Below are 72,089 nucleotides of genomic sequence, written 5' to 3'. Positions count from 1 at the left end.
GGAGACAGTTCAAATCTCAGTTTGGAGCACTGATTGCTTTTGATGGATATGCAGTCAGGACATTCTCCACAATAAGCCAAGAATGACGGAATGACAGTGTCTCCCACCATTACATCCTCGACTCCCTCTCCAACGCTCTCCACAACCCTACATTAAACAGAATTAAACTCGATCAGAAATTGACTAAAATGCTTTGAGCAAAGTCTTGACCAAACATGGATGGAAAAACTTACCCAACAGTTTCATGACCAAAAATCCTTGGATAATATCCATGAGGTTCCTTCAAACAAAACAAAAGAGTTTGTCAGAATAATATATAGATTCATGTGCAAAGTGATGCTGATCTGTGTATGCGATTAGAGGGCATACTTCGAGTCTCCAGAAATGGATGTCACTGAAACAGAGGGCGGAGCATAAGACTCGAACGCGAAGTTCACGGGCTTTTGGAGGGGCAACTGTAATTTCCTCTATCACTAATGGTTCCCCTGCTTTCCTAGCAACCGCAGCTGCATCCGGCAAACAAGTTAATACACATCTTCTAGCAGATTTCATAAAACAACAACTAAATTGACATCTTCAACAATCAAGTAAATATGCGCAATCAGCACAAGGGAATCCCGTGTTATAAAGCATAGAATCTGCATAACATAGAAAAACTCTTATTTGGCATATCTTATGAATCTGTGCAACAGAGATCATACACCAAACTTAGCACAAATGACATTGTACGTTTAAAGTACCTAGAAAAGTTCGTAATTCACGTTTCCGAAGAAAAAACCTACGATCATACTGATACTAGTATCAAATTAGAGGAAAACTAACTTGAGAACTACTGAAGAGGTTTATGGATAAAAAAGGATGATACATCGAAAAGTGCTGAATTCAAAAGGTATACAGAAAAATTTACACATAGTACACAAGATTGTATTACCTGAACTGGACGTGAATATAAAATTATACAAGCTAGTTGGTACTTAATGGCAAAAGGGCTATTAAAGAGACATAAAAACAGTCCAACAAGCTTATATTTAGCTGACATTGTTCACAAAATTAAACAGCCCCATGAATTATATCAACCAATGCAACCACCGATTTTGATTTTGGGAGAGAGACAAACGCAGAATTTAGATGTTGTCCGAGTCTTTTTCGTGTGAAAAAGAGGGAGGAAATTTTCATGGAATGGAAGAACAATAATATTTAATAAAAACACATTATAGCATGGAAAATAACTAAACAATAACGGCCACATCATACGCTTGCAACTCAACAACCGAGTAATGTTACTCTCTACGAATATAATTGTCTATGGTAGTACCTCTGCAACGGATGGGCTTCCCTGCAGTTTTGCTTGCTTCTTGTGTCTGTGCCATAGCAACGAACAAATCTTAAGCCTCTCAACGAAGCGAATACTGAGTCTCTCAATGAAGACAAACGGACGTATTAGAAAAGTAATAGAACTATCCGATGTAATGTAAGATGCAACAACAACAGAATCAAGGTAGGTTATTTATAGAGTGAAGGAATGATGGACAAATAAGGTAACTTTCCATATATATAAGGTTCCGAATGATAGAGGGATAAGATCGGATAAATTTATACACGTATACTCTATCTTAATACAGGTAACTTATCAAAACAAATAATAGTCTTCCAATCTTATTTGGTCCATGCAACGGTGTCACTATATTAACTACGAGTCAGCGAAATAATAAGATATAAAGTAGGATTTCTAATTGGAAAACTAATCCGATAGGATATAAATTAGGAATTCTAATTGGAAAAGTAATCCGACATAAACCAGGCAAAATTGTTGACCCTTCCCACAATAGTTGGTGTCAATGTGGACATAGTTTGAACCAGAACAATCTAATAGATAATGACAAAACATACGAGTCAGCACCTAATAGATAGTGTCGCACCGACAGAATCTATACATTAGCCAATTGGATATAAACTAATCAGGCAAAATTGTCGCGTAAATTTTTGTCAAAAATGTAGCAATGTTAATGGATGTCCCCTTTAATGGATGTCAAAAAAAAAAATGGATGTCCCCTTTGTTCAAAAAACTGTTGTTTGGACATAGATATCTTCCGTGTAACGGGAGCACTCGTTAAGTTGTAATTTAGGTGTTAGATTTTTTTTTTTTAAAAAAGATTAATTAAAAATTGTAAAAATTGTTAATATTAGTAATGTACATGAGTTGAGTCAAGTCGAATAGAGTCAAATCCAAGTTGTGTTGTACTCCAACTCGACTAGCATGTTTTGCTATTGTACTTGAGCTTGATCGAGCAAGTGCATAGAGACTTGAATTCAACTTGCAGAAAAGCTTGAAAAATCTCAAACTCAACTCGAGATCAAGCCTTATTGAGTTTGAGTAGTCGAACAAGTTTTGAACCTTAAAGCTCAAGTCCAGATTTTTGTTAAGGTTTTCTCTTTTTAGTTTGTTACAATTATGTTATTACTTTTTTGCCATTATAGAATTTTATTAAGTGTGCAAAGCTTCTTGTAAATTAGCTAAAACATAAACCCTTAATGGTCATTTCATAATTAAAAATATAAATTATTTAAATTATATAAATATTCGTGAGCTACTCATCAAGCATTGGGTAGCTTATAACTGGCTCGAACTCGACTTGATTTATCTGTCGAGTAATTCGTGCTTAAACTCGAACTTGATCAGCAATTAACTGAGCAGCCAGCGAGCAGCTCGACTTGCCTATATCCATAGTTAATATATGCATATACATGATAGATTAGGTGAAATTTAGGTGTATTAACAATTATCCAATAAGCACTAATTAGAAAAATCCCTTTGAAATAGCCAAAATTTGTCGAGATCTTGCCTTGGTCTAATGGTTAATGTCAGAGACTCCAAGACTAAAGGTGCTGCTAATATTAAAGTTTAATTCCAGCAATTGTGAGTTAATTTGAATTGTAATTTGTTTGTAATTTCATCCAAATACATAATTTAATGACACCGTATAATAACACAACAAACGACTTTCCATTAATAGTTAAGCTTAAAATGAAAGCTTCACTCAAAGAATCTAGGAGAGGGCTTAAAGAAACCAGTGGGACGTACTTCACCTTTATAGTTTTATCAGCCGAGTAGACCAGTGATTAATGAAATATTGACACGAGCAAAAGTGTAGGACATTTCTTTTGTTTTTTTACTTTAATATATTTTTAATTTTCTTTACCATTTTTAAAACGAGTTGGCCAATGGGTGCCCATTTGGTTAAGAGGAACCTGAAATGATGGTTTTTTTTAAAAAGAAAAGTGTAGCTAATTTGAAAGAGCGTCTAAATGCGAAGGAGTGCTTTAATTGTGATTGCATGTTTAAAACATGATAATTTAGATGCAATTTGAGTGTGCTAATAAACTGGGAACTTATCAGAAAAATTCTTTTTAAAAATAATTAAATATTAATATATTTCCTAATATCTACTTCTCTGACATGATACTTTATCTCAATCAGGTAGAATGATCAAAATTGAACCACAAGTTAAAATTTAGTGAGATCTAATGATGTGTGTCCTCAAGTTTCATAAAGTTTCTCATTTTAGTTCCTTTATATCAGCATTTGTTCTTAAAAAAAACTTCTTTGAAGACAAAATTTTCATGCAAATGCCAAATCAAATGAAATATTCGCAACCCTTAAGTTGTTTAATGGCAACATGGCAATTGATCGGGATGTTGACTGCCCTAACTATTATGGCACCACCTTGTTTCATCTCCCTCTCGAATGTGCATTAATATCAATCATTGGTCACTAAAATTTAATTAGAGAAAGTAATGGTGATGGACGATACTTTATTTAAAAGTTAATTAGATAAAGTATCACCCACTTTTATTTCTCGATGATAAATGGTTGATTTTAGAACATCAGGTTGACGATATCAACTTCTATTATACTGAAAAATATTTAGATACACTGAGATACAAGCTTGGTGATAAAGTGATAAAGCTTTTCCACAATTGCGTCTTAATCATTTTACATGACGCCTTTTGGCTTGTTTATCCTGGGAATAGCGATAAACTTGTAAATTACATAGGTTGACCCAAACATATGGGTTCAGAGATATTCAACATTATCGACATATTCAAACATATGGGTCCTTTTTATCTTTTTATCCCACAAATTGCTCTTTATGCAAAACCTAGACAATGGTGTGATAGCTGGTGTATCGAAATCTAATGTACACTTGTGATAAAACAGGCATAAAATGTACAACTCATGCTTAATTTCTTTTATATATTTGGATTATTTAACTTTTTTTTTCCTGCTAAATCTTTATTTTTATTGTTGATATTGATAACCTGCAGGTTCTTCAAAGACAGTGGACATCCTTGAAGGGGTGTAGATGTATTTCCCTTTCCATCTATGGTGTAAATATTAGCAAGCAAATGTCCAAGGCAAACTTGAATATCGCTTGTATGTGGGCGGAACTTCTGATTCCAACTTGTAGTGAAGGAAGGCTAAACCCTCTCTCTCTCTCTCGATAATAGAAAAACAATTATTTTTCATTCTATATTCTAATAGAAAACAAATTAACACAATATAATAAATTCAATGAACAAATGTTCCCATCGTTTGTCATTCTTCATTCAAAGTCGCAATGCATCATAGTTAGGATTAGCTCCCCTTTCACTAGAGGTGTCAAAATGGGTGACTTGGGCGGGTTTGGGTTGGGTAAAATGGGTAATGGGTATAAGTGAATCAACTCATTTATATCCATTTAATTAGATGGGTATAAATGGGTAAGTCAAAAAATGAATTGGGTAACCCAATTACCCATTTATAACCCATTTATTTTAACTTTTTGTAAACTCATTTAAATTCATTTTTGCAAACTAAGTTATCAACTTATACCACTCTTTGTACCCACCATTAGTTTTAAATATTTATTTATACTGTTCAATAAACTTAATTACCAATTTTTTTTCATTTATACTCTATGTCACAAAATTACCTATTATTTAATAATTAAATAATAAGAATATAAAAATTTGAACTAAGTACTATAAAAATTAATATAAAAACTTAATCCAAAAATTTTGAACCCCTAACATTTTTTTCATAAATAAATTTAAATTTTCATTTTAGAAAGATAAGAAAATAGGCTAAAATTTATCATAAATTAGTAATGCTGAAAAATGAGCAAGTTAACAAACTAAGAGAAAATAAAATAATAAGATAAAACCAACAAATAATAATAATAATGAAACAAAAGTAGTTAACATCATGACAAAATGAAAAATTTGAAAAAAAATGGGTGGGGGAAAAGAAGAGACTTGGGGGAAAGAGAATTCTAAATGGGTTAATTGGGTTTGATGGGTTACCCAATAATACCCATTTAATAAATGGGTATTATTGGGTAACCCATTTATACCCATATATAAAAATTTAAGATACCCATACCCATCTATTCATGGGCGGATATGGGTAAATTTAATTAAGTGGGTTGATTTGCCACCTCTACGGCTTTCACCAAGGATTTGATTATTTTGATTGGGCTTATGTATTTATTTACTCACATAAAATGGGCTGTCGTGCCACGGAAACATAGCACCAAAACCCAAAATCAGATTTTAAATATCGTGAAATTATGAAGTAATATGTTATGATGTTAGCCATTAGACATAATGTTATCTGTTTGTATGACAGATGCTTAACAGGTTTTGGTTGTAAGGGCCTCTAGGCACTGTTTTCTGAAAGAGCAAAGTTGAGTTGGGAATATGTAGAGAGTGCCTTTTATAAAATTGAAATCTAAAATCTGAATTCTGAAATTCAAAATCTGAAATTTGAATCCATTAAATTACTGGAGTATATATCACATCAAACGATAAGTGAATAGTTTATCACGTATTGTTTGGAGTAAATTTTGTCCATTAAATTCAGTGCCACTTAATTAATTCAAATATTTTATTTTTCTGTAATCAAAAGTGTCTGAATATATTAAGATCTAAATCAATTAAATTTAAGTACTGAAATGAGTTATCAAATGGACCAAAATATCAAGGAAGCAATAAATGTGATATTGTACAATTAAACGATAAATTAGGTGTACAAATAATGCCTATTAGGTACCCATTAAAGAAATTCAAGAGCTGTTTCTTCCCATACTAAACAAAAGTCGCAAAGTTAGAGATGTTCGAAAACTAATATCTTCCAACACTAAAGAAATGACATATTTAGGATAGGGATAAGAATTTGGATTCCACCATTTGACACACTTAAAAGGTATTGGCAAATTTTTAACCCATTTTCTTTGTGAACTTTTTATTTGGTAATGGTTATTTGTAACATCTTATGTAATAAAAAAATGAGAACATATAACACAAGAAAAATGCAATTGATGGTCTTCCTCCTTTTTTTTATGATGATAACAATATTATACTTACATACCAATTCTTTTTCCTTTCACTAAACTTGTAGTGGTTGTATGTCAAACAGCAATTAAAACATACCCAAGAGAAGTAAATTAAGTAACTATAAAAAAAAAACAATCCAATATATATCATTAAGGGAAAAAAATTGATCACATAGTTATTCAAACTAAATTGTGGAATTTTTATGACTTAAGTTGAGATCTCATGACTTAAAAAAAGGTCATGGGATCTAATTTCTCTTTTTCTCGCCGCTTCATAAATCCACGCTCCTCCAGCTAGAAAAAAGGAATAAAAGAAATGAAACAAAATATAGTTTTACCTAACTGGCTGTCTCTATTTAATGAAGACTTACCTACTCGGTCACCTAAATTGTGATGACTAATCAAGGAATTGAGTATTCGTTGCATCTACATTCAAAGAATATGCTTATCCATGTGAGATGTTCCTTGATGGCTCATGTGAGATTTGGGTACTTTCATTTGCGTCAAATAAAGATATTGAATCATTTTGGACGGTGAAACGCCTGATGTCAAGAAAGAATTCCTTGAACGGCTGGACATAATGCTGGCACAATAATGAAACTAGTGCTAAAACCTTTGTAATTATCTTCTTCTTCTTTTTTTTTTTTGGTAGAATTTGTATCTATCTTATGTAGAATGGACAAATGTGTCAAGAAATTGTAGAAAGAATCTAATGCTACACAGTCTTATCTCTCTACTATTCCTTGGTTTCCGCTGGACTGAAGTTTTGACCGTTGTTTACCTTGTGGTAGGCACCGGCCTAAGGTGCCAAAGAGTGCCCAAAGAGTGCATTATTATCTTCTCTTCATCTCATAATATGTTATGATGTTAATCATTAGATGGATGTTTTCTGTTTGTCTGACAGATGCTTGACAGGTATTTTTCGTTACAAGGGCAGCTAGGCACTGTTTTGTGAACGAGCCAAGTTGAGTTGGGAATATGTCTAAATGTCAAGGGAGCAATAAATGTGATGTTGTGCAATTGAACAGTAAATTGCGATGACTTATCAAGGAACTGAGTATTCGTTGTTTAAAGAAGAATATGCTTATCCAATTGAGATATTCCTTGGTGCCTCGTGTGAGAGTTGGCCACTCTCAATTGAGCCAAATAAAGATATTGAATCATTTTGGACGGTGAAACACCTGATGTAAAGAAAATAATTCCTTGAACGGCTGGACATAATGCTGGCACATTGAAAGTCTTGTGTTGCAATTAATATGAGATAAGTGCAATTAGTGCTAAAACCTTTGTATTCACTCTACCTCAAAATTTTGCCGAAAATTTTAAATAGATTCTGCTAAATTATTTCCAAGCTGAGATGAAAAATGTCAAGCAAACAAGCACATTTACTTTTATTCAATTTCTCATTTTTATGCAACATGATCCAGTCTTATCTGTATACTATTCCTTGGTTTCCGTTAGACTCGGGTTTTGACCGTTGTTTACCCTTCTTGAGCACCGGCCAAAGGTGCCAAAATGTGCATTATTATCTTATCTTCATCTCATAATTGATGCCTGGGTGTGAATAGGAAAATGAAACTTGGATCCTGTTACTAATTCTAGAACTTCGCTTTAATATATGAGTAATCTTATTTACATTAATAGTATATTATGCACTAGAATGTTGTCCTGTGACATGCACGGGTATACATTTAAGATAATAATAAAAATTAATTAATTATTTATAATAGTTATATGCAAAAAGTTAAAAAAAATAAAAAAAAAATAACTATTTTAGTATCTAATCTATATCTTCTATATCTATATGTATTAGAGAATAGGTTTTCGACGAGGAGTTTCCACAAGCGTCAGAAATTTTAATCCTTTCTTACTATAATTTTAGATTTATTTTAATTCAATAACCCTTATCTTCCCCTTATCCCTTTCCACTCTTCAATTTACGTGACCCACTAACCCACAAAATTAAAATTCCTAAATTTTGACTAACATATAATAACCACCCCTGCAAAATGATATCTGTAAATTCCAAGTCACGTATCACATTTACTACTGACACTTAGCACATCACTTATAGCAATAACTAATTATTAATTTAAGAAACTCGCAACTTCGAAAGTCACATATCCAAAATTTAGGAGCCTGTTTGAATTACAATTTCTACGTATCTTATTATCATAATATATTTTACTCTCACAATCATTCACAAAATTGATGATCACTAACCCATTTTACCCATTTTCATTTTTCATCACACAAATTAAATACAGTGAAAAAAAAGGACTATGTATCATACTCTCACCATGGATGAATCCCACCTACAAGCATTTCAATCAGTGACGAAGCTAAGATTTTTTTTCTAAGGGGGCTAAAATTTTTCCTAACATAATTATTTTTATGTGTTATATTCAAAATAATTTCCATCTATTTAAATATATGACATCTAAAAATATCAAATATTAATTTGAATTATAAAGGGATGTAAAAAATAAATAAATTTTTTAAGAAAAAAATTAATTCAAAGGTAGTTAATTCACACACACACACACATATAAACTCTCATAATATAAACTAAAATTATAAAAAAAATTAAGAAGGCCAACTTTATTTTACACAATGTGAATTAAAATTTTTAAAACTTAAGGGGGACTATGGCCCCTATTAGCCCCCTTAGTTCCACCATTAATTTTAATAGCGTCTCAATTTCAAACTTGCAAGATTACAAAGGAAAAAACAATTGATCACAAAACGAATCCTACACCACAGTGATCCCATTGAAATATTTTTAAAAAGTTCAGCAAGTTCACTTCCAAGAAATACAAGTCTCACTGACCATTTTTTTGGTAATACGAACTCCACAAAATTCAATAGAATTAATTAAACCACCAATATTAATTTTCATACTAAATGTTGATTGGTGTAAAAAATGTTCGCGCCTTTGCACAAGATTATCGAATCGAATGCATAATGTTTGAAAGTATTTCATTTTGAAATGAAATAAAACATGCAATTACATTTATTTCTATTCATATATCATTCATTTTATAATATAAATTTTTATTATTATTTCAAGATCAATCTTCCGCAAAAACGCAATTTTTGAATGATCTACACATTTTGTCATACTTTGAACTATTGTTAGACAAATCTTAAATTTTAATTATATTGGTATAATTTTTTTAACTTTTTTCAAATTTACCCTCTCTTTTAATTTCTTTCAATAATGTAAGTACCGTGCATAGCACGGGTATTCACACTAGTTTATATGTATTGCAGGGGAGGTTTTAGTAAAGGCCGACTGGATGGCTTCCAAATCTCTCATACTTTTTTTCTGGAATTTTTATTTATTTTCACACATAAATTGAATTAAAAAGTTTGAAATAAATAAAATTACACAGAAAAACCAATAATGGTGATCATAAGGAGTTTCAATTTTGTCACTCTACTAGAATCTCAAAATAATTTAGGTGTGAATGCAAGAAATCAATTAACACTTAATGAATTAATTAAAACTTTGATGAATGGGAGCGAGGAAGTAGGATAAAATTTAACAAAAATTTTAAAAAAAATTAAAGAATAGGAAAAGAATGTTAAATATGCCTTTGCAAAAAGTAGAATATAATTATTGAATTTGTAGTGATTTAAATTTACTTACTAATGAATTTGAATCTACGTGTAATTTAATCAAGTCTAAATAGGTAATCCCAATCTATCTATTTAATAGCCACTTATTAATGAGTTTTAATTGGGTTACCCATTTGAAGTTAATAAAATTACATACCCATACACATTTGTTGAAGAACATGTTGAAAATTTGGTCATTATTTACAACTATATATGTAGAGTAATAGGACAGAAAGTAAATAGGTTGTGAAATTGGGTAAGAAATTGTATAATTTGATAGAAGCAGGGTAGGGTGAAAGAAAGGTAGAATTTGTGGGAGAAAGAAGAGTTGCACGGATGTGAAAATTTTGGGTTAGAAAGGCAAGGAAAAGGATAATGAAAAGTAGGAGAATGTTAACGGGAAATGACACAAAAAATGAAAATATGGAAGAGAGGGATAACAATTTGTGCTTGATGTGCTTTTAATATTTCTTTAGATATTTTTGTGACCTTTGTTCATATTTTTTAATATACATTAAGTTTTTAGATAAAGTACATAAATACAATATAAATTAGACACTAAAATAATACTCTTTTAATTTTTTTAACCTCTTTTCATGTAACTAATATCAATAATTCATTTACTATTATAATTATATTAAATGTAAATCCGTGATTAGCACGAGTTGCAAATACTAGTTTACATTATATTTATGTATCTCAGGTAAAATCTTAAAGTATACTAAAGAACATAGAAAAGGATCACAAAAACGGTCAAATAAACACCAAAAGCAACCAAATACAATATTATACCCCTATCCTCCTCGTGCTACTTCTCTCAGTCCATAACTCCTCTCTCTTCGGTGCCTCTCCCTAATCACTACCCTTTTCCTTACCTCTTTAGCTCAACTTTCTCACATCCCTGCATCCTTTCACCCTATTCCAAAGTCTACATTCTCTTCGTCCTACTATGATCTCATCTCATTTGTCCTGTCTCTGACCTAATTTTACAGTCTAATTACCTCTTGTTTTACTATACTTTTCACCTATTTATAACTATAAATGGTAGCCTATTTATTTTGACTTGCCCATCAACAAATACGGATTTGGGTATGTAATTTAATCGGATTCAAATGAGTGACCCAATTAAATTCATGAATTAGTAGGTATTAAATGGTAGATTTAGATCACTTATTCAAAACCTAATTAAATTAGAGGTATATTCAAACTCAGTCATTAATAGGTAAATTTAAATATTACCAATCCAATAATTATATTCTAATTTTTGTAAAAAACATATTTATCATTCTTTTCCTCTTCTTTAATTTTGCATTCCTTTGTTTCTTTTTAGATTTTATCCTACGTCCTTCATCCTTTTCATGAAAGTTTAATAAAGTTTTTTTTATTATTAATTGATTTCTTGCATTAATACCTAAATTATTTTTAGATTCTTGGTAGAGTAGAAAAAAAATCTAAAAGTCATTATGATTACCATTTTGGATTCATCTATGTAATAATTTATATTTTCTTTTTATTTGGGTAAAAATTTATTTACTAACTTGGTATTTTTTATTTTTTGATTGCAATGATATAATATTTTGTTACTAAACCGAATTAATGTAGGAGAAAATGTAAATAAAATTTTTAGTAGTAAATTATAAATGGGTAATTGGATAATCCAAATCCATCAGAAATCATATCCATTCATGACTCATTTACTTGCCCATTATTTCAAAGTTTTTAATTGACTGGTGAGAAATTTTTAATTTTTAAATTTGAATAGTGATATTATTAGTTATAATCCATTATTTTAAAGTTTTGAATTATATTTTATGTATTGAAATAAATGGAAAATCAAGAAAAAGAATGAGTGGTTTAGGAGCTATTGAGGGGTTTACACCAATTTTAGATTTGGAGTCCTAAAATTTTACGGATATGATTTACATTTTGGGTGTTCCAGATTAATGGATAAGCCTATAAGGGTCACGTAAATATGGCAATTTGAAATGGAAAAAATGGATAAGGTTTAGGTGGAGATGCATGCCAATTTGAAATGGTGAGAAGTTATATTGATAGCAACTAACAATGTCAAATAATCTATATCTATATGTATTGCAAGGAGGGTTTTTAGGATGGTTAATTAGAATGCTTCTGACCCTTTATTCTTTATTTTATATAGAATTTTGAATTTTTTTAATTGTTATATATCCTTTCATGTTTTTTGAATTTAAAAATTAAGAAGTGGCTCCACTTATATAGAAATTTGATTTGAAATCAATTAATGTGAGGTAAATAAAGAGGAAACATCACTAAACTTACTAAAAGTAAAAAACTAAATAACAATATTTTACCCTTCAACTTAGTAATCCTAACTAAAAGGGCAAATTATATAGAAAACGAAAAGAGAATAATATTCATTGGTCATGGATTTAAAAAATTAAAAATGGTTCCGTTCATGAACCCTAAATTATAAAATCACTAAATAAAAAGCAAAGTACTACTGGCATTTCAACATGAAAATTTTTATTTGAAATCTCTAATTTTGATGAAAAATAATAACAAAAACAACACCAATTATGCCAAAATTTTTTAAAAAATAACAATGTAATTTAAAGAAACCATATAGAATTTTTGACCCTAAACTATATATCTTTTAAATTTGTATATATTTGATCCAAATTTGAATAAGAGTACAAAACCCAAATGCTAAGAATAGTCTTGGGTATTATTAATTATTTGATGGATTTTTATTGTTTTCTTCATATGTAAATATGCAATTGTTACGTCATTTTTATATATCTTTTTTGGAGTAGTTAGGGTTTTATAAGATATTATCAGTTTTTCATTTGTATTTTTAAATGTCAATACTTGCAACCATTGTGATCAATCTTAAGTTTTATATGCTTTTCATATTGTGAGAGGTAAAGTTAAATATATTGTAAAAATATTAAATCAAATTGCAGGTTAGGATTTTCTTTTGCTTCAAATTTATTTTGAAAGTACAAACATAAGTATATTTTAAATTTGTAAAACCAAATTGCACGGGTAAGAATGCTAGTTAGGTAACTATTTTTGAATTGAATTAAAAAATCTAAAATTCTAGGAAAAAGGAAATGGAATTGTGGACGTATATGGAGGCTTGTAACCAAAAACCTCCCCTACAATACATATTGATATAGATATAGATTATTATCATTGGATTTGTGATACACGTGTAGGAATTGGATCCATGAACCACGTGCAGAAGTTAAATTTTAAATTCAAATTTTACATAATATCATTTATTTAAAACAAACAGTGCAGTGTATAAAAGATTAATTCTTAACGTAATAGAAAATTCATTTATCTTTGACAAATGCCGCTCGAAATTATCATTTGCATCTAGACTACCATTACTATTAAAAGGGGATAATTTCAGAAACCTCCCTTGAGGTTTCATGAAATATCACCTAGCTTCGCTAAACTTTTCAAAATCTCACTTAGCACCCTTGAAGTGATAGTAGGGCCATATACTAATATCAAAGGTCATGAATTGTCAATAATACTCTCATATTTAAATTTTCTAAACTTGTTTTTCTTTTCCTAAATTTCCTACTTTTCTTTAACAATGTCTATACAAACATACATACATACATACATACACATATATGTATGTATAATTGAATTGCAAATGTCAATGAACTATAGGATTTAATCAATGAAATATTCAATGCATTTGGAGAAGAATAGTTGCAGGTTCTTTTTATTTTTTCCCTTTTTTGGTATTTCACAACTTTATTTATTTATTTATTCCTTTTCATGTAGATCGCAAGAGAAATAAAGTAATTGAAACTCCGAACTACAGTTTTTCAAATTCTGACTTTTTCTATAATAAAATTTTCATATTTCACACCCATAAAAAAGTCTGTCTATTTTGAATAAATTCTTTGTATGATATTGAAGTTGAATTTCATCTATTACTATTTTTTTTCCTCAAATGTATGATTTTACACGCTAATTACCTTCAACGCTATGAAGGGTTCTATTTGTAGAAATGATTTAAAAAATAATATTTACTTTTACTATCTCTTCCTACTGTAGAAGTGACTATTGACTATAACATAAAATCTTACAAATTTTCATCTCCTCACTTTTAAGATGGTTCTGATTTAGTACTTTTTTTTCTTGGTTTGTAAAATGTTCATTTTTTTTATAGCCTAAGGGTATTAAAGGCATTAAAATAATCTCCCTCCTCAAACATGAATTTTTTAATATTACTTTTGGTTAGAAGGGCTTCCAATATTACCAAAATGTCAATTCGAGGGGTGCTAAGTGAGATTTTGAAAACCTCAAGGGAGCTAGGTGATATTTCATAAAACCTCAGGTGAGGTTTATGAAATTATCCCTAATAAAAGTTCACAAACAAAATAAGCTAAAACTGGCCAATACCTTTTTATCTTATGCCTATATTTCGGCTTTTCTGTGATTAGTATATCAATCCCATGTGGGAAGAGAACTAAATTATCCTCAAATTGAACCCTCAAAACAGAATGCCAAATTGTCAAATAAAAACGTGACTGGCAAATGCTTGAATTCTGTTATGCAGATTATACTTTCATTTTAGGATCATCATCATCATCATCATCTTTTGGTCAGTATAGTTATTAATCAAGTTAAGGTCATATATGTGTAGGCAAGTTGGGTAACTCAAGTCCTTGAGCTTACTTAACTGTGAATTGGTCATTATAGTTATTGGTCGAGTTATGGTCATAAATCTATATGGTCCATTGGTGTTGAAACATAAATCTTCGAGTTGAATTAGAATTTTCATATTGTCTGCCTATTTAGGCCAAGTTGAATGAGAGTTTTCATTATGTGAAGCCTATTTAGGCCAAGTTGAACGAGGGTTTTACTTGACAGTGTTCTTCCAATCCACATTCTTCTCCTCTATTTAGGCCAAGAGTAGCCCATGGGTATTGTCAGTGTACCAAAATGATACACACGGTTGAATGAGAGTTTTCTTATTGTCAGCTTATATCCTAGAATTCAAGAAGCAATATCCACTGTGAGAGCAAATTGAAGAGTAAGCTCATATGGCTTCGCAGCACATTGAAGGGAGGATTCTTCAATTTCAAGGCACTTTGGCACATCAAGGGAAACATAATTACATGCGTGGTACTCTGTACCTTTAACACTATTTACTTGTGAAAATACAAATCTTGAGCAAACTTAGAGAGATGGTTCTCAATTGAATGAGACCATTTAACACACTTCAACGCGAAAATTCAACAGAACTTGTCTAGTATTTGTTAGTCTAATCTCCTTATATTTCATTAAAGGTCACACCATCGGCTTTTGCCCTCTCTTGATCCAACCAAATGACAGTCCGGAGGCACTTGCCCTCAATGAGCAACTTGAAAGCCTTGTTGATGTCTTCGAGTTTAATCTCATGCGTGACAAACAAGTCCAACTGAAGCTCCTGCATTTGTGTTCAAAGGTTTAAGCGATCAGAAAGAGATGTAGTATTTGATTCATCTCTTCAATGCTTGTAATTTTGCAACGGGTGAAGAACAATTATGTGGTAAAATTGCCATTGAAAGCCTAGTGAAGATACAGTTACCTTATCCAAGTAACGTTTTGCAAGAATGGCAATATCAAGATTAGGCTTGAGACCACCATATTGGACTCCTGTGATGGTCTTGCCACTATGATTATTCACTAGGGAATTGAGGATAAACTGCGAGTCTGGCTTGTCCACTCCTAATATGATGGTCTTGCCCCATCCCTGAAGTTAGAGATTGCACATAAAATCTCATTTGGTAGCTGCAAACAGCATGGTCTCTTTTCCTATGTTTTTATTACTTTTAAACAAATGCTCTAGGACAGATCAAAATGTGCCATTTCAGAGACGAACCTTTCTGCAGCAAGTAAATGCTTCTTGTGATAGGGATGGCAAGCCGACACATTCAAAGCAGTAATCAGCACCAAGTCCATCGGTCATCTCAAGAATCACCTAATTTGTACAGAAAAAAAGAGCAGGAGTTGAAAATTGTGACTATCAACATACCAACGATTAAAAGCTTAACTACAATACAGAACAATGTGTTTTCCAAAGTAGTGGCTCTGTTGTTGCTGATACCACAAGTAAAAATATCAGGTGTTTACCTCGCTCGCAAGTTTGCCGCCAAGTTCGCTGGGGTTGATAAAATGGGTGACGCCAAACTTTTTACCTGTAGAAACACAAAAATCCGATTAGTTGAGAACATGGTTCAAAGCCGCGGTCACGGTCGTGGCCCGGACCATTCTACATCAATCTCGGCATATCGGCTGCAATTTCGACGAGACTCAAAATTTTAAAACATTTAATATTCTAAAAATTGTAAAAAAAATATGATAAATAAAATTCATAAAAAATTAGCAAACATAATAAAAATTTGATTTGACTCGAAATGACTCAGGACGACTAGACTGTTTCAATCCGTTTTGGAGACGTTTTGGCCGAGTTTTCGACGATTCATTGTCTCGGATTCATCTAGTTCCGGTATTAGAATAGACAGCCCCGTTCTGATGAAAGCTCAGCCAAGTCTTTGAACCATGGTTGAGAAAGAGATCAGATGGGGGATTGTAGCCACAACTTGAGGCTATGCTTTTATGGAACTCTAAAAACTTCTCAAATATGCATTGTTTACCTATTTCAACTTTGTCTGGGTTCATATCCACACCGATAATTGTCTTAGCTCCACGAAGCCTTGCTCCTTCAGCAACCTAATATTTTCCACTTCTGAATTAATACTCTGATGGTCTAAAACAAATCTAATGCAGTATGAATCAAGAAACTTTGATACTAATAGGAATGCGGCAAGATTTTACCGATAATCCAATTACTCCCAATCCAAAAATAGCTACAGTTGAACCTTCTTCAACATCGGCTGTTTTCCATGCCGCACCTACACCTGAAAGAAGAGTTCAGATATTCAAGACAGTAAGTCACGGCGCTACAACAAGAATGTGCCAGTGAGCTATATCGTGCTCATCTACAACGGATGTGAAGTAGATCCTACGAACAAGTTCAAAATGAATCAAATTGTGCCAGCAAGAATCGAAGCGAATGGCATTACCAGTTGATACTCCACAGCCAAGCAGGCATGCTCTACTGGCTGGAAGTGCAGGATCTACTTTTGTAACGTGAGTGATGTCCACCACAGTGTACTCACTGAAACCTGATGTGTAGCCAAAGTGGTAAATCGTCTCTCCTTTTGCATCAAAAAACCGGCTAGTCCCATCTCTAATATAAGGAGATAGTTCGAATCTCAATTTGGAGCATTGGTTGCTTTTGATTGATATGCAATCAGGACATTCTCCACAGTAAGCCAAGAATGATGGAATGACAGTGTCTCCCACCTTTACATCCTCGACTCCCTCTCCAACGCTCTCCACAACCCTACGTTAAAAACAAATCAAACATGATCAGAAATCGATCAAGTGCTTTGAGCAAAGTCATGACCAAACATGGATGGAAGAACTTACCCAACAGTTTCATGACCAAAAATCCTTGGATAATACCCATGAGGTTCCTTCAAACAAAACAAAAGAGTTTGTCAGAATAATATAAGATTCAAGTGCAAAGTGATGCTGATGTGCATGTATTAGCGGACATGAGATTCATACATTGAGCCTCCAGAAATGGATGTCACTGAAACAGAGGGCAGAACATAAGACTCGAACGCGAAGTTCCCGGGCTTTTGGAGGGGCAACTGTAATTTCCTCTATCACTAATGGTTCCCCTGCTTTCCTAGCAACCGCAGCTGCATCCGGCAAACAAGCAAGTACACATCTTTTAGAAGATTTCACAAAACAAGTAAATTGACATCTTCAACAATCAAGCAAATATGTGCAATCAGCACAAGGGAATCCTGTGTTATATTGCTCTCTACGAATATTTTTGTCTATGGTATCAATTTTTTTATGAAGTTGCAGATTTACCTCTGCAACGGATGGGCTTCCCAGCAGTTTTGCTTGCTTCTTGTGTCTGCGCCATTGCAACGAACGAATCCTAAGTCTCTCAATGAAGCGAATATTGTGTCTCAATGAAGACAAACGGACGTATTAGAAAAGTAATAGAACTATCCGATGTAATTAGGGCTGTCAACGGTCCGGGTCTGGACCCGGACCCGCCAATATTTGACGGGTACGGGTAGGCATATAGTTCCGAGACCCGGACCCGGACCCGGACCCGGACCCGGACCCGTTTAACCTAATAGATTTGCGGGTAGGATACGGAATATGCGTTCCGACCCGTATAGGACCCGAACCCGTTTTTTAATTAATTAATAATTAAAAATATATACCCAATTTTGTTCAACCCTAAATCCCTAATAGTCTAATACCCACGTATCCCTCTCAAGCAACCCCATCAACTGCTTCATAATCACCAGCCTCTGCTTCCCACAGCTAGGGGAAGTATGCTTCTTCATCAAATCGGGGCCGCAATTGGAAAAGATAACAGCAGAAGAAGGATTGTTATTATCAGTGGGGACCATCAAGTCCTGCAACAGAACCGAAGGGGAAACAGAAACTTCCTTGGGCAGCGTCCAGGACGAGTCCAGAAACCCACCTGCAGTAGGGGCAGCGGGAGCCACGTCAAACTAATTGGGGGGTTGGGAGGGCTTTTTATCCTGAAGTTCGAGACCCCAAGTGGAGGCAAGCTCAAGGGCAGAAGGGCAGCCAGAAAAGGGGTCAAGAGGGATGCGATCGTGGGCGGTGGAGACGGCAGAGGTGGCGTGGGCATCCCAGTCGCAGTCCTGGCAGAGGACGAGGTTGTCGGTGGCGCAGCGGACGGAGACGGGCTCGGAGGCACAGTTGTCGCAGATCTGGGAGCGGAGGTGCTTGCGGGAGAGGGCGTTGGCGGAGTGGACTGCACCTTTTTGCCGGGTAGACCCGGCCCGGATTCGGGACCCGTCGGGTACGGGTTCGGTGACAGATTAGAAGACCCGTCGGGTATTCGGGCCGAATCCGAAACTAATCTAGTATAACGGGTCCGGGTCCGGATATATGCATTCCGGCCCGGATCCGGCCCGTTGACAGGCCTAGATGTAATGTAAGATGCAACAGCAACTGAATTAAGGTAGGTTATTTATAGAGTGATATAGATTTTTTTTTTTCCGAAACGATAAATGAAAACAAATAATAGTCTTACAATCTTAATAATATAGACAACTTATCAAAACAAATAATAGTCTTACAATCTTATTTGGTCCATACAAGGTGTCACTATATTAACTACGAGTCAGTGAAATAATAGGATATATAGGAATTCTAATTGGAAAACTAATCCGACATAAACCAGGCAAAATTGTTGACCCTTCCCACTAGGGGTGTGCAAAGTCGAAAAATTTCGATTTCGAGACCGATTTCGAATTGAATTCGGAATTTCGAATTCGGAATTTCGGTAATTCGGAACTGAATTCGGTATTTCCGACTTCGAATTAGTCGAAATCGGGTCGAATTCGAAAATATATTTTTTGAAATCGGAATTACCGAATTCGAATTGGGAAATTCGAAATAGGAATTCGAAAACGGAAATGGTATTTCGATTTCGAATAATAATATTTATATATAATATAATAGTTTTTATTTTTTAACAATACATATATAATATATATTATATAACATAATAAGTTAATAACAATAATATAACTAACAATTGTAATTACAAAAACCCTAATCTGTTAACACTTTTGTATTCTTCCGCCGCCTCTTCCTCATTATCTCTCACCTTCATTCCTCCGCCACCACCGCCTCCACCGCCTGACTCCGTCTCACCTTCAAGCCATCTTCACGCCCTCCTCTGCCTTCCTCCGCCATCATCGTCTCTCACCTTCAAGCCCGACAGACATCTTCACTCTTCATCTTCAAGCCATCGTCAGTCTTCATCTTCAAGGACAAATTGATGTACGCGCCCCCTTTTTGTTCCTGCATCAAACTCTTCCGCCCCCTTTTTTTCTTTTCTGGGTTGCTGGAGCTTGGAGGTGTCGACTGTGTAGGAATCACCTTAAATTAATGCGGTAGCAGCTGCCATGACAGCATTTCTTCAGATTTCCACTAATTTCTCTGCCTTAAACTTTCCGCCCCATGATTGTTTGAGGAAGCAGAGGCTTCTGGGATTGAAAGTATCGGAGCCCATCACCATTCGCAATCTTTCAAGAAGAAAGATTCGATTGGTATATAAATATTGATTGAAAACAGGAGTTTCCGAGAGGAAATTGACATTTTTGATAGTCAACAGGATTAAAGATGGGACTTTTATCGGAGAAGATGGGTGGAAGAAGAGCAAGAGGGTATTGCTTGTAAGATTCAATGGCCTTGGCAGTGGCGGTGGAGGTTATGGTTGTGGTGAGCAGAAGAGGTTTTTCCGTTTTTGAGCAAGAGAGGAAAAAAAAAAAGGAAATTCGGTGAATTCGGAGTTCACCGAATTCCGAAATCAATTCGGTACGAATTTGAAATCGGAATTGACCATTTCGAAATCGAATTCGGTCGGGAAAATTCAAGTCAAAAATTCGAAAAATTCCAATTTCAAACTTCCGATTTACCGATTTCGATTTCGATGCACAGCCCTACTTCCCACCATAGTTGTCGTCAATGTGGACATAGTTTGAACCAGAACAATCTAATAGATAGTGACAAAACATACGAGTCAGCACCTAATAGATAGTGTCGGACCGACAGAAACTAAATGGGGTAGATTCTATACATTAGCCAATTGGATATAAACTAATCAGGCAAAATTGTCGCGTAAGTCCTGGGATCTAGGTTTATAAAAATCGAATTTCTAACTTCTGTTAGAAAAGGTCAAGAGGCAAAATTGTCACGTAAATTTTTGTCAAAAATGTAGCAATGTTAATGGGTGTCCCCTTTGTTCAAAAAACTTTTGTTTGGACATAGATATCTTCTGTCTAACGGGAGCACTCGTTAAGTTGTAGTTTAGGCATTAGATTTTTGAAAAAATAAGATTAATTGAAAATTAAAATAATTATTAATATTAATAATATATATGAGTCGAGTCAAGTCAAATCGAGTCAAACTCAAGTTGTGTTGTACTCGAATCTGACTCGCATGTTTTGCTATTATACTTGAGCTTGATCAAGCAAGTGTATAGGGACTCGAATTCAACCTGCAGAAAGCTTGAAAAATCTCGAATTCGACTCGAGATCAAACCTTATTGAGTTTGAGTAGTCGACCTAGTTTTGAACCTTAAAGCTCGAGTCCAGATTTTTGTTAAGGTTTTCTCTTTTTAGTTTGTTACAATTATGTTATTACTTTTTTGCCATTATAGAATTTTATTAAGTGTGCAAAGCTTCTTGTAAATTAGCTAAAATATAAACCCATCATGGTCATTTCATAATTAAAAATATAAATTATTTAAATTATATAAATATTCATGAGTTACTTGTCAAGCATTGGGTAGCATATAACTGGCACGAACTCGACTTGATTTATCCGTCGAGTAATTCGTGCTTACTCGATCAGCAATTAATCGACTAGCTAGCGAGCAGTTCGACTCACCTATATCCATAGTTCATATATATATATATATATGCACGATAGATTATGTGGAATTTAGGTGTATTAACAATTATCCAATGGACACTCGTTAGAAAAATCCTTTTGAAATAGCCAAAACTCGTTGAGATCTTGTCTTGGTTTAGTGGTTAATGTTAGACTCCAAGACTAAAGGTGTTGTTAATATTAAAGTTTAATCCCAGCAATTGTGAGTTAATTTGAATTGTGATTTGTTTGTAATTTCATTCAAATACATAATTTAATGACACCGCATAATAACACAGCATACGATCTGTCCTTTAACAATTAAGCTTAAAATGAAAACTTCATTCAAAGAATCTAGAAGAGGCCATAAAGAGACCAGTATGGCTTACTTTGCCTTTATAGTTTTATCAGCCGAGTATTAAGAGTAGACCAGTGGTTAATGAAATATTGACACAAGCAGAAGTGTAGGACATCTCTTTTGTTCTTTTTCCTTTAATATATTTTCACTTTTAAAAACAGTTGGCTAATGGGTGCCCATTTTATTAAGAGCAACCTCAAATGATGGTTTTTTGGTTTCAGAAAAGTGTAGCTAATTTGAAAGAGTGTCTAAATGCGAAGGAGTGCTTTAATTGTGATTGCATGTTTATAACATGATAATTTGGATGCAATTTGAGTGTGCTAATAAATTGGGTACTTATCAGAAAAATTCTTTTTAAAAATAATTAAATATTAATATATTTCCTAATATCTACTTCTCTGACATGATACTTTATCTCAATCAGGTAGAATGATCAAAATTGAACCACAAGTTAAAATTTAGTGAGAACTAATGATGTGTGTCAACTATTTGCATTCTATTTGGTTTCAAACCTCAAGTTTCATAAAGTTTCTCACTTTAGTTCCTTTATATCAGCATTTGTTCTAAAAAAAAAAAATTCTTCGAAGACAAAATTCTCAGGCAAATGCCAAATCAAATGAAATATTTGCAACGCTTAAGTTATTTAATGGTCACATATCAAAGAAAAAACCACGGCTGGAAAAAACGCTCTTAGGAACCATTTCTTAAATTTTACACAATATATAAGCATAGAACATATATATATATATATATATATATATATATATATAAGCATAGAATATATCCTGTGCGTCAAAATCCAAACTGGATTGTCCGGTCTGATCAGCTGAATACAAACTGGCTATAGCATCAGTCCGGTTGTATATAAGCCTGCAGAAAAAAAATGAAAAATCGATCAAACCCTATTATGATCGATTAAATCAATCAAAATCAGTAAGAAATAGATAATTGAACCAGTTGACCTCGACCACAAAGCCTTTTAATTCGGTATAATTTAGATTTATAAATATTAAAATAAATTAAAAGGTTGAACCTTTTACCTACACATTCGAACCTGTTGGCCCGTAAACTGAAAACTCATCTGATTCACTCAACCGTGTAGATTTTCTATCTTACATGTACGTACTTCACACTTTCAAGAAATCTATTAAGAGGTCCCAAACAGTGGTTGTTCTTGTCTTTTCCGAGCCTTCAACAATGCACTCCTTTTACTGCTCTTCCAAACCAATACACTAGATGTTAAGCATAGCAGAGCTGTATGCGAGTGTTAGGTTCATGTGAAAAGGGTTATGTCCCATATTGATCCGAGAGATAGAGAAAGAACCGTTAATATGTAAGTAAGGGTTCAAGACCTAATGGTATAAACTTTTGAGTTAGAATTGGATTCCTAACTTACATATTAGACTCTTTGATGGACTCTCTCGAAGTGTTTTCCCCTATCAGATTGGTATCAAAGTTTCAGGTTACAAGACTAGACTACTCATGGGCAAGTGAATTCTTTTGGGAGTTGGACCGGTAAAAATTCTTTTCTTGATGGTGGATCGAAGTGCCAAAGTGCTAAGGAGTTTGGTTAGTATTGGACCAGGTGTGTCATGAGTTTGGCAGGGGGTCCGGTTGGGATTAGACTAAAGAGCCAAGGGTTGGCAATGGTCCACAATACAGTTTGGATGTTTAAGAAGAGTGGGTCCATGAATGAGAGAAAAGGTGATATTGGGTGATAAGGTGGGCTTGCATTGAATATTAAAGTGGACACAAAGAAGGGCTTGTAAATTTGGGTTTAATGTGAGGGTTAAGGGGAGATTTGTTAGATTCATAAGTAAAAGGTTATGTCCCACATTGGTCCGAAAGATGGAGAAAGAGCGGTTAATATATAAATAAAGGCTTAAGATCCAGTGGTTTAAGTTTTTTGGTCAGAATTGAATTTCTGACTTACATATTTGACTCTTTGATGGATTCTCTCGAAGTCGAAGTGATTCCTGACTTACATCTCTTATTGAGCCAAAGAATCTTTTTGGACTACACTGTGGGTGCCAAGATTGGCAACAAGGCAATTGATCCCGATGTTGACTGCACTAACTATTATGGCACCACCTTGTTTCAGCCCCATCTCGAATGTGCATTACTATCAATCATTGGTCACTAAAATTTAATTAGAGAAAGTAATGGTGATGGACGATACTTTATTTAAAAGTTAATTAGATAAAGTATTGCCCACTTTTATTTCTCGATGATAAATGACTGATTTTAGTACATCAGGTTGACGATATCAACTTCTATTATACTGAAAAACTAGTATTTTGACCCGTGCATTGCACGGGTTTATAAAGGAGGGAGGGAAAAATATGGTCAAACACAACATTATTATTCATTTATCTCATATTCTCTCCCTTCATGTCACTTTTTTCACCTCTCAACGTCCTCTCTCCTCGATATTCTCCCTACTCTTCACTATTATCCTTTTCACTTTTTGAATCTAACTTTTTCGCATCCCTACAACCTTTTTTGTTTCTTTATTTCCTACCCAATTTTCTTGTATCCCTACAAACCTTTTTCGTTTCACCAAATCCTATTTTCTCTTTGCTCTATCTCGCTCCCACCCAATTACCCTATCTCTTACCCAATTTTACAGCCCACTTGTCTCCTATTCTACTATTATTTTCATCTATTTATAAATGTAAATGGTAACCTATTTACTTGGCCCACCTATTAACAAATGAGTTTGCGTATGTAATTTAATTGAATTCAAATGGGTGACCAAATTAACCCATTAATTAGTGGGTATGCAATTGATAGATTTGGATCGCTTATTTTGACTTAATTAAATTAGACGTAGATTCAAACTCAATCATTAGTGGGTAAATCTTAATTACTCTAATAATTATATTCTAAATTTTGCAAAGATGTATTCATCGCTTTTTCTCTTCTTTAATTTCTATTATTTTATTTTTTAAAATTTATCCTATTTCCTCTACTCCTTTCATAAAAGTTTAATAAATTTCGTGAATGTTAATTGATTGTTTCCATTAATACCTAAATTATTTTTAGATTCTCGTAAAGTGACAAAATTTGAAACTCACTATAATGATTATTTTAGGCTCCTCTAAGTAATTTTTTTGTTTTTTTTCTATTTCTTTAGGTAAAAATTGATTTATTAACTTGATATGTTGATATGATTTACTATTTTATTGCCAAACAAAATGTGGATGAAAAAGTAAATAAAATTTAGTAGTGGGCCGTGAATGGGTATTGGATAATCTAAACCCATATAAAACTATATTTATTGACGACTCGTCTATTTTGAACCATTAACTAAGTGGGAATATATATGTTAACCTAATTATAACTTGCCCAAACTCACATGAATCATCTAATTTGATAACTCTTTCCTAATCTTTACCTTCTCTAACCCTACAGTTCTATCTTTCTAATCCTTTCACTATTTAGGATTCATCATCTCACTTTTTGAGTGTTTTTGGACATATAAAAAGTTAGAATTATTTTTCCAAGTTGTTGCCTCATTTTTAAGTGTTTTTAATCAAATAAAAAGCTAGAATTGCAATAAGCTAGAAAAAGTAAACTTTCGGACGTAAATTTGGTGAAATACAACCTTTTTATCAAAATTTTGCTAAAATACCACCAAAAGCAACCTTCTAGATACACCTTTATTAATTTAAAATTCATACATAAATTTTTCTTTACATGCACTTTTTGGTGTACATGTGCTAAATGAAAAGTCATCTAGATGCTTGCAGGATATTAATATTGAGTTTATTCTAAGTGCAAATAAAATGTCACAATTGTTGTTTACATACTCCAATTTAATGTTAGAGTATAATTTCAACATTCAAATTTTAAAACTTTAAAAAAACAAACCTATTGAATAAAATCCAACATAAAAATTATAAAAAGCAAACCTATTAAAGTGCCCTAAGCTTGCTGAATACAAAAGAAAAAGGATAAGTTTAAAACTGCAAGAAAATTGATTTACTATTTGTGATAGGGTGTGTTAATTGTTAGTAATTTTATTGTTAATTTTCCTTTTTGTCCTTACCAAATATTGTTATAATTGTTAACATATGCTTATATTTGGTATTTGGACCTATCTACAGGAAGTGGAACTGAAAAATATTAAAAAGGGGGACCTTCTTGAGACAATTGCTCCACACCTGGGAGGCTACTATAAGCTCCACAAACCTTGCCCACATGGAGAGAAGAAATGGATTTCCTATGCTTTTGCTGATGAAGAGTTGCATTGTACTAGGAAGTTGATTAGCAATAGGAAACGTGATAGAGGGAACTTGAGTAGGCTGGACCCTTTATTTTTATTTGGTTTTGCTCCTTATCCGGGGGACCACATAGAGAGGCATTGGTCATTGTTTAGAGATAGGATAGTTTTTCTTCCATTTTCCTTGGATGCGCGACTTTTGTTCGACAAAAGTCCCAACTGGAGAAGCATCTCTTACTTCTTGATTATTTAGTGAAAAACGTGATGCCTTGCGAATCAATTAATTTGCGTAGAGATTTACTTATGCAGCGTGGCTAAGTTTTTCATCTAGTCAAGGAACAACGCGACAACGCAGTCCCGAATATCTGTGAGATCGAATTAGTTTTTATGCATTCCTTAATTTGTTAATATTTGCGCGTTTTCTATTTGAACTTCCATGGGATTATTTTGTTAATTAGATATCAAGGCCCCGATATTCAAAGTGACTTATTAATCTCCTGCCAAATTAGTCAATTAAATCCGTAATTGTTTAATCGATTAATATCAGTGGCAACTAGCATTTTTATACATTAGGGGAACGTGCAATCTGATTTAAATAACCCTCGCAGCGTGTTATTGATTGGGGTTAGGTTTTTCTAGTTCTTAAGGCAATTGGAAAATTAATTTCTACGATCATACCTAGGAATATTTTCTGGTTAGGGGTAATCAATGGTCGTACCTTGGTTACCAATAAACTAAGGAAAAATTGGTCGTTAAAGCTCATCGGCGATTATAACTAACATATTAATAAATTAAGTGAACCTCCCTTGCATCAATGATCGGATGAATGGACTGTGTCTGAGTAGTTGTATCATTGGATAGAATTTATTTATTCTTGATTTAATTCCTGTCTAAATACGTGCTAGTTAATTATTCGTTTTTAGTTGAATTGCATAATTATTTTTATCTTCACTCTGATAAAGCCCTCCATTGTCAATTGAAACTTCAAAGAGACAAATATCCCCAGTCCCTGAGGAGATGACCCTGCTTGCCACTGTCTACTTATTAGTAAAGTCTGTCAACTAATTAATTTTGATATATCGGATTAAACAAACTCTTCGAAAACAGGGTGAATCAAGTAACCCATTGCACACCTAGAGTCCCTATTCCAGTACCTAGAATTGATTATTGACTGCTTTTAGTGGTAGTTAGGTATTTTTATTATTATTGTATAGGTTCGGTACCTGTCAATTTTTGGCGCCGTTGCCGGAGATTGGAGTTAATTATTTATTTCTTTTTAAGTTCATTTGTGTTCTAATTTTTTGGTATTTTTCTAGTTTATGCCTCGTTTTTTCTTGTACAGGCGAATTAATTTTCGACCCTGAAATAGAGAAGACCGCGCGCCGAACAAGGAAAGAAACTAGACAACTCAGAGAAGAGCAATCCAGTGTTGCACCTTAAGGACTTGATCCAGAGGTTGAGTTGACGAATTTGCGTGGTGATAACTCAAGTGATTCAGACCAAGAGGAAGTCACCATGGCGAATGCACGAACACTAAGGGAGTTGACTGCTACTAATTTAAATCAGCAACCTTTATGCATTACTTTCCCAAGTTTGAATGATGACACTCCCTTTGAACTTAAATCTGGTCTAATTCACCTCTTGTTATCTTTCCATGGTCTACCAAGTGAGGAGCCATACAAGCACTTGCAAGAGTTCGACGTCGTTTGCAACAGTATGAAACCCCCGGGAATCACAGAAGAGCAGATAAAAATAAGGGCCTTCTCTTTCTCTTTGAAGGATACCGCGAAAGATTGGTTGTACTACCTATCACCAGGTAGTATCACCACGTGGGACCAGTTGAAGAAAAAATGTTTAGACAAATATTTTTCGGCATCTTGAGCGGCCAGCTTAAGGAAAGAGATATGCGGCATCAAACAACACCCAAGCGAGTCCCTCTATGAGTACTGGGAAAGATTCAAAAAGTTGTGCATAAAATACCCTCAGCATCAGCTAAATGAACAGCTGCCCATCCAATATTTCTATGAAGGATTACTCTTTAGGAACAGAAGCATAATCGATGCTGCGAGTGGAGGAGCGTTGGTGAACAAGACTCCTCGAGAAGCTTGGGAGTTGATTGAAGGGATGACAGTGAGAATTCACAGCAGTTCGGTTCAAGAGAGGACACCCCGACGCGTAAGGTGAATGAGGTAGAAACATCTTCCATCCAACAACAAATCTCTAAATTGACGTCCTTCGTGCAACAACTAGCTGTGGGAAGTGCCTCACAAGCCAAAGTATGTGGGGTATGCGCTGCCTTGGGTCACTCTACGGAGATGTGTCCGCTAGTTCAAGAAAAAAGTGCGGAGCAAGTGAACATGATTGGTCACGCGCCCGCACCAAGACAGTCATACGACCTATACTCGAATACATACAATCCGGATTAGAGAGATCATCCTAACTTCAGTTATAGAGGAAATAAGCAGTCCAATTTTGCACCAAATAGACAGCAAGGATACCAACAATAGTATCAATCTCGCCCGCCACCACCCCCTTCAAACTCAAGCCCGTCTATGGAAGAGATGATGAAGCAATTAATTGCCAATAAATAAAAGACGGATTCTGACATACAAAGTATGAGGAATCAATTAGGACATGTGCAAGCGATGCAGAGTAAGATGAGTCAGATGGCAATAGCAATCAACCACCTGGAATCCCAAGTTTATGAAAAATTGCCGTCTCAACCTGAATTGAATCTGAAGAATGTAAGTGCAATGATCTTAAGGAGCGGGAAGGAAATTCAGGGACCCGAACTCGTGATTCCGAAGGATAAAAATGAGAAACGAATTGAAAAAGAGCTTGAAGAGGAGGGCATGAGCAATAAGGATTCAAAGGTACTCGCGGACCCATTCATTACAGTTAAGACTAACCCACCGCCTTTTCCTAACAGGTTGGAGAAATCGAAAAAACAAGATAAGAGGAAATTCTAGAGGTGAATACAAAAGAAAAAGGATAAGTTTAAAACTGCAAGAAAATTGATTTACTATTTGGGATAGGGTGTGTTAATTGTTAGTAATTTTATTGTTAATTTTCCTTTTTATCCTTAGCAAATATTGTTATAATTGTTAACATATACTTATATTTGGTATTTGGACCTATCTACAGGAAGTGGAACTGAAAAGTACTAAAAAGGGGGACCTTCTTGAGACAATTGCTCCACACCTGGGAGGCTACTAAAAGCTCCACAAACCTAGCCCACATGGAGAGAAGAAACGGATTTCCTATGCTTTTGCTGATGAAGAGTTGCATTGTACTAGAAAGTTGATTAGCAATAGGAAATGTGATAGAGGGAACTTGAGTAGGCTGGACCCTTTATTTTTATTTGGTTTTGCTCCTTATCCGGGGGACCACGTAGAGAGGCGTTGGTCATTGTTTAGAGATAGGATAGTTTTTCTTCCATTTTCCTTGGATGCGTGACTTTTGTTCGACAAAAGTCCCAACTGGAGAAGCATCTCTTACTTCTTAATTATTTAGTAAAAAACGTGATGCCTTGCGAATCAATTAATTTGCAAAGAGATTTACTTATGCGACGTGGCTAAGCTTTTCATCTAGTCAAGGAACAACGCGATGACGCAGTCCCGAATATCTATGAGATCGAATTAGTTTTTATGCATTCCTTAATTTGTTAATATTTGCACGTTTTCTATTTGAACTTCAATGAAATTATTTTGTTAATTAGATGTCAAGACCCCGATATTCAAGGTGACTTATTAATCTCCTGCCAAATTAGTCAATTAAATTCGTAATTGTTTAATCGATTAATATCAGTGGCAACTAACGTTTTTATACACTAGTGGGACGTGCAATCTGATTTAAATAATTCTCGTAGCGTGTTATTGATTGGGGATAGATTTTTTTAGTTCTTAAGGCAATTGGGAAATTAATTCCTACGGTCGTACCTAGGAGTATTTTCTGGTTAAGGATAATCAATGGTCGTACCTTGGTTACCAATAAACTAAGAAAAAATGAGTCGTTAGAGCTCGTCGGTAGGGCTGTCAATGGGCCGGGTCCGGGCCGGAATTCAATATTCCGGACCCGGACCCGAATTACTATACCGGACCCGGATCCGACCCGCTTACCTGACGGGTCTTTTATTCTATATTTCGGATCCGGATCCGGCGGGTCCCGGATCCGGGTCAGGTCTACCCGAACAAATTTAGCAAAATTTATAATTTCTAATAAAAATGAGAAAAAAATATATTTGTAAACTAATTTCTAACTAATGCAAAGAAAAAACCAAATAAGAAAAGAAATCAAATTGACTTTACTCAAATACATCACCCTAATCAAATTATATTGATAAATATATATTTTTTAAATTATTAATTCATTTATATCCGGATCTGGGTCTAATACGGGTCGGAATACTAAATTCCGTATCCGACCCGTTTTTTTGTTTGACAAAACGGATCCGAAAAACGGAATTAAATCCCTACCCATACCCGCAATAATTTCACGGATCCGGTCAGGATCCGGGTCTAGACCCGACCCATTGACAGGCCTACTCGTCGGCGACTATAACTAACCTATTAATAAATTAAGTAAACCTCCCTTGCATCAATGATCGGATAAATGGACTGTGTCTGAGTAGTTGTATTCTTGGTTAGAATTTATTTATTCTTGATTTAATTCCTGTCTAAATTCATACTAGTTAATTATTCGTTTTTAGTTGAATTACGTAATTATTTTTATCTTCACTTCGATAAAGCCCCCCATTGTTAATTGGAACTTCAAAGAGACAAATATCCCCCGTCCCTGAGGAGACGACCCTGCTTACCACTGTCTACTTGTTAGTAAAGTCTGTCAACTAATTAATTTTAGTATATCGGATTAAGCAAACTCTTCGGGAACAGGGTAAATCAAGTAACCCATTGCACATCTAGAGTCCCTGCTCCAATACCTAAAATTGATTATTGACTGCTTTTAGTGGTAGTTAGATATTTTTATTATTATTGTACAGGTTCGGCACCTGTCAATTTGTAACATAAATTATTAAAAAATAAGAGTAATCGAGTATATCATTAGAAGATGTTGACAAATGATTATTGTACCCAGAAGAAAAGCGATAAAAATAATTGGGTGAATAACTAAAAAAAGAACTAATCACATTATCTCGAGGATTTGGCTAGATAAATTAATCCTCTTTAATGAAGGAATAAAAGGGGCTAAAGTGATAAAGATATAATAGGGTGAATAATTTTAAAATAAGACTAATCAATTATCCCTGACAATTTTGGCTTGAAAAATGTATTTTATTTAATTAAGGAGTAAAAAGGATTTAAAGTATAAATAACAAACTATAAACGGTTTATGAAGGAGATAGTGAGAAAGTTTTAAATTTTAAATTTGACTAGTGATAGGATTAGTTATAACTCACTATTTTAAAGTTTTTAATTAGATTTTATACATTAAAATAAATACAAAAATCTAGAAAAAAGAATGGGAAGTTTAGAAGTCATTGAGAGAGTCTCTGCTAAAAACCCTCTCTGCAATACATATAGATATAGATATAGATATTTAAATACACTAAGATACAAGCTTGGTGATAAAGTGATAAAGCTTTTCCACAATTGCGGCTTAATCATTTTACATGACGCCTTTTGGCTTGTTTATCCAAGGAATCTATATCTATATAAATTTGAGAAGGGATTTTTAGCAACAAGCCTTCATAACCCTTCCCACTCTCAACTCTATTTTCCTAGCATTTTACATTTAATTTATTTCGTAAAAAATATCATGGGCACATCACATCCCCACGTTTAACTCCAACTAACACTCCCACGTTCTCTCAACCAAAAATTTAACTTCCACTTACATTAAAACTCTAACACTCCCACGTTCCCTCACACAAAAATGTAACTTCCACTTACATTAAAACTCTTTCCACTACTAATGGTTGTGGTACTACTACTCCAACTGCCACGGAGATATAATTTACTTGGTACTTATCCTCTACTTCAACGGCACATGATCTTTTCCAACTCCCACGGAGCAACATTATACTTGGTACTACTTTTGGGAATTACTCTTACAATTTCACTCCACATCCCCCTTTCCACTATAATTAAAACCCTTCCAATCAACTTCCTTCTTGAACCTCTCAAATTGACTTCACAATGGAACATGGCCATTTACAAGCATGTCAGCAACGCCTAAATTTCAAACTCGCAAGATTGCAAAGGAGGAAACATCTGCTAACAAAACGAAAAGGACGCCACAACGGTCCCACACAAGAATTGGAACAGTTCCAACAACTTTGCGTCAGCGAAAGAGAAATCTCTCATCAACTACGATGGATAAAATCTCGACTACACCGACTCAAACGCCGCACCAAACAAATTAGAAGTTTCGGTACTATTTATTCTTTTAATCTTGATATTTTCATTGTATTTTCAATTATTAATAATATTCTCAATATTATAATATTATTGTTGTTTCTATACTAATCCTTGCTGGCTCAATCAACAAAGTATGGTACTATGGCTTTTATGTGAGTTTAGGCATTTAGACATATAGTTCTCATTGTATTAGTAATTAATTAGATTAGTACCGGAACATGGTCATAGCTTTGATTAGGGAAAACGTTATTGATTATTCTTTCAGAACCTTCAAAAACGTTACTGATTAGGGAAAACCTTCAAAATCCATAATTGATTATTCTTTCAAATTCAACATTGTGCAGAAACCCATACTAATATTTATAAAAGGTGTTTCCATTGTTGAGAATGGAACTTTTACTATGTCCTTTTATATATGCCCTTAAATATCGTGATTTGCTGTTCATAAAACTTCTTACTTTACTCGATGTGAGCTTTTCGCAAGCAAGGATAATTTTGTGTTGAATTACAAGAGGCGTGGTGGGGTAGATTGCGTCGAACATGGCACGGGAGTGCTCCTGTTCTTCTGTGCAAATTCCTACGTAAATTGTAAATCGTTTGGGTTTACGTAAATGGTAAATCGTTTCGGTTTATTGCAAAATGCTTAATCTTTCGTGACTGATCGGGGGGAACACTTAGTTGTTGGGTTTAGTAACGTTCTAAGCCAGTTATGGTATGACATGACTAATTCGGGTTCTCTAGGCTTTCCTAATCCATTTCATGGACCAGGTAATTCTTAAATATGATACTTGATAACAAGAGGGCTTAAGAAATAGGAAAAGGACGACTCTTGATCAGAAGGTTGGTAATCTGATTTGTGTTTGTTGAGTTATTGTGCAGCCGAGTGAAAATTGGAGTAGGATTGAGCCAGTAAAGTATACTTGAGCCAATTGGCAGATTAAGAGAACTACCAATTGGCATTACCCCGTTTGTGCCTGGAGCAAGAAAGGACGCTTCACCATGTAATAAAGAGTCAATATTACTTGAAAACTTAAAAGCTGGGAATTCGGTTGACAGTCATGCAACTATGTCCAAGTTTCATTAGTAATCTACAATGTACAGTTCAGGGCTATAGGTAAATGAGCATATTACAATCATCAAGAACCAATCGCTTCCCATACAACCGATTTTTGGACGAAAAGCATCTGCCCATCCGAAGCATCTTTTAGAAATCTTACTTATGGTAGGAATGAGGTTCTAAAAAAATGTAAAATTCATGTCACATCTGCACGGGCACAATCCAGAATGACATGGTTTCCATTGTTTATAAGAATCAAGTTAGAAGTTTCGCCAATATTTATTCTTTAAACAGTGGTATTTTCATTATATTTAGAATTATTAATAATATTTCTAATATTATAATATTATTATTGTTTTCATTGTTTATAAGAACCAAGTCGGTATTATCTATTCTTTATATATTGCCATTTTCATTATAATTGCAATTATTAATAATATTCCCAATATTATAATATTATTGTTGTTTCCATTGTTTATAAGAATCAAGTTAGAAGTTACGGTACTTATTCTTTAAATATTGGTGTTTCCATTGTTATTTCAATTATTAATAATATTCTCAATATTATATTATTATTGTTGTTTTGATTGTTTATAAGAATCAAGTTAGAAATTTCGGTATTATGTATTCTTTAAAATTTGGCATTTTTATTGTACTTCTAAGTATTAATACAATTCCGAATATTATAATATTATTGTTGTTTTCATTGTTAATAAGAATGTGGAAAGAGTACCAATTGCTTATAAGCACTTTAATAAATCCTACCGAAAGCTCCCCAATTGCTTTGTTAATATGTTGCATGTTAAGAAATAGTACTAAAACCTATTATTGCATATGCAGTAGTCAATCATAATGAGTATGAAAAACTACAATGTTATCTAATATCAAAGGTTAACATAAATATACTGTCATTTTTACTACCAAAATTGACAATTTGTTTGGTTTTATAATTAACATAATAAAAAATATATTTTACTATTCTAAATATTAAATTACATACGGGTCCGTTTGGATTAGCTGTTTTTGGGGTTGTTTTTCAAAAACAACACTATAGCATTTCGTTTTTGAAATACAAGTCTGTTTGGATTAGTTATTTTTTAAAAACTATATGAAAAACTTTTACAGTAGAAATTTTTTGGATTATTTTTAGAGGTATTTTTAAAACATATTTTTGAGTCTTTTTATAATTTATAATTTTTATATTTTTATATTTACATACATTTATGCATTTATAATACATTTATAAATAACTATATTTATATAAAAATATATAAATGTATTATAAATGTATTATATTATATATAATACATAATATAAATATATTTATAAATGTATAAATGTATATTATTATAAATGTATAAATTAAAAATGAATATTATATAAATGTATAAATTATAAATTATATATTTTAATATAAATATACATTTATGCATTTATAATACAATTATCAATATTTATAAATAAATATATTAATATATTTATAAAAAAATATTTAAATGTATTATATTATATACAATACATAATACACAAATATATTTATAAATATATAATTGCATATTATTATAAATTATAAATGAATATTATATAAATGTACAAATTAATATATTATAAATATATATTAATGTTATGGATAAATGTATTAATATAATTAATATTAATGTATAAATGTATTAAAATTATGTATAAATGTAAAATTAATATTATGTATATTAATATAAATGTATATATGTATTATAGATGTATTATATTATATATAATACATAATATAAATGTATATTATAAATATACATAAATATATATATTATGTATAAATGTACATTTATATAAATTTATAATATATCTAATATAAATTGTATATTATATTATATATAACTTATATAATATATAATATTTATATAAATATATTGTAAATATATAAAAATATATTTTAAAAAATTAAAATATTTATAATATGAATAAATAAATAAATAAATATTTAATATAGAAATATTTAATATATATAATATACATTAATATTAATTATAAATATTATAATATTATAAATATGGTGTTTATATAATATTTCAATTTGTAATATTTAGTGTATATTTCATTATAAATATTTATATAATTTATAATTTGTAAACATATAATAAAAAATTTTCAATGTGTATAATATACATAATATTGTATATATACAGTATAATATACATAATATAATATATTATACATAATATACATTTATACAAAATTAATATTATGTATATTATATATTAGACATAACATTATTATACATTATTATACACAATAATGTACATATTAATGAAAGTACATTGATAATGTATATATTATAATATAATGTACATAATATATTATGTACAAATATTTATACATTTATGTATACAATATTACATATTATGAATATTATATTATATTATGTATAATAAACAATATTATGTATAATATTAATGTATATAATATTTATATAATATATGTATATTTCATACATATAATATATATTATATACATTAATATTATACATATATTATACATTAATATAATATATTATACATTGAAATATGTATATTTGGAGTTGTTTTTGATATAATGTTTGGATATGTGTTTTTGATATTATTTTTGAAATACACATTTACTGTAACATTTGGAATGTGAAAAACAGTTTTTCAAAAATAGAAGCAAAAACAAGGAATCCAAACGGATCCAAATAGTGACTCAAAACTCATATGGTCGAAATCATGTTTCACATTTCACATCGATTTCACCCACTAAATAATGTCTCAAATATAAAATAATACCAACTACAATCACAAACATTACCAAATTAAGGATAAATTTTCTCAAATCTTACTATTGAATACACATATTACCATTCATTAATTAAAAAATATTTTTTCAATCTAAAATACTTATTTTCGATTTTTCTAATCTTTGCACATATTGCTATGTTTATCAGATCTTGCCATGGTTTTACATCAGACCACTCATGGTCATTTATAATATTCATACAATATATTAGATTATTACATTTTTTATGAGTATTACATTAATAATTGTAACTTAATTTAATACGTCTTTTAATACAATTCTTTTAATATACTTTTATATCAAACAAATAATTATTCAACATCTTTTCAACTTCAACATCCATCGACCGCAGCCCCAATTCTCAATGATCATGGTAATTCTAAATTTATGCACAATTTCAAATTCCTGCTTAATCATTACTTTTTTAAACGTGCTACATTATTATATTAACTTTCTCTATTACATAATAATAGATGACTTGCATAATGACTCACCAACTACTGAAGTTCCTATTACACCTACGTCATCAGCTAATGGTCCCGATGATAGTAAGTCCAAGTTTTCTCATGTATCTTGACTAAATAATCAATTATTATTTATGCAATTCAATTTCTTCCAATTCATTTTCTCCATTTGTCTTCTAAAAATCCATTATACAAACAGGCTCATCTGAAGAATTTGTTCCTGCTACCCAAGACATTGTGCCGACTAACACAGCTAGAGCAGAACAAATCGGTAATCTACTCATACTTTTCTCATGTTACCACAATTAATATTTCTTGCTATATGTTCTTGGGCATACAAATATTATGTGCTTTATATTTTTCTCATGTTACCATAATTAATACCATAATTAATATTTCTTGCTATATATTCTTGGGCATACAAATATTATGTGCTTTATACTTTTCGCATGTTACCATAATTAATATTTCTTGCTATATGTTATTGGGCATACAAATATTACGTGCTTTATATCTTTCATATAGTGACAGTTTTAGGTATGTACCTTATTATACTTATTTCATCAATCAATTAGATCACATAGGCCGAAGGCGACGGCGACGTCGAATTACAAGAAGATGGACATTTGGTCCAAGAATAGTAATCTGTCAAAAATGTCAATCTCTAATGTGGGTGGAAGAAAGAATACAAAGTAGTACAAAACAAAATCCAAGATTCAATTTATGTTGTCAAGATGGGGATGTTGTTTTGCCGTTATTGCCTCAAACTCCACAAGTTTTACAACATGTATTTACCACTCCAACATTGAAAGAGAAGATTCGATTGCTAAATGCACTATTCGGGTTTACATCCATGGGAGGCAAAGTAGATCATTCTATAGTCAATTCTGCCGGACCATATATTCTTTTCGAATTAGTGGAGAAAATTATCATCTAATCGGATCGCTTTTGCCACGTTTTGGAGAATTAGGTAGATTCATACAATTATACATCCATGATACCGATAATGAGTTGCAAAATCGTATGAATCTTCTGAATAGTCATGATGGCAATCCAATTGGAATTGATGCATCAATAGTTGAAGGATTGAAAAATATGTTAGATGAAATAAATCCATATGTACAAGTTTTTCGAAATGCAAGAGACATGCTTCGAAATCAAAATATTGTCAATCTGCAAGTACAGATAACTAGTGCTCGAGGTGACAGACAATATATCCAACCAACTGCAAATGAAGTTGCTGCTTTGATTGTCGGTGAAGATACTGGTCATGTCACACACCGCGATATTGTGCTTGTCACTCGAGATGGAAATTTGAAAAGAATCAGTGAGACACATCCATCATACATGCCACTTCAATACCCTTTACTATTTTCATATGGAACAGACGGATGGCATTGCGCAATAAGATTTTCACCCTCTGCCGTTAGAAAGAGAGAATTTGTGTCGATGCGTGAATTCTATGCGTATCGTATACAATTTCGACAAAATGAAGGCCATACACTTTTGAAAGGTGCCAAACTATTTCAACAATTCATTGTTGATTGTTATGCAGCTATTGAACATTACAGATTGAATTTTATGAAAACCCATCAATCTCTATTACGTGCTGATGTATATCAAGGTTTAGAAGATGCTGTACTTGCTGGAGATACAGATGCATCAGCTGTTGGAAGGAGATTTGTTCTACCATCTTCGTTTTCGGGTGGATCCCGAAATATGGTACAACATTTTCAGGATGCAATGGCAATCTGTAGGACAATTGGAAATCCAGATCTTTTCATTACGTTTACTTGCAATCCCAGTTGGCCAGAAATTAAACAAGAGTGGACAAGAATATCGCGACAGAAAGTTGAGGACAGACCCGATATTACGGCTCGAGTTTTTCGGATAAGACAAAAAAAATTGATGGATGTTTTAAAAAATACCCAACTATTTGGAAAAGTGCTTGCAGGTACAAATTTTATTTAATTTAAATCATTAATTTCTTTTTTCAATTCCCCTATTTTGCCATACACTAAAATTACTTTCATAATATGCAGACATCTCTGTCATTGAATTTCAAAAACGTGGTTTACCACATACTCATATCACTCTGACATTAGCTCCGGATGATAAGCCCCTTACTACAGAGCAAATTGATGAAATCATTTGTGCTGAAATACCTGACAAAAATGCTGACACACTAGCTTATGATACGGTCATCAGGTGCATGTTACACGGACCCTGTTGTGATGCTTATCCAAATGCTCCGTGTATGGTGAAAGGAAAGTGCTCTAAACACTATCCAAAGAAATTTTGTAGTGAAACCACTATTGATGAAGATGGATTTGTATCATATAGACGTAGTGATGATCCAAGTAAGAGGGTAACTATTAATGGTTTTACATTTGACAACAGATGGGTTGTTTCTTACAATCGAGATTTGATTGTGATGTTTGATGGTCATATCAATGTGACCAAGGTTGCACGTCCAGAAATCACTAAATATCTATACAAGTACATGAGTAAGGGGATTGATAGAACAAATATTCAAATTGAGAATAACGTTGTACTTGCAAATAAAAGTGGTCATCGTCGTTACAGAAGCGTTGATGAGATTAAACAGTACTTAGATTGTCGATATTTATCGCCAATTGAGTCATGTTGAAAGATATTTGATTTCGAAATGCAGAGACAGTATCCATCCGTGATTAGATTGCAGTATCATCTTCGTGATCATCAATTTGTGATATTTAACGATGACAATCATCTTTATGACGTTCTTGATCGTGATCACATACATGACACGATGCTGACGAAATGGTTTGAAATAAATCAGAGCCATGTTCCAACTAGAAACTTGACGTTTGTGGAGTTTTCGAGTAAGTGGACTTGGAAGCCAAATAAACGTCAATGGGAGTCCAGATTGCAAGGTAGGTGCATCGGAAGGCTACCATATGCACATCCTCATTCTAGTGAGCGATACTATTTGAGAATGTTGCTGAATAAAATTCATGGTGCACAAAGTTTTGAACATTTGAGAACTATTGATGGAGTTGTGCATCCAACATTCAAAGCTGCATGTGCAGCACTTGGTCTTCTGGATGATGATAATGAGTGGAACGAAGCTTTGGCTGAAGCATCTACATGGGCATCTGCCAGAAAATTACGAAGCATGTATTGTACAATACTTATGCATTCTGAGGTAACTAACCCTTATGATATTTGGCAGCGTCACTGGAAAAGTATGACAGATGATTTGCAATATCAGATCAGAAGGGATATGGGAAACTCTCAGATACGCATTGATGGTAGTGAGTTACAAAATTTGGGATTAATTGAACTCGAACTCATTTTGAACAAAAATGGTCGATCTTTACGAGATTTTCCACCAATGCCATTGCCGTCATTTGAAAGTGCTCAGTTGTCCATGAACAGACTTATAAGAGAAGAGCTCGATTACAATTTTACATCGGAGCAGCAATTATTTGATAATTTATATGCTGGTTTGAATGAGGATCAATTGAAAGCATATGATATTATTATGGAATCATACACACATAATCACGGAGGACTATTTTTTGTGTATGGAAGTGGTGGGACGGGTAAAACTTATTTATGGAGAACATTGATTGCTCGAGTCAGATCGCAGAGAAAAATTGTTCTTTCAGTTGCATCATCAGGCATTGCTGCAATACTCTTACCTGGTGGAAGAACAGCGCATTCACGTTTCAAAATTCCTATTAATTTGGATGAGTCATCAAGTTGTTCAATCAATAAAAACTCTAACTTTGCTAAATTAATTAAAGAGACATCTTTGATAATTTGGGACGAAGCTCCAATGGCGCATCGGCATGGTTTTGAAGCGGTGGATAGAACTTTAAAGGATATCTTAAAGTTGAGTAAAAATGATTCTGAGGATCGTATTTTCGGAGGAAAATTGGTTGTTTTGGGCGGTGATTTTCGACAAATATTACCGATTGTTTCCAAAGGTAGGAGAGAAGCAACAGTATCAGCTACAATAAAAGAGTCAACGATTTGGGATCACTGTAGAGTACTGCATCTTAAAATAAATATGCGTGTAATGAATTTACACCTTCCTGAAAATACGCGTCAGCAATTGACAAATTTTACAAATTGGCTGTTGTCTATTGGTGAAGGAAAGGTTTCAGCAATTTCACTTACTGAATTTGGGGAATCAAATTGGATTCGGATGCCGTCGCAATTTCTCATAAAAAATTATAGTCAATCTTTGATGGGGTTAATAGATTCTGTCTATCCAAATTTGAGAAATTCATACAGAAATAGCACTTACCTCAAGGAACGTGCTATTTTGGCTCCAAAAAATGGTGATGTTGACAAGTTGAATGATAAGATGCTATCAATGCTTCCTGGTCAATCGCGTACCTATATGAGCGCTGGTACTTTTTGCAATACTGAAGGTGACATTGTTGAAAATATGAATCCTCCTGAAATGTTGCACTCTTTGAATTTTCCTGGACTTCCAAATCATTTTTTGGAACTTAAAGAAGGTACTCCCATAATTCTTTTGAGGAATCTCAATCAGTCAGAAGGTCTTTGCAATGGAACACGACTTGTCGTTACCAGAATGGGGGATAAAGTTCTCGAGGCAGAAGTCATAATAGGATCTAATATTGGAGATTTAGTACTCATACCTCGGATCTCTTTAACTCCACAGAGTACACGGATGCCTTTTCCAATTAAAAGGAGACAATTTCCTGTGAAAGTGGCATTTGCAATGACTATCAACAAAAGTCAAGGCCAAACCTTGAAAAATGTTGGCGTTTACCTTCCTGAACCTGTGTTTTCACATGGTCAACTATATGTTGCTCTGTCCCGTGCTACTTCGCCAGATGGATTGAAAATACTCATTGTTAATAGAGATGATGATCCATGGGATTACACAAAAAATATTGTGTATCGTGAGATTTTTGACGCCCTTTGATAAATTCTGGACATCGCTTTCTTTACAAAAATAGTATATTTACATCAGACCATATGTACTATATATGCTTCATACTTTGGCATCTTTTTGGTATTTCTTTGAATTTGTGTTACTTGTTGTATCAAATATAGCGCCTAAATAATTAACCTTCATGCTATATTATAATAATTTACAGATATTCGATATACACCTTTACTCTATCTGGATCCTTGCGGATACGGATGGAATGTAAAGGTTAGATTGTTTCGATTAATAGATATGACCATATATGGAGTGCTTCAACGTTCGGGATATATCAAGATGCTTTTTGTAGATGATCAGGTAATAATTAAGAGTGTATGTTATTTATTATATTGAATATTGAATATTTACTAATCTGTTGAAAATTATCAGAAATTTGTCATGCAGGGAGTTATAAGAGGCAGTAATATGATAAACATTTTCGCAGATCATCTCCATGAAGGCAAGGTATACTGGTTTCAAAATATATATGTAATTCCGGCAGATCTTAAATATCGGCTTGCACCACATCAGTACCAATTATCGTTTGAAAACGATACGAAGATAGTGAATATTTTGGATGATTGTGGAACCATACCCCGTTTCAAGTTTAATCTGGTCAAACTAAGAGATACAGGACAACACATGGGCAATGACGTGCAATTGATAGGTATTTCATTCATAATTAATCATACTTCTATTTAAGTTGTATATTTGAAGTGGTATTACTTATATTTTTTTTATCTTTTGCAGATGTAATTGGTTTAGTTGTATCCGTTGGTTCACATTATCAAACCTCTATCAATGACAAAACTAAGTGTGACATACTTTTACTTGACAAAAGGTTAGTCACTAGATTCAATATCCTTTAAAGTATTTTATATTCTACAAATTAAAATTTATACATACCAAAATTGTCTAAATGAAGTTTGACAGTAGTTCGGTTGACTTTATGTGATAAATTTGCAACCGATGATGGTGAACACTTGCGTCAAACTATTACAAAAAATAATAGTTTGCTAGCCTGTGGTATTTGTGTGAGAAATTATAATGGTAATTCAATTTATTTTCATTTTATTTTATTTAAAATTTATAGTTTATTAATAAATAAAGCACATTGTGCAGGACCGTCACTCTACACTGTTCGAGTAAGCAAATTGTATATCAATCACTACTTGGATTTTGCTCAATACCTACACAGTTGGTAAGTTTTACAAATACCAAAATATTAAATTATTAATAATATTTCATACCCTTACGAATATGTATTTGAAAAATTTGCAGGTTTGAGAATGATAAATGTGCTCAGAAATTAGTGACGTGGTTGCGGTCATGTAATTTTACAATGTCCCAAGCATTGTTGATATCAAATGCTAAGAGAATATGGATATCCGAATATGCAGTTATACCTACGGTACAATTCCTCTCAATTAATTAAGTAATGAACAAGTATCTACATGTAGTTTCGAATTAATAATTGTAATCTATACATTGTTTGGATGGTTTTAGGTTAAATATTTTCGGATACTTGCTTACATTCAAAGTATCAACCTAGACAATATGTTCCATGAGTTATGCAAAAATTGTGGCCAACCATGTCAATCTCATTTTGAAAAAATGGTGTGTATCCATTGTAATGACGTAGTCGATACTATTGTCAGGTAATTATTTTCATATATTTTGAACTTTAATATAATTTGTTGCATCATACATCACAATTTCTTCTTAACAGATACAATGTTAACATAGAAGTTAGAGATTCCAGTGGTACCTTATATCTCGCTCTTCAAGACAGGCATGCACGATTCATGTTTTGTTGTGATGCTTCTTATCTTAGAGATTTAAAAACAAAGGTATGCATTATTTATATGTATAATTTTTTACACAATATTATTTACAAACTGTTTAAAACAAAAGTTAATTTTGAACTATGTATGCTTTTAATTGTCAGAAAAATGGAGGTGCATTGTTCGACCAACACATTAATTCATACAAAAATCGTGCATTCTCATTTATAGTGCGAACTCCACAAAAACCAATAGAATTAATTAAACCCCCAATACTGACGTTCGTACTCAGAGTTGATTGGTGTGAAGAATGTTCACACCTTCGTAGAAGATTATCAAATCAAAGGCAAAATGTCTGTAAGTATTTCATTCACTTATCGAATTAAATATTCAATTATATTTAATTGGACCCTTATGTCGCTCAATTTATGATATAGATTTCTATTTTTTTCAGGATCCAACCTTCATCAAAGTGATCGTTTATAAATAATGGAGATGATTTTATCAATATTGAACTATTGTTACAAAGTTTCATTTTTTTAAATATACTTTCATGTGCTCATGATTATAATATTTTACTATTTTTAAATTCTTTCATAGATTATTATTTTTTAAAATAATGTAAGCACCGTGCGTAGCACGGGTATTCACACTAGTAGCGATAAACTTGTAAATTATACAGGTTGACCCAAACATATGGGTTCAGAGATATTCAACATTATCGACATATTCAAACATATGGGTCCTTTTTATCTTTTTATCCCACAAATTGCTCTTTATGCAAAACCTAGACAATGGTGTGATAGCTGGTATCTCGAAATCTAATGTACACTTGTGATAAAACAGGCATAAAATGTACAACTCATGCTTAATTTCTTTTATATATTTGGATTATTTAATTTTTTTGCCTGTTAAATCTTTATTTTTATTGTTGATATTGATAACCTGCAGATTCTTCAAACAGTGGACATCCTTGAAGGGGTCTAGATGTATTTCCATTTCCATCTATTAGCAAGCAAATGTCCAAGGCAAACTTGAATATTGCTTGTATGTGGGCGGAACTTCTGACTCCAACTTGTAGTGAAGGAAAGGCTAAATTCTCTCTCTCTCTCTAACCCAGTTAAAATGGGCTGTCATGCCCTAAACGAAGTACCACGGAAACATAGCACCAAAACCCAAAATCAGATTTTAAATATCGTGAAATTATGAAGTAATATGTCATGATGTTAGCCATTAGACATAATGTTATCTGTTTGTATGACAGATGCTTAACAGGTTTTGGTTATAAGGGCCTCTAGGCACTGTTTTCTGAAAGAGCAAAGTTGAGTTGGGAATATGTAGAGAGTGACTTTTATAAAATTGAAATGTAAAATCTGAATTCTGAAATTCAAAATCTGAAATTTGAATTCATTAAATTACTGGAGCATATATCACATTAAATGATAAGTGAATAGTTTATCACGTATTGTTTGGAGTAAATTTTGTCCATTAAATTCAGTGCCACTTAATTAATTCAAATGTTCTATTTTTCTGTAATCAAAAGTGTCTGAATATATTAAGATATAAACCAATTAAATTTAAGTACTGAAATGAGTTATCAAATGGACCAAAATATCAAGGAAGCAATAAATGGGATATTGTACGATTAAACGATAAATTAGGTGTACAAATAATGCCTATTAGGTACCCATTAAAGAAATTCAAGAGCTATTTCTTCCCATACTAAACAAAAGGTGCAAAGTTAGAGATGTTCAAAAACTAATATCTTCCAACACTAAAGAAATGACATATTTAGGATACGGATAAGAATTTGGATTCCACCATTTGACACACTTAAAAGGTATTGGCAAATTTTTAATCCATTTTCATTGTGAACTTTTTATTTGGTAATAGTGATTTGTAACATCTTATTTAATAAAAAAAAATGAGAATATATAACACAAGAAAAATGCAACTGATGGTCTTCCTCCTTTTTTTTATGATGATAACAATATTTTACTTACATACCAATTCTTTTTCCTTTCACTAAACTTGTAGTGGCTGTATGTCAAACTGCAATTAAAACATACCCAAGAGAAGTAAATTAAGTAACTACAAAAAATTAATCCAATATATCTATCATTAAGGGGAAAAAATTGATCACGTTATTCAGACTAAATTGTGGAATTTTTATGACTAAAATTGAAATCTCATGACTTGAAAGATCATGGGATCTAATTTCTCTTTTTCTCGCCGTTTCATAAATCCACACTCCTCCGGCTAGAAAAAAAGAATAAAAGAAATGAAACAAAATATAGTTTTACCTAACTGGCTGTCTATATTTAATGAAGACTCACCGACTTGGCCACCTAAATTGTGATGACTCATCAAGGAATTGAGTATTCGTTGCATCTAGATTTACAGAATATGCTTATCCAATTGAGATATTTTTTGATGCCTCGTGTGAGATTTGGGTACTTTCAATTGCGTCAAATAAAGATATTGAATCATTTCGGACGGCGAAACGCCTGATGTAAAGAAAGAATTCCTTGAACGGCTGGACATAATGCTGGCACATTAGTGAAACTAGTGCTAAAACCTTTGTAATTATCTTCTTCTTCTTCTTTTTTTTTTTTTGGTAGAATTTGTATTTATCTTATGTAGAATGGACAAATGTGTCAAGAAATTGTAGAAAGAATCTAATGCTATACAGTCTTATCTCTATACTATTCCTTGGTTTCCACTGGACTTAAAGTTTTGACCGCTGTTTACCCTGTGGCCGGCACCGGCCTAAGGTGCCAAAGAGTGCATTATTATCTTCTCTTCATCTCATAATTGATGCAGGGTGTGAATAGGAGAATGAAACTTGGATCCTGTTACCAATTCTAGAACTTCGCTTTAATATATGAGTAAACGAGGACTAATCGTGCATACATGATCCGTGACACACGTGCAGACGTAACATTTTAAATTTAAATTTTACATAATTATCATTCAATTAAAGCTAACAATACAATTTATAAAAGATTAATTCTGAACGTAATACAAAAATCATTTATCTCTTGTAAATGTCATTCGAAGTTATTATTTGCGTCTACATTACCATTACACAATGGACAAATTACACTTTACTCTCCTATGATTTAGTATTTTTTTTACATAACTCTCCAATTATTACTAAAACTATACATAACTCCCTCATAGATTGGATTAAAATGTCAAAATGACGGAATTTGCAATCCATAACAGAGTCAACTAAAATATTAAAAATATCCCTATATAAAGATAAAAATATTTAGTAACAACAGGGGAGTTATGTATATATGTAATGAAAACCATAAGGGGGTTATATAGTAAAATACTAAACCATAAGGGAGATATGGTAAAATATAAAATTATACGTGATTAGAGTGTCATGCATATTATATTTATATATTTGATCATTTCAACTATTTTAGTTTTTAAGGGTAATTTTGACATTTTTATAGGTTCTGTTACGGATGATCATTTTCGTCAGTTTGATACTTTAATCTAAATTATGAGGAGGTTTTATAGAACTTTTAAAACTATAGGGAAGTTATGTGAAAATTAGCCATATCATAAGGATGTAAAGTGTAATTTGCCCTTACACAATAAAAGTTCAAAAACAAAATAAAGCTAAAAACGTGACATGGCAAATGCTTGAATTCTGTTATGCGGATTATACTTCCATTGTTGAATCATCATTATCATCATCCTTTGGTCAGTACAGTTATTGGTCACATATGTGTAGGCAAGTTGGGTAACTCAAGTCCTTGAGCCTACTTAAATGTGAATTGGTCAGTATAGTTATTGGTCGAGTTATGGGCATATATGTGTATGGTCCATTGGTGTTGAAACACAAATCTTCTGAGTTGAATTAGAATTTTCATATTGTCAGCCTATTCAGGCCAAGTTGAATGAGAGTTTTCATGATGTGAAGCCTATTTAGGCCAAGTTGAATGAGGGTTTTACTTGACAGTGTTGTTCCAATCCACATTCTTCTCCTCTATTTAGGCCAAGAGTAGCCCATGGGTATTGTCAGTGGCGTACCAGAACAATACACATAGTTGAATGAGAGTTTTCTTATTGTCAGCTTATATCCAAGAATTCAACAAGCAATATCCACAGTGAGAGCAAATTGAAGAGTAAGCTCATATGGCTTCGCAACACATTGAAGGGAGGATTTCTCAACTTCAAGGCACTTTGGCACATCTAAGGAAGCATAATTACAGGCGTGGTACTCTGTACCTTAACATTATTTACTTGTGAAAATACAAATCTTGAGCAAACTTAGAGAGATGGTTCTCAATTGAATGAGACCATTTAACACACTTCAACGGGAAAATACAACAGAACTTGTCTAGTATTTGTGAGTCTACTCTCCTTTATATTTCATTAAAGGTCACACCATCGGCTCTTGCCCTCTCCTGATCGAACCAAATGACAGTCCGGAGGCACTTGCCCTCAATGAGCAACTTGAAAGCCTTGTTGATTTCTTCGAGTTTGATCTCATGCGTGACAAACAAGTCCAGCTGAAGCTCCTGCATTTGTGTTCAAAGAATTAAGCGATCAGGAAGAGGTGTACCATTTGATTCAGTTTTCTTCAGTGCTGGTCATTTTTCAACGGGTGAAGAACAATTATGTGGTAAAATTGCCATTGAAAGCCTAGTGAAGGTAACAGTTACCTTATCCAAGTAACGTTTTGCAAGAATGGCAATATCAAGATTAGGCTTGAGACCACCATATTGGACGCCTGTGATGGTCTTCCCACTATGATTATTCACTAGGGAGTTGAGAATAAACTGCGAGTCTGGCTTGTCCACTCCTAATATGATGGTCTTTCCCCATCCCTGAAGTTAAAAGATTGCACATAAAAATCTTATTTAGTAGCTGCAAACAGCAAAACAAATGCTCTAGGACAGATCAAAATGATGTGCCATTTCAGAGACGAACCTTTCTGCAGCAAGTAAATGCTTCTTGTGATAGGGATGGCAAGCCGACGCATTCAAAGCAGTAATCAGCACCAAGGCCATCAGTCATCTCAAGAATCACCTAATTTGTACAGAAAAAAGAGCAGCAGTTGAAAATTATGACTATCAACATACCAACGGTGAAAAACTTAACTGCAATACAGAACACACTGTCGTTGCTGATACCATAAAGTAAAAATGCATTGCAGTATGAAATGTTAGATGTATACCCCGCTCGCAAGCTTGCCGCCAAGTTCCCTTGGGTTGATAAAATGGGTGATTCCAAACTTTTTACCTGAAGAAAAGCAAAAAATCCTGCTAGCTGAGAGAGAGATCATATGGGGGATTGTAGCCACAACCTGAGGCTATGCTTTATGGAACTCTAAAAACTTCTCAAATATGCATTGTTTACCTATTTCGACTTTGTCCGGGTTCATATCCACACCGATAATTATCTTAGCTCCGCGAAGTCTTGCTCCTTCAGCAACCTGAAATTTTCCACTTGTGAATCAATACTCTGATGGTCTATAACAAATCTAATGCAGTATGAATCAAGAAACTTTGATAATAATAGGAATGCTGCAAGATTTTACCGCTAATCCAATTACTCCCAATCCAAAAATAGCTACAGTTGAACCTTCTTCAACATCGGCTGTTTTCCATGCCGCACCTACACCTGAAAGAAGAGTTGAGATTTTCAAGACGGCGCTACAAAAACAATGTGCCAGTGAGTCAAAATGAATCAAATTGTGCTAGGAAGAATCGAAGCGAATGGGCATTACCAGTTGATACTCCACATCCAAGCAGGCATGCTTTACTGGCAGGAAGTGCAGGATCTACTTTTGTAACGTGAGTGATGTCTACCACAGTGTACTCACTGAAGCCTGATGTGTAGCCAAAGTGGTAAATCGTCTCTCCTTTTGCATCAGAAAACCGGCTAGTCCCATCTCTAATATAAGGAGATAGTTCGAATCTCAATTTGGAGCATTGGTTGCTTTTGATTGATATGCAATCAGGACATTCTCCACAGTAAGCCAAGAATGATGGAATGACAGTGTCTCCCACCTTTACATCCTCGACTCCCTCTCCAACGCTCTCCACAACCCTACATTAAACAAAATCAAACATGATCAGAAATTGACTAAAATGCTTTGAGCAAAGTCTTGACCAAACATAGATGGAAGAACTTACCCAACAGTTTCATGACCAAAAATTCTTGGATAATATCCATGAGGTTCCTTCAAACAAAACAAAAGAGTTTGTCAGAATATGAGCTAAGTACAGGTTCATGTGCAAAGTGATGCTGATCTGTGTGTGATTATAGGGCATACTTTGAGCCTCCAGAAATGGATGTCACTGAAACAGAGGGCGGAGCATAAGACTCGAACGCGAAGTTCACGGGCTTTTGGAGGGGCAACTGTAATTTCCTCTATCACTAATGGCTCCCCTGCTTTCCTGGCAACCGCAGCTGCATCCAACAAACAAGTAAATACACATCTTCTAGCAGATTCATGAAACAAGTAAATTGACATCTGTTTGTTGAAACAAGTACACACGTCCAATCCGCACAAGGGAATCCTGTGATGGCAAGCATAAAAACAATTTAACAGAGAAACTTATGAATCTGTGTAACAGAGATTATGTACCAAAGTTAACAGGAATGACCTTATACAATTTAAGGAGCCAAGAAAAGATCGAAACTCACGTTTCTGAAGAAAAACCATACGATGATACTAATATCGCTTGAGAGCATATACAGTGATTACACACTGACACTTGTTTCAAATTACAGAAAACAAACTTCAGGATTTTGGAGAGGCTACATCATACGTTTGCAACTCAACAACCGAGTCATATTACTCTCTACGAATTGAATTGTCTATGGTATCAATTTTTTTATGAAGTTGCATACTTACCTCTGCAACGGATGGGCTTCCCAGCAGTTTTGCTTGCTTCTTGTATCTGCGCCATTGCAACGAACGAATCCTAAGACTCTCAACGAAGCGAATACTGAGTCTCCCAATGAAGACAAAACGGACGTACAAGAAAAGTAAGAGAACTATCCGATGTAATGCAAGATATAGCAGCAACTAAAATAAGTTAGGCTATTTATAGAGCGAAGGAAAAATGGGCGGATAAGGTAACTTTTCATATAAGGTCCGAAATGTTACGGACACAAGATTAGATAAGTTTATACATCAAGTCAATTTAGAGTACTTTCATTGTCAAAATTCTTTCTCGATAGACGAAATAATAGGATATAAACTAGGAATTCTAATTGAAAAATTAAACCGACAAAAGCCAAAATCCACAACAGTTAAAGAGTATTTTCATTGTTCTAAAGTCTTTGGATAGAAATTAATTGCATAACTCAATTACGAGTCAGCGAAATGATGGGTTATAAACTGGGAATTCTAATTGGAAAACTTATCCGGAAAGCAGACAAAATTGTTGACCGTTCCCACGACAGTTGTTGTCAACGTGGACATAGTTTGAAAACTTGACCCAACTAGAACAATCTAATAGATAGTGACATAACATACGAGTCAGCGCCTAATAGACAGTGTCGGACCGACAGAAACTAGATGGGTAGAATCTATACATTAGCTAATTGGATATAAACTAATCGGGCAAAATTGTCGCCTAAATTTTTGTCTAAAATTTAGAAATGTTAATGGATGTCCCCTTTGTTCAAAAAACTGTTGATTGGACATTGTTGGAAAACTTGTCTCCAATAGATATCTTCTGTCTCGCGGGAGCATTTCTTAAAATATAGTTCAAATGTTAGATTTTTGAAAAAGTAAAATCTTTTAAAAAAATGTAATAATTGTTAATATTAGACATGTATGTGAGTCGAGTCAAATTCGAGTAATAATGTACTCAAAATTGACTCGAATATTTTGGTATTGAACTCGAGCTTGATCCAGCAGGCATATAGGAACTCAAAATCAACTTGCAAAAAGTTTGAAAAAGCTCAAATTCAACTCAAGATCAAGCCTTATTGAATTCGAGTGCTCAAACCCTTTTCAAGCCTTAAAGCTCAATTCCAAATTTTTGTTATGCTTTTCTCTTTTTAGTTTGTTACAATTGTGTTATTACTTTTTTACCGTTATAGAATTTTATTAAGTGTTCATATAACTGGCTCGAACTCGACTTGATTTATTCGTCAAGTAATTCGTGCTCAAGCAAGAACTCGATTAGCCATTAATTAAACTACTCGCAAGTGGCTCGACTCGCCTATATCCATAGTTAATATACATGTATATATATGTGATAGATTATCTTGAATTTAGGGGCAATAGGCACCCATTAGAAAAATTCCTTTACAATATCCAACCTTGTCGAGATCTTGCCTTGGTCTAGTGGTTAATGTCAGACATTCCAAGCCTAAAGGTGCTGTTAATATTAAAGTTTAATTCCAGCAATTGTGAGTTAATTTGAATTGTATTTTTTTTGTAATTTCATTCAAATACATAATTCAACTTGAAAATTACCATAGGCAAATTAAGGTCCGATTGCAATTTGCAGCTGCTGCACTCTTATTTTCAGATTAAGTTAATTAATCAACGTGAAAGTGTCCAACTCAACTCAAGAACCTACCAATATAAAACTAAAGAGTATTTTATTACAACATATTATGAATTGGCATAAATTACATGTTTGTAGCAATTATGTTCGCACGCTGCTTATTAGGACATCTCTTTTGTTCTTTTTCCTTTAATACATTTATAATTTTCTTTACCATTTTTAAAACGAGTTGGCTAATACGTGCCCATTTCATTTCATTAAGAGGAACCTCAAATGATGGTTTTTTCATACCACAAGTAAAAATTTAGTGAGAACTAATGATGTGAGTCAACTATTTGCATTCTATTTGGTTTCATTGTTTGGTGATAGGTTGCATTTTTGTTAATAATTTTATTATTATTTTCCTCTTTTATTTTATCAAATATTGTATTAATTGATAGATTCTACTTATATTCGGTATTTGGTACTAATTGTAGGAAGGTGGAGCGAAAAGTGATAAAAGAGGTGATTTTTCAAGAAATTTTCAATTCAAGACTGAATCTACGTGAATTATTAGCGGAAAATTAGGAAATTACCATTTTTCTTAAATATTTTTATTTAGGAAACAATTGGCATTATCTCTGAAGGTTTCCTTTTTCAAGGAGGAAGTTTATTTGGTTTCAAAAAATTAAAAATTAGGAAAAGAATAGGATGGCCAGGGCCGTGTGATTAATACTCAAAGGAGCCAACAATTACAATGACTTGGAACTTGGCTTCTAGTAGTAGTTTCCTTAAATAATTCCTTTTTTTTCGAGTTAGTAGCGGCAGACTAGTAGTTAAGGAGTCACTTGGGTTTTTCCCTTTCGTTTGGAGAGGAGGACCGTGACTCTTTGCGGGAAACGACAGCCGCTTCTGACAGGTGCCGAACCTGTGCAATAATAATAATAAAAAACTAAATACCACCAAAAGCAGTCAAAAATTAATCCTAGGTACTGGAGCAGGGACTCTAGGTGTGCAATGGGTTACTTGATTCACCCTGTTCCCGAAGAGTTTGCTGAATCCGATATACCTGAATTAATTAATTGACGAAATTTACTAAATAGTAGACAGTGGCAAGTAGGGTCGTCTCCTCAGGGACTGGGGATATTTGTCTCTTTTAAAGTCCAATTGGTAAGAGGGGGATTTCACCGATATGAAACTAAAAACAATTAAACAATCCAACTAAAAATAAATAACTAACTAGCACAAATATAGCAGGAATTAAATCAAGAATAAATAAATTCTAACCAAGGATACAACTACTCAGACACAGTCCATTTATCTAATCATTGATGCAAGAGAGGTTCACTTAATTTATTAATAGACTAGTTATAGTCGCCGACGAATTCTAACGACCAATTTTTCCTTAATTTATTGATAACCAAGGTACGACCATTGATTACCTCTAATCAGAAAATACTCCTAGGTACAACCGTAGGAATTAATTTTCCAATTGTATTAATCACTAGAAAAACCTAGCCCTAATCAATAACACGCTACGAAGGTTATTAAATTAGATTGCACGTTCCCCTAATGTGTAAACACACCAGTTGCCACTAATATTAGTCAATCAAACAATTACGGATTTAATTGACTAAGTTGGCACGAGATTAATAAATTACGTTGAACACCGGGCCCTTGACATTCAAATAATAAACTAATCTCATGAAAATTCAAGCAGATAACGTGCAAATATTAATAAATTGAGGAACGCGTGTTAACTATTTAGATCTCACAGATTTTCGGGACTGCGCCGCCGAGTTGACCCTTGACTAGATGGAAAGCTTAGCCACGCCGCATAATTAAATCACCACACGAAATAATAGATTGCAAAGGCATTCCGTGTTTCTACTAGAAAGCAAGGAATAAAAGATGTTTTTCCCGTTGGGGAATATTGTCGAACACCTGGCGTGTGTCAGAGGCCAGTCTCAGGAAAGAAAGAAAGAAAAACTAAAACTTCACTAAAAGCTAAAACTAAAGCCGTCCCTTGCTTCTGTACGTTGTCCCCATTTTAAAGAACCAAAAGAAAGATGACTAAAAGCTATCTAGGTGGTCCCCACACATGTGGACAAAGTCTCCAAATTGCTTCTTGTTCCAAGTCTCTCTACGTTCCTTTCTTTGGAGAGTCCAATTGACTAAATGCCTTTCACTAGCTTTGTGGTCCCCACCAATTCAAGGGCCCAAGGATTGAAACCCTTAGAAGTCTCCATTTTCTCCATAAAGTCCCTCCTTTTTGGTAGTTTTCTGTTTCTTTCCTGAAATTAAGTCCACAAACCAAATATAAGTAGATATCTGCAATTAACACAATATTTGGCAGGGATAAAAGGGAAAATTACTAATAAAATTACTAACAAATGACGCCCTATCAATTCCCCCCACACCTAAATCATGTTTGCCCTCAAGCATGGGGACAATTAAACTCAACAATGGCTAACTTTCACATTATCATTGCCAGCTGTGCTTATACCAAAATCAAGATTTAGTGGCTAAGTGTCGAGTCATATTTCTCCCGGTTAGCTCCTAAGTTCATAGACCCGTCCAATTCATGGCTAACTCGCCTGGGAAATCCAAATATTAACTAGCATAGTTAGCAATTAAGTCAACTGGCAACCAAAGTCCCATTATTGCGAACCAAGGATCGGCGGGCCAACATGATCATAAACTCACATATTTTCCATTTTTTTCCTCTCTTTTCATTGCTTTTCTCTTTTTTATTTTTTATTTTTTTTTTGATTGCATAAATAATACTTAGTCCTGAGCTATTCAAGCCTTTTGACGTGAACTCTGACATTTTTAGATGAAAGAGCCCAATTACTCAACTTTTCACAGCTTCAGGAATACTTACTCATAGATATCGTCACTTTTTGACGCGAGAGTCGACACTTGTGGTGAAGACTCCCGGTTACTGGGTGACGACACTAGCGGAGTATAGCCAATGTTATTCTCACTAACGTACCAAAATAACAAACACTTAAAGATCGTGGCCCACGTCATCTCCTAAACATGAAGGACCAAGGTCAACAGGGGACCAATCCACACAACAGTGCCAGCAAAATATTTAAATCGCCTAAACAAGTTAACCATAAACTGCACCAAGTCATTAAACTCAAAATTTTCACCAAAATAGCATGCTCTTACTTGCCACCGAAACTCAACTCATAGTGTAAACTACAACTAGCAATAAAAGAGTGAGCTGCCAACATATTTACCAAGATATCAGCAAGGGAAAAACATCCAAAAGGCATAAAGGAACAACACCTAAACAGGAAACACTTAAACTAAAAAAAAATATATGGGAAAAACACCCCAAAAATCGAAAACTGGAAATATCTATCACCCAATCTGACCTCCCCACACCTAAGTCACACATTGCCCTCAATGTGATAATGTAACAGCAAAAAGCAAGGAGAGGGGCAACGGTACTTTCCTGTAGTCGTCAAAACAGGGGTGGATCGGGCGCGAACTGAGGAGCAATTCCCGCCTGTTGCATAAATGCAGCCAGATTTTGCGCCATGTTATGCAAATTGATGCCAATGTGGGTCACGCGAGTCTCCAGTCTCTTGACGGTGTTCCGGAGTTGGGTCCAATCATCGGCCGTTGGAGTGGGAGGGGGCTGAGCGGAGGTTGACGGGCCAGGATCGCCGCCCTCAGTGGAAGCTCGGGCAAAAGATGACCGAGGGGGGGCGCGAAGCGGTCCCGGAGGAACAACCTCCCAACCGTCGGCGCCCTCCCGAACTAAGCCCATCTTCTCTAGACATGGAATATCCAAGGGCTCCATTTGATAGGCTATATGCAAATTATGGTTAGAAATATCAAGTACATGCAAATTAATAGCCAAGTGAGTAATGTAGGACCCAAGAATCAAGGGGCGCTTCTTTTTAGGCAAAATAGACTTGAACTGAGAAACGAGCCAGCACCCCAGATTGACCTTAATCTTGTTATGCATGCACCATATAAAGAAAAATTCGGGTTTAGTCAGAATGCCCGAACTATCTCTCTTACCCAAGAAACTATAAGCCAAAAAGCGGTGGATATAGCGAGAGGCCGGGTCCTTCAGATAAGAACCCTTAGATAGACGAGGGTCATAGTTATCCCTGTCTATAGACATCTCATCCCAAATATAGCGGTAGCGGGAGAAAAACGGGTGAACATAGTCACATGCACTCTCGGCATACTCCCGAGACTCAGCATAGGCAGGATCAATAAAACCAATGGCCAGATTGAAGTCAGTAATGGAATGGTTAAACTCCTGACCCATGAGACGAAAACGGATGACGTTAGGGGTAGAAACTGTGTAACCCATGGGGAGGTCGAACTCAAATGTGGCATAAAACTCTCTAACTAACTCAACAAAGGCCGGGAGGTCAGTAATACGAGAATATGGGAGCCACCCAATAGCCTCAATCAAATCGTCAAAACCAACTCGAATATTCAGGAGGCCCAAGGTGGCGGCGTCCCTATAACGACATGGAATAATCCGCCGTTCACAAGCCTCAGCATATCGCCGCTTGTCGGCTGTCCTAGTGAAGTCCAAATGACCCCCAAAATGTGCAGGGTCAGAGATATGGACGCCTCTTTGTCGTCCAAGACGAGCCCGCCTCCCAGAGGAGGAAGGATCGTGCGAGGGGTCAGAGGCGGGAATAGAGTGTTGGGGTGGCGGGGGCTGAGGGGTCCTAGGGGTCCTAGACCTAGAAGAGGAAGATCGTGGTTTGACCATGGTAGCTAGCAGGTGACCCAATCAATAGAAAGCACAATTCAAGCACCCACAGGCTATAAAAATTACCTCAACAATACAGCAAATGCAATGGAGAATTATCGGAGGCCCCAAATGAGTTCAATGCAGAAACAAAATAGTCGAAAAGTGCAACAACTGCTCCAAATACCCCACGCAAGTCAATAAGACACAACCGATCAGCAATAAGCAAAAGAAGAGCACAGTAGCGTTCCAATTCAACTAATGAACGCAGAAAAGTACCCACAATACTAGGACACAATCCCACTAATGCACCAAAATAACTATTCAAACAAACTCAGAGTGATGCCGGTTTCTACTCAAAACAACAAATGACAACAATTGGACACAAATTCAGCCAAGATCGCAACAATTGGTTTCAAATTGGCAGCCAAGTACCCAATTCAACGATCAAAACCAACAATTGGGCCAAGCAAAAGGCAATTGCAACAACCACTGGAATCAAATAGGCAGTCCAGCACAGATGATTAAGAAATGGAAAGCAACCCTGCAACCAGTACCACTGGTGCACAGACAGGAAAGAATTAAATTCAATGGCAGCAACTCAAATGCAAGAACTTTAACTTCAAAATAAGCAAGTATCTTCAAATATAAACCACAACGATAGGCAAAAGATCTCAACCAGTACCACTGGTGAGTCGCAGGGAAAAAAGTAATCAAAAGGCTAGCTTTTCAACAAATAGCAGAAAAGAACCTCACTATGGCAACAATTAAACCCCTATTCTGTCCAAAAAGTTTCCCAGAAAATGCCTAAATCACCCCCTGCTTTATCCAACTACTCAATCACAGGGTGGACAGGAACGACTCAATCACAAATGCCCAATAGTTACAACTCGCTTAATTAGGCAATCCATAACACAGATTATCAGATGTTAAACAACTACCATTACCAGTACCACTGGTGAGTGTATAGGGAGAATTAAAGCAAATACCCAACCCAGTGAACAAAATAGATTCGAACACCCAAGCAGCGCCAAAAATGAGCCAAAAGTAAAGCCAGAAGTAATTGGCAACTTACTCCCAAAGTACCCCCAAATATCACAGCAGTTTAACTCAACTCTACCCAAAATTAACTCCAGAAAATGGCCAAAATCACTGCCCAGTGTATTCCAACAAGAAGCCCAAGCAAAGGTACAAAATTTCGCAATTTAGGGTTCAGAATAAGACTAATTGAGGCAGGAATTGCAATACCTCCACCTGCCAAAAATTGACAGGTGGTAACGTGCTGGGATGGACGGCCGCGAGAGTGTTGGAGCTGGTGCTGGGGTGGAAGCGAGCTGGAGGTGAGGCGCGGCGAGCTTGGAGGTGGCGGCAGCTGTGGCAGAGTGAGGGGAGAGAGGGAAGAGCTGATGGTGGCCGCCAGGGGAGGCTGCGCGCGAGGGCGCGGTAGCGTTGGGCTTGGGCGGCGCGCTGCAGTGCTCGATGGCGGCGCGCTGTCGGTTGCGGACTAAGCTGGAGGAGTTGGCTGGAGGTTACGCAGGGGAGGCTGCGCGCGAGGGCGCGGCAGCGTTGGGCTCGGGCGGCATGCGGCGCGCTGTGGTGCTCGATGGCGGCGTGCAATGGTGGAGGTTGTAGAGCTTGAGCAGGCGGCGGCGGTTTGAAGAAGAAACGAAAAGGGGAAAAAGAAAGCAGCGGGGAAGAAGGAAGAAAGAAAGAAAGAAGAAGAAAAAAAAAAAGGGATTTTTTTTTTCAAAAACTATCTTAACGTATATCTGAAATCTGAAATTGTTTTTTTTTTTTTTTTTTGGAATTCATGTTTTGGGTCTTCAAACACCGCGCGGGCACGCCAAAATTGGTCTTCGTCCTCTGGTCTCAGAAGACGCAAACACCGCGTGGGCACGCCAGGATTGCACTTCCTAGTCACAATGCAGAAAAGTATTAATATTTCCACCACCCAACGAGGAAACGACAAAACGAAAGCAATGAACAACTAAAAATAATAATAAAACTAATATTCGGGTTGCCTCCCAAACAAGCGCCTTTCTTTAGTGTTTTTTGTTAGACATAGCCCGTAATTCGCTTAAACCAAGCAAATCGGGTCCTCTAAATGCATCGTCTCTACCCGTTCAATTGGAGCCCCATCATAATATGGCTTGAGACGATGACCATTTACCACAAATTTCTTATCCGTCCTTAGACTCTGGATCTCCACTGCACCATAATCAAAGACATTAGTTACAACAAATGGACCGATCCAACGAGAACGTAACTTACCTGGAAATAACTTCAACTTCGAGTGGTACAGTAGAACTTTTTGCCCACATTCAAACGTTTTCCTAGACACTTGCTAGTCATGAAATATCTTATTCTTCTCCTTATAAATCACAGCATTCTCATAGGCTTCATTGCGAATTTCTTCCAATTCCTGTAATTGCATCTTCCTTTGGATTCCGCCCTCTTCGATGTCCATATTGCATTGTTTAACCGCCCAAAATGCTCTATGCTCGAACTCGACAGGGAGGTGACATGGCTTCCCAAATACCAAACGATAAGGGGACATGCCAATTGGCATCTTGTACGCCGTTCTATACGCCCATAAGGCATTTTCAAGTCTCATACTCCAATCTTTCCTATCGGGTCGAATCATCTTCTCCAAAATCGACTTGATCTCCCGATTTGATGCCTCTGCCTGACAGTTTGTCTGAGGATGGTAAGAAGTGGAGACTTTGTGCAAGACATCGTACCTCCTGAAAAGTGCCGCAATTGTCTTGTTGCAGAAATGGGTACCCCTATCACTTACAATTGCTCGTGGCATCCCAAAGCGGACAAAAATATTAGATTTGACAAATTCTGCAACCACTTTGGAATTGTTAATACGGGTGTGCTTTGCTTCCACCCATTTCGAAACATAGTTTACAGCAAGCAATATATAAAGAAAACCATAAGACGAAGGAAAAGGACCCATAAAGTCAATACCCCAAACGTCAAAAATCTCAACAAAAATCATTGGGATTTGGGTCATTTGATCCCTACGAGAAATATTACCCACTCGTTGACACTTATCACATGACTTACAAAACGAGTAGGCATCCTTAAAGAGGGTCGGCCAATAGAATCCATTCTCTAGAACCTTACGAGCCATCCTTTTTGGTCCAAAGTGACCTCCACATGCAAAAGAGTGACAATAAGCTAAAATAGATTGGAATTCATTTTCACTTACACATCTGCGAATGATTTGGTCGGCACCACGCTTTCAGAGGTAAGGGTCATCCCAGATGTAAGACTTTGCGTCACTCCTTAACTTGTCCCGTTTTGCCTTAGGCCATCCAGCAGGGAACTTGTCAGTAACTAGGAAATTAACAATATCTGCATACCATGGCAAAGATAAATTAGCAGAAAATAAATGCTCATCGGGGAATGTTTCTCTCAGTGGGAGGTCGTCCTCGGTAACTTGTACTCGACTCAAGTGATCTGCTACCAAGTTTTCGGCTCCTTTCTTGTCTCTAATCTCCAGGTCAAACTCTTGTAGCAATAGTATCCACCTTATAAGTCGTGGTTTTGCCTCTTTTTTGGTCAGCAAATACCGTAAAACTGCATGATCAGAGAAGATAATAACTTTAGCACCAAGTAAATAGGACCGAAATTTCTCTAAAGCAAAAACTACAGTTAAAAGCTCCTTTTCGGTGGTCGAATAGTTCAACTGAGCTCCGTTCAAGGCTCGAGATGCGTAGTAGATAGCATGGGCTGCCTTCCCCACTCTTTGACCCAGCACCGCGCCCACTGCATAGTCACTGGCGTCACACATGATTTCGAATGGCAGGTTCCAGTCGGACGGTTGGATAATAGGTGAGGAGATTAATAGCTCCTTCAACCTATCAAATGCCTTCTTACATGCTTCATTGAATTCAAAGGGCACATCTTTTTGTAAAAGTTGGAACAGGGGCGCTCCAATTTTGGAGAAATCCTTTATGAACCTCCTGTAGAAACCTGCATGACCCAAGAAAGAACGCACTTCCCGCACACTCGCAGGGTAAGGTAAAGTAGATATAACATCTATTTTTGCTTTGTCAACCTCAATACCCTTAGATGACACTATATGACCTAAAACTATCCCGTGCTCGACCATAAAATGGCACGTTTCCCAATTGAGCACAAGATTAGTTTCTATAACACCTAACCAAAATCAATTTCAGGTTATCTATACAGTTATTGAAACTTTCCCCATACACACTGAAATCATCCATAAAAATCTCAATAATCTTCTCAACATACTCTGAAAAGATACTTATCATGCATCGTTGGAAGGTAGCAGGTGCATTGCATAACCCAAATGGCATCCTCCGGTATGCAAATGTTCCAAACGGGCACGTGAAGGTAGTTTTCTCCTGGTCCTCGGGTGCGATAGCAATCTGGAAATAACCTGAAAATCCATCCAAAAAATAATAGTAAGCTCGACCTGCTAATCGCTCTACCATTTGATCAATGAAAGGAAGAGGAAAGTGATCTTTTTTCGTGACGGCATTCAATTTCCGATAATCTATGCACTGCCGCCAACCGGTGGGCTTTCGAACTGGTACGAGTTCGCCCTCTTGATTTGACTCCACCGTTACCCCTGCCTTCTTCGAGACCACCTGTACTGGACTCACCCAGGGGCTATCTAATATAGCAAAGATTATCCCCACATCCAGCAGTTTCAGGATATCTTTCTTCACTACCTCCATCATAAGGGGATTTAATCTCCTTTGAGCTTGCCGGATAGGTTTAGCATCCTCCTCGAGTCGAATTCGATGTATACATATCGCGGGGCTAATTCCTTTGATATCGACGATGGTCCACCCTATCGCCTGCTTATGGTCCCTCAAAACTCGAATCAATTTGTCTTCTTGGACTTTCGATAAACTCGCGGAGATGATTACCAGGAGTGTCTCCCCCTCACCCAAGTATGCATACTTGAGGTGCTTCGGCAGCGGTTTCAACTCCAACACAGGTGCCTGCACCACAGATGGAAGTAACCTTTGGTGAGGTTCAGGCGTAAACACGGGTACGAGACCATATCTTATTTTTGTGGTTGGCAACGTTTGCAACGCTCCAATCACACATTTAAGCTCTTCACTCAACTCTACTCCAGACGCCATCTCTGACTTGAAGTGCCTGGTCAAGGCGATTTCCAACTCATCCCTGCTTTCAATTTCAAAAACTTCTCGTACAGCAGGGTCAATAACATTTATAGAGAAAACAGAGCCAGCATGTGATTCTGAAGGATATTTCATGGACTCAAAAATATTAAAATGAACACTCTCACCATCAAATTCCATGGATAGGGTGCCATTATTTACATCAATTTTAGTTCGAGCTGTGCTCAAGAAGGGTCTTCCTAACAGTAAAGGTGATGGGTCGTGAGAGTGTTCATCATCCATATCAAGCACGTAAAAATCAGCAGGAAAAACCAATTCATTAATTTTTACTAAAACATCCTCAATCAATCCGTCAGGGTATGCATTGGTTCGGTCAGCCAGTTGGATGATTATTCCAGTGTCTTTCAGAGGTCCTAATTTCAGAGAAGCATATATAGATTTCGGCATGACATTAATTGAGACTCCTAAATCTAACATAGCCTTTCCAATCAAGGTATTGCCTATTCTACAAGGAATAGTGAACATACCTGGGTCCCCGCATTTCGGTGGAAGCTTTCGTTGCAGGATTGCTGACACATTTTTCCCCACTACCACTCTCTCATCTCCCTTCAACCGCCTTCGGTTGACACACAAGTCCCTCAAAAATTTTGCGTATCTGGGTACCTGCTTAATTGCATCTAGAAGGGAAATGTTGATCTCCACCTTGCGAAAGATCTCTAGGACTTCTTCTCCTTGTCCTGCTTCTTTGATTTTTCTAACCTGCTAGGAAAAGGAGGTGGATTAGTCCTAACTGCAATGATTAGATCCGAGATTACCTTTGGATTTTTGGTGTCTCCGCCCTCCTCTTCCAACTCTTTCTCGATTCGTTCCTCGTCCTTGTCCTTAGGAGTCACAGGCTCGAGCCCCTGAATTTCCTTCCCGCTCCTTAGGGTCATTGCGCTCACGTTCTTCGGATTTAATTCAGGCTGAGACGGTAATTTACCTTGGTTCTGGGAATCCAAACGGTTGATGGTAGTAGCCATTTGACTTATCTGATTCCTAATGTCCTGCATTTCGGAGTCCGTCCTTTGCTGATTTTGCGTAATGGTTGCCATCATTTGTTTCATCATCTCCACCAAAGATGGACTAGAGTTTGGGAGCGGAGGTGGTCGGGGCTGGTATTGCTGCTGGTACCCTGGTTGCTTATTTGGCACGAAATTAGACTGCCTGTTCGGTGCAAAGTTGGGCTGCCTATTTCCTCCATAACTGAGGTTGGGATGATCTCTCCACCCGGGATTGTAGGTGCTTGAGTAAGGGTCGTACTGCTTTTTTGGCGCGGGCGCGTGGTCAGCTATGTTCACCTGTTCTGCAGTTTCTTCCTGAATCATTGGGCACATATCTGCAGAGTGACCCATACCAGTGCAAATCCCGCACACCTTGGCCTGAGATGCATTTCCTACAGCCAGTTGCCTAACAAACGAGGTCAACTCAGTTAACTGCTGCTGGATAGAGGATGTTTCTACCTCATTCACCTTACGTACTGGGACATCCTCCCTCGTACCGAACTGTTGTGAATTCTCTGTCATCCCTTCTATTAGCTCTCTTGCTTCCCGAGGGGTTTTGTTCACCAGTGCCCCTCCACTTGCAGCATCAATTATACTCTTGTCTCTAAAAAGGAGCCCCTCATAAAAATACTGTATGAGCAGCTGCTCACTTATTTGGTGTTGGGGGCACTTGCCGCACAACTTCTTGAACCGTTCCCAATACTCATAGAGTGACTCCCCTGGGTGCTGCTTGATCACGCAAATTTCTTTCCTCACACTTGCAACCCTGGACGCAAGAAAATATTTATCTAAGAATTTTTTCTTCAACTGGTCCCACGTGGTGATGCTACCTGGTGGTAGGTAGTATAACCAGTCCTTTGCAGAATCCTTCAAGGAAAAGGGGAATGCCCTCATTTTTATTTGCTCTTCTGTAATGCCCGGGGGCTTCATACTATTGCACACGATATCAAACTCCTGCAGATGGTTATACGGCTATTCACCTAGTAAACCATGAAAAGAGGGTAAAAGATGAATCAGACCAGATTTTAACTCAAATGGAGTGTTATCATTTAAAGTGGGGAAAGTAATGCATAGAAGCTGCTGATTTAAATCAGGAGCAGCCAACTCCCTTAATGTTCGTGCATTAGCCATGGGGATTTCTTCTTGCTCCGAGTCACTTGAAGTGTCACCAAATGAATCTGTTGGTCCAACTTCTGACTCAGGTCTCTGAGATGTAGCACTGGAGTGCTCCTCTCTGAGCTGTCGGGTCTCTTTTCTTGTCCTACGTGCAGTCTTCTCTACTTCAGGGTCAAAAATCAAATCACCTGTACGAGAAGACCGAGGCATACACTAGAAAAATATCAAAAAATTAGAACAAAAATGAATTTAAAAAGAAATAAATAATAACGCCAGTCCCCGACAACGGCGCCGAAAATTGACAGGTGCCGAACCTGGGCAATAATAATAATAATAATAACCTAAATGCCACCAAAAGCAGTCAAAAATTAATCCTAGGTACTGGAGTAGGGACTTTAGGTGTGCAATGGGTTACTTGATTCACCCTGTTCCCGAAGAGTTTGCTGAATCCGATATACCTGAATTAATTAATTGACAAAATTTACTAAATAGTAGACAGTGACAAGTAGGGTCGTCTCCTCAGGGACTGGGGATATTTGTCTCTTTTAAAATCCAATTGGTAAGAGGGGGATTTCACCGATATGCAACTAAAAATAATTAAACAATCCAACTAAAAATAAATAACTAACTAGCACAAATATAGCAGGAATTAAATCAAGAATAAATAAATTCTAGCCAAGGATACAACTACTCAGACACAGTCCATTTATCCGATCATTGATGCAAGAGAGGTTCACTTAATTTATTAATAGACTAGTTATAGTCGCCGACGAATTCTAACGATCAATTTTTCCTTAATTTATTGATAACCAAGGTACGACCATTGATTACCTCTAATCAGAAAATACTCCTAGGTACAACCGTAGGAATTAATTTTTCAATTGCATTAATCACTAGAAAAACCTAGCCCTAATCAATAACATGCTACGAGGGTTATTTAAATTAGATTGCACGTTCTCCTAATGTGTAAACACACCAGTTGCCACTAATATTAGTCAATCAAACAATTACGGATTTAATTGACTAAGTTGGCACGAGATTAATAAATTACGTTGAACACCGGGCCCTTGACATTCAAATAATAAACTAATCTCATGAAAATTCAAGCAGATAACGTGCAAATATTAATAAATTGAGGAACGCGTGTTAACTATTTAGATTTCACAGATTTTCAGGACTGCGCCGCCGAGTTGACCCTTGACTAGATGGAAGGCTTAGCCACGCCGCATAATTAAATCACCACACGAAATAATAGATTGCAAAGGCATTCCGTGTTTCTACTAGAAAGCAAGGAATAAAAGATGTTTTTTCCGTTGGGAAATATTGTCGAACACCTGGCGTGTGTCAGAGGCCAGTATCAGGAAAGAAAGAAAGAAAGAAAAACTAAAACTCCACTAAAAGCTAAAACTAAAGCCGTCCCTTGCTTCCGTACGTTGTCCCCTTTTTAAAGAACCAAAAGAAAGATGACTAAAAGCTATCTAGGTGGTCCCCACACATGTGGACAAAGTCTCCAAATTGCTTCTTGTTCCAAGTCTCTCTACGTTCCTTTCTTTGGAGAGCCCAATTGACTAAATGTCTTTCACTAACTTTGTGGTCCCCACCAATTCAAGGGTCCAAGGATTGAAACCCTTAGAAGTCTCCATTTTCTCCATAAAGTCCCTCATTTTTGGTAGTTTTCTGTTTCTTTCCTGAAATTAAGTCCACAAACCAAATATAAGTAGATATCCGCAATTAACACAATATTTGGCAGGAATAAAAGGGAAAATTACTAATAAAATTACTAACAAATGACGCCCTATCATCTTCTCTTCTTACTTTAGTTTTCTTTGTCATACGCTTATGCGAAGGTTCTCAATGAACTCGCGCGGTTTCTTCTCAATGATGCGCGAGTAGTTTTCTTTTCAAGTCAAAGAACAATGGAAGATTTGTTTCATCCAAAATTATGAGATCGAATTGATTATTTTTATTTCTTTTATTTACTGATATTCGTATATTCTCTAATTTAATTTCTTATGATTAATATTTTATTTGAATATCAAAGACGCCTGATATTTAATTAATCTAATAACCTAAAACCGGTTAGAGTAGTTAAATCCGTAATTATTTAATTGCTCTAAATTAGCAGTGACTGTCATGATTGAATTTGTGTCAGGGGAATATATGGGCTAATTTAAAATAATCCTCGTAGCGTGTTATTTAGTTAGAACAGAGTTTCTCTAATTCTTAAGGCAATTGAAAAATTGAACTCTATGATCGTACCTAGAGTTATTTCTTGATTAGGGAAGTGATTAACGGTCGTACCTTGATCACCAATACAGTAAGGAGAAATTGATTGTCATCACTTGTTTGGCAATTATAATTTGTTTGTTAGTGAGTGAATGAAATTATTATTGCATCCATGATCAATTGAGTGAATCATTTTCATAGTTATTTCTTGGCTAGAGTTTATTTATTATTGTTTCATTTTTAGTAAATTACTAGTTAGGCTTTTCTATTTGATTTGTTTAGTTATTCATATTTAGTAAAAAAAATGCAACAAATCTTTTTCGCAATGAGAGAAAAAAATTATTGTACTTCTACCCGTTGTTAGTATTTGTATCTGTTGTTTCAATACCTACATCTTATGGACCACAGGCAGGAACGGTTGCAGGTTATTTCTAGTGATTTTGTACATTTTGCACACCGCGTAACTTTTTGTTTGCACAACGTGTAACTTTAGAACAAATTTTTGTGGACTACACACATGTTATTAAAAATGAGGTACAAAAAATAATCTGGATCGTACAATTTTTTTAAATCAAATCCTGACCGTGCACTATTCAAGGACGGTCCTTCTGATAACCGTGCCCTGTCTCCACATCTTATACCCTGGAGGCTTCTGCTCCTCCTGTTCCCGATTATAGAGTCAAGGAATCTTTTGGACTACACTGTGGATGCCTAGATTGGCAACATTGCAATGGATACCGCTGTTGCGTTTCACTTGACTGGCTGTCGATATTTAATGAAGACTTATTGACCTGGCCACCTAAATTGTGATGACTTATCAAGGAATTGAGTATTCGTTGTTTAAAGAAGAATATGCTTATCCAATTGAGATTATTCCTTGATGCCTCATGTGAGAGTTGGCCACTTTCAATTGAGTCAAATAAAGATATTGAATCATTTTGGACGGTGAAACACCTGATGTAAAGAAAGAATTCCTTGAACGGCTGGACATAATGCTGGCACATTAAAAGTCTTGTGTTGCTATTACTATGAGATAAGCGCAATTAGTGCTAAAACCTTTGTATTTATCTTATGAAGAATGGACAAATGTGCCTAGAATTTGTAGAAAGAATGTGATACTATGATTTTTTTTAAAAAAACTCGATGTAGTTTGATTTTTTTTTCACACCTACTACTTCGGATATCTTATCTCAAAATTTTGCCTAAATTTCAAATAGATTCTGCTAAGTTATTTCCAAGCTGAGGTAAAAAATATCAAGCAACCAAGCTCATTTATCTTTATTCAATTTCTCATTTTCCCTGCTTTTTATATAACATTATCCAGTCTTATCTCTATACTATTTCTTGGTTTCCGCTAGACTCAGGTTTTGACCGTTGTTTACCCTTTTCTTAGGCACCGGACAAAGGTGCCAAAAGGTGCATCTTATCGTCAGCTCATAATCGATGCCTGAGTGTGAATAGGAAAATGAAACTTGGATCCTGTTACCAATTCTAGAACGAGCACTAACCGCATATATAATTATCATTCATCTAAAACTCTAACGATACAGTATATAAAAGATTAATCCTAAACGTAATATAAAAATCATCTCTCCTTTCCGACTCTGCCTAGTCCTGCAACTGACTCTCTTTTCCGTACCTTCAACCATGCATTCCTTTTGCTGCTCTTCCATAGATACTAACATAATAAGTGTAGATAATAATATAACAAGATGAAAAAAAATGCAACGAATCATTTTCATAACGAGAGAAAAAATTTATTGTACTTTTACCCGTTGTTAGTATTTGTATCTATTGTTTCAGTACCTACATCTTGTACCCTGGAGGCTTCTGCTCCTTCTGTCCCCGATTATAGAGTCAAGGAATCTTTTGGACTATACTGTGGATGCCAAGATTGGCAACATGGCAATGGATCCCGCTGTTGACTGCACTAACCATATCCATATTTGTGGTACCACCTTATTTCATCTCCATCACGAATGTGCATTACTATCAATCATTGGTCACTAAAATGTAATTATAGAAAGTAATGGTGATGGGCGATACTTTATCTCAAAGTGAATTAGATAAAGTATCACCCACTTTTATTTCTCGATGATAAATGATTGATTTTAGTACATTAGATGGCAATATCAACTTTTATTATACTGAAAAATATTTAGATACACTAAAATATAAGCTTGGTGATAAAGTGACAAAGCTTTTTCACAATTGCAGCTTAATCTTTTATATGGCACCCTTTTGGCTGTAATCCTAGGAATAGCGATAAACTTGTTAGCACCCAAAAAAAAATACGCAGCGAAAATAACATTAAAATTTTACAAATAATAAACATTAAGAAAGGCATGGAAAGAAACAAAATATTCTGTTTCAATTCACTAATTTTTTTTGTCAAAATTACTACCTCTACCTCTACCAAAACCACCTCTTAAATTAAAATTATTACCTCTACCTCATCCAAAATTTGATGTACCTTCTCTACCTCTACCTCTACCTCTATTATTGCTGTTGCGACCACCTCTGTTATTGTATTTACCTCTATTATTGTAGCTTGGGTTCTTCTGATTGGATTCACCTTGCTCCTTGGTTTCATTATTGTCTCCCAAATACAACTGAGTCTGTAAACACATTCTCTATTATATCGTTCTCCGAGGTATCCTCCAACTTCCCATTAATTCTTTGTTCATGCAGATTTAATGACCACTGCAAATTTTCAATACTCAAATTCTCCAAATTTTTTGTCTCCTGGATCACAGATACCACATGATCAAATTTCATAAGTAGGGTGTTGAGAACTTTCTCAACAAATGTTCTGGTAGGAAGGTTATACTAATTAAGTGCCATCTTGTTTTTAATATCTGACAAGCGACAAAAATATAATTCAATAGATTCTGACTTCCCCATCGTCACAAATTCAAATTTCCTCTTCAACATCATCAAATTATTTTGTTAGACCCTGTCGATCCCTTTTTATGTCTTCTCCAATACATCTCAAGCCTCCTTTGCCATATCCGCCATAGTAATTTTTTCAAAAATTGACATATCAATTGCTTGATGAATATGCGACAACTCCTAACTATCTTTCGCCTTATTATCCGCACTAGCATTTGAGCATGTGCAGATTCAATATATCAATGTAATTTACATGTCTTGAGATGGGTTATCATCTGTTTCTACCAAAAATTAAACTCTACCTTCATTTTGAATTTTTGGACAAAATAAAAAATATTGAGAATAGAGTTTGCCATACTTCAATATACCGTAACTTGAATACCACTCCGTTGGGCCCAAAATAATAATTAAACATAAACCCACATGAACAATCAAAGGAAAAAATGATACTGAGGTCAAGAGAAATTTTCTATTAATCAAAGAGGCTCTGGCTACACACAATGCAAAGAACGACGGAGGCTACTACTTCTTACAAAGAGCCAAAACACCAACAGAGAGGCTACTAACCTGCTTTACTTCCCAACTAACCTATGCACCTCTTAAACCATACATATATATAACATGAACTGACGGCTACTATTACTAATAAAACTAAGAATTGAATTCCACGTGGCGCCATCATATTGACCAAATAGAATAACTAATACTAGTAATCAATTGCACTAGCTTGGTTTAATAATATTCTACACTTGTAAATAATACAGGTTTCAGAGATGAGCCTATTCAACATTATCGACATATTCTTTTCAGCAATGTCCTTTTTAACTTTTTATCCTACAAATTGCTCTTTATGCAAAACCTAGACAATGGTGTTATGTCGAAATCTAATTTATACTTGTCATAAAACAGGCACAAAATGTAGTATTCATGATGTTTGGACCTCAAAACAAATTTACTTTGAGACACTGCATGAACAAGCAAATGGGCTAACATCCTACCAATCTGCCGTCATAGTTGTGGATCTTTGTGCAGTTAACTCTGTTAATTCTTGTGGGTCTGTTTCTTGATGATTTTTTTGTTCCACGTATATTGACCGCCTCCATTATGCTGCAAACAGTCTTTTATAGATGTCCCAAGGACAATGTATTTGGATTCTTTAACATTTTTCTGCTAAATTTCTTTTATATATTTGGATTATTTAACATTATGTGGCACTCGTGCTTAATTTCTTTTATATATTTGGATTACATAACTTTTTTTTCCTGCTAAATCTTTATTTATATTGTTGACATATATAACCTGCAGGTTCTTCAAAGACAGTGGACATTCTTGAAGGGGTGTAGATGTATATCTATTTCCATCTATGGTGTAAATATTAGCAAGCAAATGTCCAAGCAAACTTGAATATCACTTGTATGTGGGCGGAACTTCTGATTCCAAATTGTAGAGAAGGAAAGGCTAAATTCTCTCTCTGTCATTCTTTCTTGATAATAGAAAAACAATGTTTTGCATTCTATGTTCTAATAGAAAACAAAATGTCACAATATAAAAAAATCAATTAATAAACGTTCCCATCGTTTTTTATTCTTCTTTCAAACTCGCAATGCATCATAGTTAGGATTAACTCCCCTTTCACCAAGGATTTGATTGTTTTGATTGGACTTAAGTATTTATTTACCCATATAAAATGGGCTGTCATACCCTAAACGAAGTACCACGGAAACATAGCACCAAAACCCAAAATCATATTTTAAATATCGTGAAATTATGAAGTAATATGTTATGAGGGCTGCAATTCAATCGAGCAGGTTGACTCGAGCTAGCAAGTAGCTCGGTCAACTGCATGACTCAAATTTGATCAATGCCAAGTTCAAGTTAAGCTCGAGCTACTCGATTGAGATTTTGAGTCAAACTCGAGTATGTATATCATATACTCAAGAGCTCATTGATTTCTATTGAGTACTCGATGTAATATTTAATTAATATATTATAAATAATTAAATTAACTTTTTAGGTTGATTATTTATAATATTTACGACCCTAACCATTTGTCGAGCTCGAGTATCGAATTCACTAACTTTTCAGGCTCTATTAAATCAAGTTCGAGCCTCCCAGTATTACGTCGAATCGAGTTTGAACTTTGTTTAAACTACTCGCTCGAGCTTGAATTCGAGTTCAAGCACTGCTACTAGGCATCAAGTTTGAATTCGAGTATGATGATACTCGAACTCTACTGACTCAATATCACCCCTAGTTATGATGTTAGTCATTAGACATAATGTTATCTATTTGTACAACAGATGCTTAACAGGTATTGGTTAAAGGGGCCTCTAGGCACTGTTTTGTGAAATAGCAAACTTGAGTTGGAAATATGTGTAGGGTGCATTTGAAAAAATTGAAATTTAAAAACTAAACTCTGAAATGCAAAATCTAAAATTTGAAGCCATTAAATTACTAGAGTATTTATCACATCAAATAATAAGTGAATAACTTATCACGTATTATTTGGAGTATATTTGAACTATTAAATTCAGTATCACTTATTTAATTTAAATGTTCTATTTTTCTGTTATCAAAAGCATCTGAATATATTAAAATCTAAACCAGTAAAATTTTAGTACTGAATTGAGTTATCAAATAGGCCTAAATATCAAGGAAACAATAAATGTGATATTGTACAATTAAACAATAAATTAGGTGTACAAATAATGCCTATTAGGTACCCATTTAAAAAATTCAAGAGCTATTTGTTCCCATACTAAACAAAGGCGCAAAGTTAGAGATGTTCGGAAACTAATATCTTCCAACACTAAAGAAGTGACATATTTAGGTTAGGGATAAGAATTTAGATTCCACATTTGACACACTTAAACTTGTAGATGACAAATATTATACTTACATGCCAATTCTTTTTCCTGTCACTAAACTTGTAGCGTTTGTATGTCAAACT

At 34.9% G+C, this 72,089-nt stretch overlaps 4 protein-coding genes across 5 annotated transcripts in view; 1 reads left to right on the top strand and 3 right to left on the bottom strand.

Annotated features, from left to right (window-relative positions):
- The window catches only part of LOC113752110 (alcohol dehydrogenase-like 7), a 3,332-nt gene extending 1,859 nt beyond the window's left edge, over nt 1-1,473 (bottom strand). For both annotated transcript variants that reach the window (XM_027296248.1, XM_027296252.1), the window contains exons 1-4: nt 1,316-1,473; nt 370-506; nt 234-280; nt 1-147 (exon numbers count right to left, since the gene is read on the bottom strand). The exon at nt 1-147 is cut by the window's left edge. In XM_027296248.1, the coding sequence (XP_027152049.1) occupies nt 1-147; nt 234-280; nt 370-506; nt 1,316-1,370 (386 nt within the window). In that variant the 5' untranslated portion in view covers nt 1,371-1,473. The remainder of the gene's footprint in view (nt 148-233; nt 281-369; nt 507-1,315) is intronic.
- Nucleotides 1,474-15,106: 13,633 nt separating this feature from the next.
- LOC113752094 (alcohol dehydrogenase-like 7) lies at nt 15,107-18,028 on the bottom strand. Its single transcript, XM_027296235.1, has 10 exons — nt 17,937-18,028; nt 17,622-17,758; nt 17,481-17,527; nt 17,072-17,394; nt 16,824-16,906; nt 16,643-16,718; nt 16,119-16,183; nt 15,868-15,966; nt 15,574-15,738; nt 15,107-15,432 (listed from the first exon to the last, which is right to left on the bottom strand). Exons 1-10 carry the CDS (start codon nt 17,989-17,991, stop codon nt 15,277-15,279), a joined length of 1,206 nt encoding a protein of 401 aa, XP_027152036.1. The 5' UTR covers nt 17,992-18,028; the 3' UTR covers nt 15,107-15,276.
- Nucleotides 18,029-36,917: 18,889 nt separating this feature from the next.
- Nucleotides 36,918-41,731, top strand: LOC113771369 (ATP-dependent DNA helicase PIF1-like). The gene is made up of 3 exons (XM_027315956.1): nt 36,918-36,973; nt 41,095-41,222; nt 41,289-41,731. The coding sequence occupies exons 1-3, from the start codon at nt 36,918-36,920 to the stop codon at nt 41,729-41,731; spliced, it is 627 nt and encodes a 208-aa protein (XP_027171757.1).
- Nucleotides 41,732-47,673: 5,942 nt separating this feature from the next.
- On the bottom strand, nt 47,674-50,542 carry LOC113752102 (alcohol dehydrogenase-like 7). Its single transcript, XM_027296243.1, has 10 exons — nt 50,405-50,542; nt 49,820-49,956; nt 49,680-49,726; nt 49,271-49,593; nt 49,082-49,164; nt 48,901-48,976; nt 48,719-48,783; nt 48,472-48,570; nt 48,204-48,368; nt 47,674-48,059 (listed from the first exon to the last, which is right to left on the bottom strand). The coding sequence occupies exons 1-10, from the start codon at nt 50,457-50,459 to the stop codon at nt 47,904-47,906; spliced, it is 1,206 nt and encodes a 401-aa protein (XP_027152044.1). The 5' UTR covers nt 50,460-50,542; the 3' UTR covers nt 47,674-47,903.
- Nucleotides 50,543-72,089: the final 21,547 nt, after the last annotated feature.

The sequence above is a fragment of the Coffea eugenioides genome, chromosome 1 (genome assembly GCF_003713205.1).
Source record: "Coffea eugenioides isolate CCC68of chromosome 1, Ceug_1.0, whole genome shotgun sequence".
NCBI lineage: Eukaryota > Viridiplantae > Streptophyta > Magnoliopsida > Gentianales > Rubiaceae > Coffea > Coffea eugenioides.
This window is presented reverse-complemented; position numbering and strand designations above follow the sequence as displayed.

What these genes read in the sequence shown, in the direction of transcription:
- LOC113752102 (XM_027296243.1), bottom strand. Translation starts at nt 50,459, where the DNA reads ATGGCGCAGATACAAGAAGCAAGCAAAACTGCTGGGAAGCCCATCCGT. An exon ending in CCCGGACAAAGTCGAAATAG is followed by an intron (nt 48,784 to 48,900) that starts GTAAACAATGCA and finishes GCTTTTCTTCAG; the next exon opens with GTAAAAAGTTTGGAATCACC. An exon ending in GCGGCAAGCTTGCGAGCGGG is followed by an intron (nt 48,571 to 48,718) that starts GTATACATCTAA and finishes TGTACAAATTAG; the next exon opens with GTGATTCTTGAGATGACTGA.
- LOC113752094 (XM_027296235.1), bottom strand. Translation starts at nt 17,991, where the DNA reads ATGGCGCAGACACAAGAAGCAAGCAAAACTGCTGGGAAGCCCATCCGT. An exon ending in TTTGGTCATGAAACTGTTGG is followed by an intron (nt 17,395 to 17,480) that starts GTAAGTTCTTCC and finishes TTTTTAACGTAG; the next exon opens with GGTTGTGGAGAGCGTTGGAG. An exon ending in CAAAACGTTACTTGGATAAG is followed by an intron (nt 15,433 to 15,573) that starts GTAACTGTATCT and finishes ACACAAATGCAG; the next exon opens with GAGCTTCAGTTGGACTTGTT.
- LOC113771369 (XM_027315956.1), top strand. Translation starts at nt 36,918, where the DNA reads ATGCAATTCAATTTCTTCCAATTCATTTTCTCCATTTGTCTTCTAAAA. An exon ending in TGTCTTCTAAAAATCCATTA is followed by an intron (nt 36,974 to 41,094) that starts TACAAACAGGCT and finishes CAAGGAACGTGC; the next exon opens with TATTTTGGCTCCAAAAAATG. An exon ending in TGAAGGTGACATTGTTGAAA is followed by an intron (nt 41,223 to 41,288) that starts ATATGAATCCTC and finishes ATTTTTTGGAAC; the next exon opens with TTAAAGAAGGTACTCCCATA.